The sequence below is a fragment of the Quercus robur genome, chromosome 6 (assembly GCF_932294415.1).
Source record: "Quercus robur chromosome 6, dhQueRobu3.1, whole genome shotgun sequence".
NCBI lineage: Eukaryota > Viridiplantae > Streptophyta > Magnoliopsida > Fagales > Fagaceae > Quercus > Quercus robur.
The window spans coordinates 40,290-96,907 of record NC_065539.1 but is presented as its reverse complement, the minus strand read 5'-3'; the positions used below and the strand labels follow the sequence as shown (position 1 = coordinate 96,907).

Genomic DNA, 56,618 nt, shown 5'->3' with positions numbered 1-56,618 from the left:
ATCTAACTCAGGAGTTCGATACAGTGGAGTTCATGTAGATCCCAAGGAGTCAGAATATGGGGGCTGACGAAGTCTTGAAGCTAGCGTCATCAGAAGAAGGGGAGATTAGCACAGATCTGGCGATGGAGGTCTAGAAACACCCCAGTATTGAAGAAATTGCAACATTCACCATCTAGAGCACAGACAGCTGGATGACACCCATAATATCCTACCTCCAGGACGGGCACCTCCCTCAGAATACGGAGGAAGCAAAGAAGATCAAGAAGAGGGCGGCCAGGTTCACGATCCTTAATGATGCCTTATACAAGAGAGGCTTCTCTATGCCTTACTTGAAGTGTGTCAACGCAGAAGAAGCTAGATACATCCTGGAAGAAATCCACGGAGGGATTTGCGGCGACCACGCTGGCCCCAGATCCTTGGTGAACAAGGTAGTAAGAACAGGATATTTTTGGCCAACCATGCAGATAGACGCTACTGAGATCGTCAAGAGGTGCGACAAGTGCTAGCGATACGGGAATGTGCAACGGCTTCCAGCAGAGAGACTGACGACTATAGCTTCCCCATGGCCATTTGCACAATGGGGAATTGACATCTTCGGCCCACTACCCCAAGGTAAAGGTCAGATAAAGTTCCTGCTTGTTGCTATTGATTATTTTACAAAGTGGGTTGAAGCAGAGGCTCTAGCAACGATCATTGAGGCTCGAATTCGGAGCTTTGTGTGGAAGAATATAATCTGCAGGTTCGGGATTCCCTTGACGATCATATCAGATAATGGGAGGTAATTCGACAGCCAAGGCTTCAAAGAATTCTGTTCAAACCTTGGAATCAAGAATCAGTTCTCATCCCCGGGGCATCCTCAGGCAAACGGGCAGACGGAAGTGACGAACCGGACGCTGCTCAAGATTATCAAAACCAGGTTGGACAATGCGAAGGGTGCTTGGCCAGAAGAATTACCTAATGTCCTATGGGCTTATAGAACCACAGCCAGAACCCCGACAGGAAAGACCCCCTTCAGACTTACCTATGGCACAGAAGTAGTAATTCCAGTCAAAGTGGGGGTAACAAGCATCAGACGAGGAACGTTTAACGAAGGGCTCAATGATGATGAACTGCGACTCAACCTGGATGGTCTAGATGAAGTAAGAGATAACGCATCTAGCAAGATGATAAAGTATCAGAAAAAGATGGCCAAGTATTACAATAAAAGGGTTAAACTCAGGCGACTGGACATAGGAGACCTCGTCCTGCGCAAGACCACCCCAGCAACTAAAGACCCTACCCAAGGAAAGCTGGGTCCTACATGAGAAGGACCCTACCGAGTCAGTCACTACTCAAGACAAGGAAGTTACCACCTGGAAACCATGGACGGATAAAGACTCCCACGACCATGGAACATTGAGCATTTAAAAAAGTACCACCAGTAGATGTAATAGACGAATACATTCATTCTTGAATTTAATAAAAGAATTATTCCTCTAATGTCTTTGTGCAAGCAGGTCTAGCCAATCATAAGGCATACAAAAACTAAGTAACAAGATTCCGCCTTGACGGATGTAAGTGACTGACGACAACCCCAACGGGTATAAGACACTAAAGTAACAAGATTCCGCCTTGACGGATGTAAGTTACTGACGACAACCCCAACGGGTATAAGATAAACTAAAGTAACAAGATTCCGTCTTGACGGATGTAAGTTACTGACGACCCTTCTAACGGGTGCAAGGTTGTAAAAGCTAAGTGATAAAATTCCGCTAAGATGGATGTAAATCACTGATGTAGCCTCAGTAACAAGATTCCTTAAATGGATGTAGGTCCCAAAAAATGGCTAAGTGATAAGATTCTGCTTTGACGGATGTAAGTCACCAACGAAGCCATAAACACAAAAAACGTCCCTTGAAGGAGTACATAAGTTAGATGAGAAGGCCCCACCTCTACGGGAACAAGCCCCTGCAAGCGCAATTCTCTAGCAGGTGCAAGTGACCAGATCTCACCTGACGGATTCAAGCTACTGACGAATCCACAAAAAAAAAAAAAAAAAAAAAAAAAGGAAAAGATAAAAAGAAGGTACAAGAACCTTGCAACAAATCAAAACAAAACTCAGGCTGTAACCAAGCCCTTCCAAAGGATCAAAGGTGGCAAGCAAATCATGGACGAACAAAGAAATCACAGCTAAGAAATCTATGCTAAGTACAAGGTATGGACGAACTTAAAACATCACATGCACGAGCATAATCATATAAATAGGTAAGAGCAAAATCATAGAGTCAATTAAGGCCCAAAAACAACTGGCAATTATCCTTGTTTTCTCTAATGACCCATAAACGTTGGGCCACAAGCATTGTTTTCAAAATAAGATAACAATTAATTGTTCCGAAATTAGATTTACACAAAAAAAAAGAGGTCCCAAAGCATGACAGGCATTCACCAAAAGCAAAAATTTCCTAAGTGATTAAATCAGGCATCAGGGGCGTCTTCACTGGCAGGGGCATCATTGGCAGTCCCAGGGGCGTCCGTGGCAGTCTCAGGGGCATCACCTTTAGGGGTGGAGGATTGAGTAGCTTCGTCCATTGCCATCTCCTTATCAACCTCTTCGAGATCTAAATTCTCCATGTCGACTCCAGAAGGATGCTTCACCAGATACCTCTTGAGAAGTTTGAAGCCTTTAAAATACCAACTAAAAAGTATTGTGTTGTACTCGTCAGTGGTTTGGAAGGCCTCAACCGACCTGGCAACGATGGTTTTAAGTTTCTCCTTTGCTGAAAGGAGCTGCTCATCCTTCTCCTGAGTTAATTTGCGCTCGACCCTGAGGTCGTCATCCAGTGTCTTCACCTTTTCCTTCAAAGAAGTTGTCTCATCCATGGAAGCGATCAAATTCTTCTTCAGGTCAGAATTCTCCTTCTCCAAAGCCTCCATCCGAGATGTTAAAGATGCCACCTTGGCTTCTTGAGTAAAGTATTCAGAGGTAATATGGAGGCTCTCTCCAAACACCTGGATAGAAATCATCAAGTCGTTAGTAAAAAAAAAAAAAAAAAAAAAAAGAAAGAAGGGAAAAGAAAACGCCATACCTAGACGAGCTTATGGATATGACGAGAGGCAACCTCATTCAGTGACATATCGGAGAGGGCCTTCAGATCTGCTGGAGTGACGACTTCGTGAGCCCTATCCACGGCCAGCCTTTCGTCATCCTAGATTGTGGACGATCGTGAACCAACCTTCTCCTTCTCCTTGTCAGCCACACGTGGCCTTTTGGAGCCAGGAGTAGGGATTTCCTCGATAGACGTGGTCGGAGAGGCCGTCCTTGTCATCTACGTAGAAGAAACTATGGGAATCACGAAGTCGAGGGGATTGACAGACGGGTCAGGACCGAGGTTGTAAAAGGCGAGGGTCTGGGGATCAACCAGGTCGTCCTAGTTCTCAATCATCTCAGCATACCCGATTGTGGTTTCAATGCGCTCCTTGTGCCTGCTCTTAAGCTTAGGTCGTCTCTTAACTATGCCAGATAAAAGAAAAAGGAGTTAGAAATACTAAAGCATCAAAAGTGGCCAAACTGAAACGACGGTGAGAAATATTGACGCACCTAAAGTCGAGGTTCCCCATCGACGAAGCAACCTTGGGATATCGCCCCAATCACTGCTGGATTGAGTCTCAAAATCATCCCCGGACACAAAGAAAAAGCGCGACTTCCAGTATCTGAAGGACGAAGGTAAACCCTTGACAATCCTCGTTCTCCTCTCCCAAGGGACTAACTCATAATACCCACACTCCTTTGACTCTTTCAAACGGTATAGATAGGTGAGTTCACCTACCCTGATCATATCTCCGTTAGAGGCCAACCATATTTGCATACAGTTGATCACGATCCTCCACGAGTTGGGCATGAGTTGCCCCGGAGCAATGCCAAAATGGGCCAAAAGTTCCATCAGGAACGGGTGGACGGGGAGCCTAAGCCCACAAGAGAAGGTCGACTCATAAAAACATACTTCACCTGCAAAAAAGTGACAGGCCCTATCCTCGTCCTTGGGTAGACGAACACGAACTCGCGTCGGAAACTGGAACCTATCCTTGAATCTATCCACAGTTTCGGCATCCAAACCACACACCTCCCTGAGGGCATAAAAAGCCCTAACCTCCCGAGGAGCAGAGACGACTGTGTCCCTTTCCATAGGGTCGCCATTAGACGACAACCCAGTCTCGAGGTCGTTGGACCTAACCTTAGACATCGCTTCTCTCCTTACTAAACCCTCGAACCAATTAAGCGATTGACGAAGCAAAGGCAACAAGTCGCCCAAAACAACACTCAGACAATTGCCCTCAAACACAAAATTTTCCAAATACGGAAAAACACCCAAAGAACCCCCTAGGCGCGCAAAAAGAAAGGAGATCGATGGGCAAGCTATCCTAACCTCCAAACTATCAACCATGGAAATATAGAACACAGAGGACAAAGAAAGACAACACAAGCTAAATCCCCACGAAAATCAAAAGACTGACAAAAGCAAAGGAAGAAAAGAAAAAGAGAATCAGAAACTACACTACAGCAAGATAAAAGGAAAAGATAAGGAAAAGACCGGTAAGGAAAAACATACCTCCAATGGCGAAACACCAAGGCGCAGCACAACGGTTCAGAGAAGAAGGAAGTCTCGAGAAAAACGGTTGGAGTATTGTTTGGGTGTTTTTGTTTTGCTTTCTGAAAAGTAAAAGAAACTAGGAGAGGAGCAGTTTTGAATTAAGGCTAAAAAACGATTGAAAAACCAGTGAGAAACCCAAGAGTCATACCCTTAACTCCACGGATCAGCACGCGCCATGTGGCCACGTTGCGTGTAGCGCTCCCACTAAGCATTAAATTCGGAATGGAACCCCAAGAGTCACAGACAGCTCAAGAAAACTTTTCATCTTCTGTGATCGTCATGACACATCATAGACGACCACAGAACCTGGGGGGCAACTGATGGGAATGACGAGATTACATCCCACAGACGAAGCCAACACTAATGACGAAGAACGCACCCATGACAAATTCGTCTTGAAAACGAAGAAGCCAGTCACCACTGACGAAGGCATGAGAGTCATTCATTGCAGCCAATCAATGACCTGGGCAGTTACCAAATCAACCAGGCAGATCGTTGGGAGCCTCTTAAAAGCCCCATTATTGAACCAGAGGCGTTACCAAGGAAAGCATTAACAACCACAACGGCTAGCCCCTAAAGCCACATGTATAAAATCCTCACATAGTCAACAGAAGGTACAAAGACACATTCACACTTTGAGAGAGCACTTTGGTCTTTTATCTTGTTTATCATTTCATAAGGTGCTTTCATTATTCTAACTTTGGCATCGGAGGCGTTGTGGCAGGCACCACACCGGTGACCCTTATAGAAGATACATCCGCATCAACAAGGAGTTCCATTTGCCCACTTTGACTGACGAGCTCGCGCTTCATCATATATTAATATTAAGAGATGCAAACTAATTAAGTTAAAATATTCTTTTTTAAGTTATAAGAATTTGTATAACTCCACAAATAAATTATTTGTTAAAGAAAATTTTACAACTCCACAAATCTTGCATATATAATATTTTTATGAAAGTTATATAATAAATTTTTATATTTCCACAAATCCCACATTGAAGCCCAATGCCACTATAAAAAAGAAAAGAAAGGGGTATTGAGTTTCGGAAAGTGTTATACTAACAAATTTTTGGTCAATAAATTTTTTTTACAAGTTTGACAAAAATTTTATAATGAAACAACTACTTTTTTTTTTTTTTTTTTTTTTTTGAGAAGGAATAACTTGGATTTTCATTAAAAAAGTTAGCCAAAATAAGCTGTAAGTACAAGTAAGAGGTGTGGAGGAACATCCTCCATCCACACTAAAAAACCTTGAACATGTCTAACATGTTTTGCTAGGTTGTGAGCAATAGAATTACTAAGCCTACGAATGTAAGAGAAGGAAATACAACAGCTGGTTTCTGTTTTTTGTTTGGCCGAGTCTAGAATGTGGCCAAAGGGGGAGAGTGTCGCTTCGTCGCTCTCGAGGCTCTTTATTACTACCTCTGAGTCTCCTTCAAGAATAAAGGATGAGAAGCCAAGTTCAAGTGCAAAGGAAATGGCTTGTGCCGTTGCCAAGGCTTCGACGATATCCGATGTGTGTGGGAGAGGAACCTACTTAGATATGGATGCTAGAACCTATCCAAATGAGTTTCGAATCACAGCACCTAGACCTGCCTTCCTGATATCCTTGAAAGTTGCACTGTCGAAATTAACTTTTAGAGAAGCATTAGGTGGGGGCTTCCATCTAACCCGAGGACGAGCACTAAAAGTTACCTGAGCTGATTGTACCATGTTAGCGTTGTGGAAGTCCTGAAGGGCTTGCTTGGCGTTTTGGACCACTTGGGTGATAGGATAGTCCTTGTTTGAAGTTCTGATCTGATTCCGTCTATGCCACACTGTCCATAGGATGGTTGCCATCAAGTTCAAGTTATTTTTCTTTTCATGTGCATGGATGATGAGGTTTGTAATTGATGAAAACCGCAGGTTCTGATGAGACTTCAACTCCGAAAATGAATCCCAAACCACTGAGATCTCTGAGCATTCCTGAAGAGCATGCAATGTACTCTCGGTTTGCTGCTTGCAGTGGTCACAATTGTCATCTTGAATGATTTTTCGTCTCTTCAAATTTTCCTTGACAGGGAGTGCTTCTTTACAAGACCACAATAGGAAGTTCTTCATTTTGTTTTGAGCATTTAATCCCCATATAAGTTTCCAAACTCCTCCACCATGGTTCTGATTTATAGTAGTTGGTTGAACAAAATTTTCTTTGGTGAGAAAACGATATCCAGACTTTACTGTGTACATACCTGAAAGTGTAAATGGCCAAACAAGCTTGTCCTCCACGTGGTTGCTGCGTAAGGGGATACTTGATATTATTTCTACCTCTTGGCTGTTGAACAGACCTTGTAACAAAGCCAAATCCCATTGCTTTGAAGCTGGATCAATGAGGTCGCACACATGAATATCTTCAAAGCCAGCAATAGGAGAGGATAATACCCATGGCTATTCTAGGGATGGTAGCAATGCATCATTCCAAACTCCAATTGATTCTCCGCACCCCACTCTCCACCTTACTCCTCTCATGAGTATATCACGACCCCTTAAGATGCTATGCCAAGCATAGGAGCCTGAATTTGAGTCCGAAGCCTCCATAATGGAACAATGTGGAAAAAACTTTGATTTGAAAACTCGATAAAATAGAGAGTTTTTGTTATGCAATAACCTCCATGCTTGTTTTGCTAATAATGCGTCATTGAAAAGGGCTAGGTCTTTAAATCCCATACCCCCATTAGATTTTGGTTGACAAAGAGTTTCCCATTTCACCCAATGTATTTTCCTTTGCTCCCCTTTTTGTCTCCACCAAAACTTTCTAATGAGACTTTCAATTTCTGTGCATAACCCCGTCGGAAGTTTGAAGCAGCTCATAGTATATGTAGGAATAGCTTGGACTATGGCTTTGATCAAAACCTCTCTCCCGGCTTGAGATAGAAGCTTTTCTTTCCACCCTTGAATTTTCTTCCACACCCTCTCCTTCATGTAGTTGAAGCTTGATTTCTAACGAAACAACTACTTAAAAAATGTTTTTAACATATTTTTTTAATATATATTTTACAATGAAACAAATAGAACCAAAATGTTTTTTTACCACAATTGTTCGCATTTTTATAGATTAGATGCACACCTAAAGTAAAATAATATATATATATATATATATATATATATGTATGTAATTGTTTGAAATAAAAATAATGGGTATATCTTAGCATAAATTTTATCATAAATGTTGGGTACTATAAGTTTTTTTTTTTGGTAAAATGGATATTCATTAAACTAAAGAACAGAATGAGGTACAGGGCACCTCCTGTTAGAGTACAAAACACACTTATCAGCCTCAATAAGATGAACCAAGTCCACAGGCGGACTGTGGTGCAGCACAAAATCTAAAGCCTGCACTAATCCTAATTTAGATAGCTTATCAGTGCACATATTAGCCTCACGATAAATGTGTCTGATGCAACATCGAGAAAACCGGCCAACTAATTGCCTACAATCATCAAACAAAGGAGAAACCACAACATTTGCATACGTAGGGCTATTAAGTGCATCAACTAAAGCACTAGCATCCAGCTCTATAACAATATTCTGCAGATTCAGTTAAAGGCACAGCGACAGACCATCTCGTAGCGCCCAGCACTCAGCCATGAAGCTATTGGCTTGCCCAATGTTCCTAGAAAACCCCATCAGCCAGTTACCTTGGTCGTTTCTGATCAAACCTCCACAACCTGCCTTGTTCGTTGGTCCTGAAGCTGCCCTGTCTGTATTAAGCTTAACCCAACCTCTGTCTGGCCTCTCCCAATTGATCTGCTTACTCACCCATAGCTGGTTGCAAATAGGCCGGTTGATACATAAGGTGTATTCCATGGCTTGCGCAAAAATAGCTTTAACCAGTTGGGGGTTTGCTTTTTTACCCTTAAAAACCACATGATTGCGCTGTTGCCAGATTAGCCAGATCGCAAAGAGAAATGTGGTACTCCAGGGGGGGATGATTAGAAGGAGTCCTCTTGGATTTGGCATTGGAGGTCAGCCATTCATTGATGTTAAGAGAGAAAAATGTGCGGTTGTTATTGTCTATACCCAGTTGATACCAGATTGGTTTCACCTCACTACAATCACAAATCGCGTGGGAGATAGTCTCAGTAGCCGAATGACACAATGGGTAGGTGTCATCTAAATGCATACCCCTGGCAGCTAACCGCTCTTTCACACCTATGGCTTTGTGAAGACATTTCCAGATAAACATTTGGATTTTTGGGAGAGTACAAAGTTTCCAAATCCGAGTCCCATCGAAGGAAAGGAGCTCCTGCTGGTCCGAAGCTAAGAGATAGGCACTCCTAGCGTTGAACACACCTTTAGGAGACATTTTCCAAGCAAGTTTATCACCATTCCTTGCGAAGATGGGGATAGGAACAGCCTGAATGGCAGTCTTAATCTCTGAAGGAAACTCAAAAGGAATTAAGGGCCAATTCTAGCCACTGACAAAGCATAAATCCCTGATCTTAAGCTCATTTGCTTCACGAGGGAGAGGCCCTTGGATGATATTTCTAATTGGGCCAAGATCCGACCAATAGTCATGCCAAAAATTCAGATTGCTATTATGACCAGGAACCCACTTAACCCCTTTTTTGAAGACTTCCTCCCCTTTCCTCATCCCTTTCCAAGTGGGAGAGCAAGGAAGTCTAGCTGGATGTTTGGAATTAATTCTCTGCCTAGTACCATACTTCAACTTTAGCACCCTAGACCAAGGGGCATTATCTTCCAAGTGCAATCTCCAGTTAAGCTTGGCTAGGAGAGTAGTGTTTCTTCCTTTGGCTGTTTGCAACCCCAAACCCCCCAGATTTTTAGGCTTGGTAACATTATCCCACTTAACCCAGTGCATTTTCCTAGCTTGATCCGTAGACCCCCAAAGGAAGTTCCTGTTGACTCGGTCAATCCCATCCAGAATCTTACAAGGGAGTAAATTACTTTGCATAACATAGTCAGGGATGGTAGCGGAGGAGGATTGAATGAGGACCACCCTACCAGCCATGGACAAGAGATTCGCTTTCCAGCTCACTAGTTTTTTCTTAACTCTATCCAACACAAAAGAGAAGTCTTGCCTTCGGTTACCTGGATGCTTTAAGGGGAAGCCTAAATACTTACCCAAGTTGGAAGTTTGGGTAAACCCGAGAATGTCCGAGAAGACCTCTCTTTGATCTGGGTCCACATTTGGGGAGAAATAAACCCGGGACTTGGCTGTGCTCATGGTTTGACCAGATCTAGTGCAAAACTCAGAAAGCACATCCTTTATGGCTAGACAGTTTTCCAGATTAGCACGGGCAAAGAGAACTAAGTCATCAGCGAAGAAAAGATGGGAGAAAGGCAGCCCGTTCCTGGAGGTTTTAACAGGGGTCCAGCTTTTGTTCTCACACTTCCTTTCAATCAAATGGCTCAAGAACTCCATGCACATAATGAATAGGTAGGGGGAGAGAGGATCCCCTTGCCTAATACCCCTTGATGGCCGGAATGACTCAAGGCAGCCCCCATTGAAAAGGAGAGTAGAAGAGACCGAGGAAATGCAACTCATGATGAGATCAATTAGCTTGCTTGGGAATTTGAACCTAAGGAGCATTTCACGGCTCCACTCAATCTTGTCGTAGGCTTTTTCAAGGTCAATCTTGATTGCCATAAGCCCATTTTTCCCTTTAGTTCTGCTAATAGAATGAACCAATTCTTGAACAATAATGAAATTATCCACCCCCTTCCTACCCGGAACAAAAGCCGCTTGATAGGGAGAAATTAACCTATCCAAATGGGGTCTGATGCGAGCGACAATAACTTTGGAAATGATCTTATAAACCGAATTACAAAAACTGATGGGTCTGTAGTTAGCAATGGTTTCAGGCCCTTGAATCTTGGGAATGAGGACAATGCGGGTTTCATTCAGGTAATCGAGAACGCACTTGCCAGCAAAAGCTTTCAACACTTCCCCTGTGACTGAAGCACCTACAGTTAGCCAAAAATGCTGAAAAAAGCCTGCATGCAGCCTATCAGGGCCTGGGGCTTTATGGGGGCTTCATTGACCAAAGAGCACACTTGATCTCCTCCGGACTGACCAACTCTTCAAGGCCCCTTATATCTTCCTCATTGAGTTAAGCGCGCCATTGATCACTAATACTAGCAACCCGAGGGGCACTTAAATGGGAAGTGGTATACAGCTCCACAAATCCCCTTCTGAAAAAATCCATGACCTGCCTATCCTCTGTAAGCCAATTACCCACATCATCCTTCACTGCAGCAATGTGATTCCTATTCCTTCTTGCAAGAGTAGAGACATGGTAGAAGGAAGTGTTGCGATCTCCCTGAATCATCCAATTGATTCTAGATTTTAGTGCCCATAGATCACATTCCTGGTCAAGGAGAAGCTCAAGATCTTGGTGCAGAACTTTTTCTAAATTAATAAGGTCGGCACTAGGGCGGGAGGCCAAAGCTTTCTACACTCCATAGATTCTGGCCACGACTCTTCTTTTCTTAAGATGGATATTGCCGAAATGGTTTTTATTCCAAATCAAGGCATCCTCGGAAAAGTTGTCAATACGCTCTGCTAGCCCTACACCTCTGCTCCAGGCTCGAGCCACCACACCTGGGAAAGAAGAGTCCGACAGCCAAAACTCTTGGAATTTGAAGGGCCTGGTGAGACTAGTGAATCTACCGGGGTTGGCTTCCATGAGCACCGGGCAATGATTCGAATGGCATCTAGGCAAATGCTTAACCTTAGCATCTGGATAGAGAAGACACCAATCCATATTCATGAAAAACCTATCAATTCTCTCCAAAATCAGGTTGTTAATATCTCTATTATTTGTCCACGTATATCTTGGACCAAAAAACCCCATGTCAACCATGTTGCAGGAGTCAAGACACTCCTTAAAAAGCAAAGAACGATTAACATTAACACCTTTGCCCCCAAATTTATCCTCATCAGTCAATGGCTCGCTGAAATCACCAGCAATAATCCAAGGTTTATTGTGAAGGTCAGCCACGTTAATTAGATTATCCCAAAGCATGCATCTTTCCTCACTCCTAGGACTAGCATATGTTAGGTTCTAAAGTGTAGGACTTTATGTATTTAGAATTCTAATTTGTATTGTTGGCAAACTATGATCAAAACAATGTGTTTAGAAGTGTTTAAAGCTAGCTCAAAGTTGTATGTCAATGTAAAGTTGGAATCGAGTGTAAAGTAGAAAGCACTATGGCTTTCGGCCTGGCTTGATCGATCGCAGCTTAGGCTCGACCGATCGAACGTCGGGTAGATTGCTTTTCTGTAGAATTTTCCAACTCAGTCCTAGTTGTTTTAAAACGTTTTTAGGGTTTCTTATTTGTCCTAAGTATAAAAGGCAAACCCTAGCCACGTTTTAGTGTTGCTCATATTGCGGTTTGTGTAAATCTCTTGTGAGATCTAGAGGAGCTTTCCTTTACACAAACTTAGGGTTTTCAAGGAGGAGATATTCTCTACACCTTGATGATCAAAACAGTTGCTGCCATTAAAGCTTAAAAAATACGCAAGCGGGGGTGCTTGTAGCTGGTGGGAATCCAAGAAAGAAGGAGTCCGTGGATTCGGAGCTTGCACGTGGTCATGTCAGTAAGTTCTACTGGTTGGTAGCATTAGGAAGTTGAGCGGGGGTGCTTGTAAGTCCTTTTGTATGAACTTCGATTCTTTCTGATAGTGGATTCAAGTTTACCTTGAGGATAGCTAGGTTAAATCCTCCCCAGGTTTTTACCGGTTTGGTTTCCTGGGTGATCATATCATTATCTTATTTATTTTCCACTGCTATGCATGATATGATTGTTTGATTGTGATAACCTAGACTTGTAATTGGACTAAGTAACAACTTGGCTAATTAACTAGGTTTAATCAATTGTTTAAGGGGTCTAAAAACTGACAGTATATATTGCAGAAAAAATCCAACTAAGGTTAGAGGAACGTACCTTAACTTCGATATGAATCTCCTGCTCTGTGTTGGCTAATTCAGTTATATCCACCTTATTTGAGTTCCACAGCAGCCAGAGCCCCCTTGCGTACCCAATGGTATTCGTATGAATGGTTCCATCAAATGGAAGCCTATCAGTAATCTCTTTTGCTCTAGCACCACCAATTTTTGTCTCTATAACAACCATGATTGCAGGATTATGGTCATGAACTAGATCACCGACGTAGCTTTGAAAATTGGGCTTCAGAGCGCCTCTACTATTCCATATTATGATATCCATTAAACGGGGGTGGGAAGAAACTGGGCACTCAATACAGGGGGTTAGCAACACCGCCACCTTCTTCCGACTCCATCCTATCTTCATTGTCACCTCCTTCGCTTGACCCCTTCCAGGTACCAACATTCCCAACCTCAGATTCCGGACGATTGAGAGTAGCTCGAGTAGCGGGGTTGGCTTCAAGACTTGAGCCACCCTGATGAAGAACTGAGACCCCATGAGATTCGGGACAAGCATCCAACGTTCTGTCAAGACCCACCATTGGACCGGTAAGGCAAGCCTCCACGCGGCCTTTAGCTTCTGGCCGAGTGTCAACCTCTTCAATGCACTAATCAACACAGCCTCCCACACTACCAGATGAAGCCATGAATTTGAAAGGTGAGTCAGAGACAAGCTCGGATCCATGTTCAGTGCTAGGATTGGTCAAAGTGATAAGGGATGAGAGTTTCTGAGCAAAAGCTTTAGTGTGGATAGAGATGGCGCTGCTAGGAAACAGACAAGAAGAAGTATTCCTAGCAATAACCTTCATGCCTCAAATTGAAGTAGCGCATTTCTTCTGGGCCTAAACCAGATTCGGCGCTGGGGCAGACCCACCAGGGACGTTGGAGCCAAATTGGTCTTTAGGCAACGAAAAATGTTCTGGACTGGGCCTAAAGGACTGCGCACCATGGGCCCTCTTACCCATGTTATTTGATGCGCTAAAACGGGCTTGAAAATCAACATCACGCTGGGATAGGGAAGACCCACCTCTAGTTGCTTCAGTTCGTGTGTCCTTGTGTTGCCATACCGGTTTGGTGGTCCCTTTCGTGGTAGTGGGAGTGTGCTTTGTCCCCTTGTGACCATTCCTTCTCTTGGTCATTACCATCCAAGGCCCGTACATGTCTGAGTCCTCCTCCACTCCGCTTGTACCCGACGTGGCAATACCAGCCACCTTGTTGCATGGATTAGTACGGCTAGCCTCATGCCCATTGCATGACCCATCTTCCCTTACCGTACTGGTCTCCACTGAGTCCACCGCGTTTGCCGAGCCCATGCCTTTGTGAATGGTGTATGGACACACCTCTTTCAGGTGACCCACCCGTCCACAAGAAAAACACAGCCTTTGAATACCTTCGTAATGAACTGATTGCTCGAACCGGCCAATGAGGATAGTATTAATCAATGGCTTATTGATGTCTATTTGAATGCAAAGTCTCGCATATTTACCCCTGGCTTCCAAAGCGGTATGAGTATCAACTCTAAGGACCTTGCCAATGGATTCTCCAATCTCTCTCAAGACTTCTGCCTCATAAAGTTCAATAGGAAGTTGGTAAAGCCAAATCCACATAGCCACCAAAGACACCGCTGCTGAATCCGGTTTGAAGAACGGCTCCCATGGCCGCAAGGATAGAAAGTGGTCGCCCACGAACCAAGGTCCTCGCTTTAACACATCGCTTAAATCTTCTTTAGAGTAGATCCGGATTAAAAAGAACCCGTAGCTGAGATCAACACAGTCCATCTTCCCCTCTGGTTTCCAAAGTTGGTTGAGTTTGTTCTGCATATAGGAGAAGCTCATTGACCGGTCTACTAACTTCACGATGATAGCCTTAGACCAGGGCTTTCTTATGTGCCTCTTTGTGTCCTTGGAGAGATTGATAGCCACCATACCCTGTCGGAGTTCCTTGGTAGTTTCCTCCTTATCAATATTCGAATCGCTCTCTGTGTCCATTTGGTCGGTGAAGTCGAAAGCTTGAGCAAAAGCCCCAGGAATTTCACCGATAAGCTTGTCCCTAAAAGATACACCGTATTGGTTCCCCTGATTGTAGCTACTTCGTGAAGGAGAGCCATCATTAGTTTCTACATTAAACTCAGCATGGTTGATATCCTTCACTTTTTTGTTGCTCCTAGCTAGCTTCGCTTCTTCTTCCCTTGAGAGCGTCCGTGTAGTCATGTTCTTACAAGCTACCACCATCGAAAGTTTTAATAGGGGTACTATAAGTTTTGACTTAAACAAGTAGCTTTTATCAGTATCCGTATCAGTATCCTTTATTGTAGAGTCTAATTTGACTAAATATAGCCAAAAATGAGAAGTAAAATGATTAATATGGATCATAGAAGTTGTAGTTAGGTCAAGTACTTATTATATCTTTGCAACAAGTTTCAAAAATTTAAATTGTTGCTCTAATTAAAACTTAATTACCAAAAGTATTAAAAAAAATTAAAGGGGTCTATTATTCCAATTAAAACTCAAATACCAAAAATATAAAGAAATTAAAAAAAATTATTATTCATTTCAAATTATTTTAATCATATACCTTAATTTGTTTATTTCAATAAATTTTTTATAAGTAATAATTAAGGTTGATCCTTACATATTGTATGTGCGGTGTGTGATTTAATGTAAATGTTATACATTATAATTATATATTGTGTTTTTAGTTTTTACAATGTGACGTATAATATATATATTTTTTGAAATTGATCCTGTAGGGGTAAAATTCCCAAAGTCAACAATGGGCCTTGAGCCCCGCACGGAGCCCAACCATGACCAAAAGTGGAAAGGGGGACCAAAAGACTTCTAACCCAATCCTGTTGAGCCCAGTTTATTTTAAAAGACGTTCGAGGAGGAATGTCTCCTTGGACACACAAATAGGGGCCCAATGTGCGCCCCTTCCACAGTGAAGAGCCATCCCAGACAAACATGGGTAGTAGGATGAGCCTCACACAGCGGGAAAGAGGAAAATGTAAGACATCTAGGGAGAAGCCACAACTGCCGCATTAAATGTAAGGAAACTACTTTTTCAGCTGCATTAATGTGGAGAGGACAAGCGAACAGTGTTACCTTGGCCAGTGTAACTCACAGAAAGATAAGGTGGATGTCCGATGGGACTGGCACCCAGGTGAAAGTCTAGATGGTTAACAAGTGTAAGGCTCTTATCAATTTAAGGAGGCTATATAAGAGAAGGAAATCCCCATGAAGAAGGGACGGGAAAATTTACAGAAAAAGAGAGAGAGAGAGAGATAAAAGAATTCTGTAATCAGAGCAAGAGATGCACTCACACGTCTCCTCGGACCAGTATCCTGTGAACATAAATGAAACATTCTCACTTTCAGATTGTTGCATGGCATACAACTAATTAATGTTCACTTTGTCCAGCCCTAGTTCTGTAACCTACTCTCTAAAAATTCATTGTCTAGGGTCTTTTGGGCCAGAATCACTTACTTACTGGGCTTGGGCCCCAAAGTCTGCCCTTACAATTGGCGCCGTCTGTGGGAAGAACTTGTGTCTCGACAAGTGAAACTGTGAGAAATGGAAGGATCAGGTCCGCGCCAAACCGGACATGCAGATTCCCAACGGCAGGACAATTTTTTCAACCTCGAACGAGAGAAAGACCAAGACAGGCAACGAGAGGGCAGTGTGAACACCTCTCACACGAGTAGAAGCCGCTCGAAAGAGAAAGGTCATGCATCTCATAAGCAAAACGATCGAAAGGCTCTACAGCAAGAGATTGATGATTTGAAGAAGAAGCTGCGCCAAGTGCAGCGAAAATGTCCTTCACCCGGCTCGGACACTAGCAGTGATGAGAATAACGAATACAGGCGAAGATCAAGAACCCCTCCGAGCGAGACCTTTTCTTACGAGGAAGAACAGCCTCACAAACGTGGCCACAGAAGCCCATCTTACTAAGGCCTGGCCAACGATGCCATGGACAAGGCCCTGGATCGCATCTCCCAGTTGCCTTTCACGCATAGAATAGAGAGGGCAGTGCTTCCTTGGTGGTTCCATCAACCAACGTTTGCCATATACAATGGTCGGACTGACCCAGTAGAGCATGTAAGCCAATTTAATCAGAGGATGGTCTTCCATTCTAGGGATGAGGCGTTAATGTGTAAGGTGTTTTCGTCCAGCTTGGGACCTATGGCGATGAGATGGTTTGATGCCGTCCAGCCGAATTCCATAGATTCCTTTAAACAGTTGACACAGGCTTTTGGTTCCCGCTTCATTACCAGTAGTAGAGTCCCTCGGCCCCTAGATTCCCTCCTATCCTTGTCCATGCGGGAAGGAGAGACGCTGAAGGCCTACTCAGACAGGTACTGGGAAATGTATAATGAGATAGAAGGAAATTACGATGACGTCGCCATTAGTACGTTTAAAAGGGGCCTGCCGACAGAGCATGGCTTAAGAAAGTCCCTCACTGGGAAGCCAGTCACCAGCGTACGCCAACTCATGAACAGAATTGACAAGTACAAAAGGGTCGAGGAGGACCAGCAGATGGGGAAGGGTAAAGCGAAGGTTGTCTCTCAGGAGAGGAGGGACTTCAGGTCTGACCGCTTTAACGGCAGTAACAGGCCGAGAAGAGACTACGCGGAACAGTCTGGATCCACTGGGGCTCAGGCAGTCCACGCTGTGTTTCGAGAACCATTACACAAGATCTTAGAGAAGGTGAAGTGCGAACCTTTCTTTCAATGGCCGAACAGGATGGCAGGTGACCCCTCGAAACGTAATCAAAATATGTATTGCGCGTACCACCAAGAGCCAGGTCACACCACCGATGATTGCAGGAATCTCAAAAACCACTTGGACCGGCTTGTCCGAGAAGGGAAGTTGAGGCATCTGTTGCATCGCCCTGAAGGATGGCAGGAACAGTCGAATATCGAAACCAGACAAAGTACATTGAGGCCACCCATTGGCACAATAAATGTCATTCTTGCCGCACCTGGAAGGACCGGTTCCAGCCCTTTTAGAGTAATGTCAGTGGGCAGGTTCCCGACTGAGCCGGACAACAGGGAATCCAAGAGAGCCAAAGTGATTGCCACACCCTTAATCGGGTTCTCAGAGGAGGACAAACAAGGAACCCTTCAACCCCATGATGATGCCCTAGTCGTCACGCTCAGAATTGGAGGTTATGACGTGAAAATGGTGTTAGTTGATCAAGGCAGCGCCGTGGAAGTAATGTACCCTGACTTGTATATGGGGTTGAACTTGAAGCCAGAAGACCTGTCGCCATACGATTCCCCTCTGGTCAGCTTTGAAGGAAAAAACATCACACCGAAAGGCATGATTAGGCTGCCTGTGCAAACAGACTCAGACGTAGTGGAGGTGAACTTCATTGTGGTAGACGCGTACTCCTACTACACAGCTATTGTGGCCCGACCGTGGCTTCATGCACTAGGGGCTGTGCCATCAACCTTGCACCAAAAAGTGAAGTATCCGTCAGGAGGTTAAGTCAAAGAAATAATAGGGAACCAAGGAATGGCTAGGCAATGCATGGTGTCGGCAATCTTACGACGACCAAATAGTGAACCTTCCACTTCAGCCGAAAACGACTTATAGCAATTAATGACCCTAGTTCCAACTGTGGGTGGTGGAGGACCAGCCACAGAGGTGAGCTGTGAGGATCTGGAGAAAGTACTCGTCGGATCAGACCTTGAGAGGTTTTTTCAGATCAGCTCAGAATTACCACCCCAGGAGAAGTCAACACTAATTGATTTTCTCCGACGGAATGTAGACGTATTCGCCTGGGATCCTTATGAGGCCCTCGGGGTTGACTCAGATCTCATCTGCCATCACCTTAATGTGAACCCGGCTATAACACCTAAGAAGCAACCTCCTCGGCGACTGTCAAAAGAACATGCAGACGCTGTGAGAGAAGAGGTTGCAAAATTGAAGAAAGCCTGGGCTATCAAAGAAGTATTCTACCCCGAATGGTTAGCCAACACAGTCGTGGTAAAAAAGAAGAGCGGGAAATGGCGGGTCTGCGTAGACTTCACGGACCTAAACAAGGCCTGCCCAAAGGATCCTTTCCCCATACCACGGATAGACCGATTGGTAGATTCGACTGTCGGACACCCCCGAATGAGTTTTTTGAACGCCTTCCAGGGCTACCATCAGATATCCCTAGCTGCCGAAAACCAAGAAAAAACTGCTTTTGTCACCCCAGTCGGAAATTATCACTATAAGGTGATGCCTTTCGGTTTGAAGAATGTCGGGTTGGCCTATCAAAGGATGATGACTAGGATGTTTGAACAACAGATGGGTAAGAGCGTTGAAGTGTATATAGATGACATGGTGGTAAAAAGCAAATTGGTGGCCGACCACATCAGAGACCTCGACGATGTTTTTCAAATTCTGACAAAGTACAAGCTGCGACTGAACGCTTCCAAATGTTCATTTGGGGTGGGATCAGGAAAATTATTAGGCTATATGGTGACCCACAGAGGTATAGAAGTTAACCCTGACCAAATAAGAGCCATTCATAGCCTGCAACCTCCTCGAAATCCCAAAGAGGTCCAGAAGCTCACCGGCATGATAGCTGCTTTAAACCGTTTCATCTCCCGCTCCGCGGACAGATGCAGGCCTTTCTTCCTCCTATTGCACAAGTGGAAGGGCTTCGAGTGGACTGAGGAGTGTGCTTTAGCATTCCAACAGCTCAAGGAATACCTCGCCCGACCGCCGATTATGTCCAGTCCCGATGCCGACGAGGTGTTGTTCGCCTACATCGCAGTAGCCTCTCATGCGGTGAGTTTAGTGCTAATCCGAGAAAACAACGACACGCAGCGACCCGTCTATTACGTGAGCAAATAATTGCAAGAGGTAGAGACCTGGTATCTCCCCCTCGAAAAAGCTATCTTGGGCGTCGTACAAGCCACGCGGAAGCTCCCCCCACTATTTTCAAGCACACATTGTAGTTGTGCTAACTCAACTTCCATTGAAATCCGTCCTCCGCAGCGTTGACTACACAGGCAGAATTGCAAAATGGGGAACGATTCTGGGCGCCTTCGACATCAGATACATGCCTCACACCACAGTAAAAGGCTAGGTCCTCGCCGATCTAGTAGCTGAATTTGCGGAGCCCACACTAGAAGGAAGGGAAGTGTCGGGATCGCTAAGTGCTGATGGGAAACTAATCAGCACAGTCTCTCAACATGAACACAATTGGTGGAAAGCACACATCGACGGTGCAGCGAACCAAAGGGGCTCAAGGGTGGGGCTCATTTTGATCTCTCCCGAAGGGATAACCATAGAAAATTCATTGAGGCTTGGATTCTCAGCCATGAATAACGAAGCCGAGTATGAGGCGCTATTGGAGGGAATGTCGATGATCCGGAAATTGGGTGGAAAATTCGTAAACATGTTCTTGGATTCGAGACTCATCGTGGGACAAGTAAACGGGGAGTTGGAGGCAAAGGATGAAAGAATGCAAGAGTACCTGGCCCAGGCTAAGCACCTGCAGATCCATTTCTATCACTTCCGTTTAACGCATGTACCCAGGAGCGAGAACACCCATGCTGATTCTCTCGCAACGCTGGCCACCTCCTCGGCTCAGCCACTTCCTTAGGTTATTTTAGTAGAAGATCTCTACCCCTAACAACAGAGAAGGCCAACGGAATTCGGGTACACAACGTCAGGGCAGGACCTAGCTGGATGGATCCTCTGGTACAGTTCCTAAAGCATGACACCTTGCCAGACGATAAGGTTGAGGCCGACAAAATCAGGAGGAAAGCTTCTCGATTCTGGTTGTTCGAGGACACCAAACTTTACAGATGCTCATTCTCAGGGCCATATCTGCTATGTGTGCACCCAGAGGATACTGAACTCATCCTGGAGGAGTTACATGAAGGAATTTGCGGAAGTCATACGGGGGGTAGGTCCCTGTCCCATAGGGTCATAACGCTGGGTTACTGGTGGCCGAGCATGCATAAGGAGGCTCTGGAATATGTGAAGAAGTGCGACCAGTGCCAAAAGGTTCGCCTTGAACATACACCAGCCAGGCGGAGAACTTAACCCGCTGTCCAGCCCTTGGCCATTCACACAATGGGGCCTAGACATACTAGGACCAGTCCCCAAAGCGGCAGGTAACAAGAAATTTCTTCTTGTCGGCACTGATTACTTCACAAAGTGGGTCGAAGTTGAGGCACTGGCAAACATTAGGGACGTCGATATCAAGAAGTTTGTTTGGAAAAATATTATCACTAAGTTCGGGACCCCGCACACCCTGATCTCAGACAACGGCCTCCAATTTGACAGCAAAGCCTTCAGAAGATACTGTAATGAGTTGGGAATTATCAACCGATACTCCATGCTGGCTTACCCACAGGGTAATGGACAGGCGGAAGCCATCAATAAAACCATAGTGAATGGGCTGAAAAAGAGGTTAGACGACGCGAAAGGGAGGTGGGTTGAAGAGTTAGCCCATGTCTTGTGGACATACCGCACCACACCTCGCAGGTCCACGGGAGAAACCCCCTTTTCAATGACTTACGGAGCCGAGGCTGTTATCCCACTGGAGATAAATTTCCCAACATAGAGGACTACCGCCTTCAGCCCCATTGCTAATAACAAACTTTTGGAAAAAAGCTTGGACCTCATCGAGGAAAGAAGGGAAAGTGCAATGGTCCACCTAGCATACTATCAGCAAAAGCTCTAACAGGATTACGACGCCAAGGTGAAGTCAAGACCATTGGCGCTAGGGGATCTAGTACTGAGAAAGGTCCTGGGCACCGCGAGGAACCCTGCATGGGGAAAACTTGAACCAAACTAGGAAGGCCCATACCGTATCACTTCCGTAGCCGGCATAGGAGCCTACTTTTTGGAAGATTTGGATGAACATGTAGTACCACGCCCTTGGAATGTAAATAATCTGAAAATGTACTGTTATTAATGAAAGACATAATTCTTGACGCCGTATTACTGTACAGCTACTTGGGCTAAGTGTTAAACATAACCCAAGTCCTGCCTGGCTCCTCGAACCACAGACTTGGAGGAAATTAACCTCGCAGCTATTTTCACTACGTGTTAAACAGAACCCAAGTCCTGGCTGGCTCCTCGGACCACAAACTTGGGGGAAATTAACCTCGTAGCTATTTTCACTACGTGTTAAATAGAACCCAAGTCCTGCCTGGCTCCTCGGACCACAAACTTGGGGGAAATTAACCTTGCAGCTATATTCACTACGTTTTAAATAGAACCCAAGTCTTGCCTGGCTCCTCGGACCACAGACTTGGGGGAAATTAACCTTGCAACTATATTTACTACGTGTTAAACAGAACCCAAGTTCTGTCTGGCTCCTCGGACCACAGACTTGGGGGAAATTAACCTGGCAGCTATTTTCACTAAGTGTTAAAGAGAACCTAAGTCCTACCTGGCTCCTTGGACCACAGACTTGAGGGAAATTAACCTTGCAGCTATATTCATTACGTGTTAAACAGAACCCAAGTCCTGCCTGGCTCCTCGGACCACAGACTTGGGGGAAATTAACCTGGCAGCTATTTTCACTACGTGTTAAACAGAACCCAAGTCCTGCCTGGCTCCTCAGATCACAGACTTGGGGGAAATTAACCTGGCAGCTATTTTCACTAAGTGTTAAACAGAACCCAAGTCCTGCCTGGCTCTTCGGACCATAGACTTGGGGGAAATCAACCTTGCAGCTATTTTCAATAAGTGTTAAACAGAACCCAAGTCCTGCCTGGTTCCTCGGACCACAGACTTGGGGGAAATTAACCTCGAAGTCATTTTCAGTAAGTGTTAAACAAATCCCAAGCCCTGCCTGGCTCTTCGGACCACAGACTTGGGGGAAATTAACCTCGCTGCCATTTTGTCTAATTATCGACTATCATTTTTTACATATTCATTCACTCATGCTTGGTTTTCAACAGTTAATGGCAGAATAGACATCCATTCATGATGAAAACAGAAGAGAAAGTAAAACGACAAGATTTAAAGGAAAACGACACCTTTCATTAAAATCCAAAAGCGATCCTTTTACAAACATTAACAGAAAAAAATATAAAGGGTAAAACAAATAAAATCCTACACTACTTTCTTAAATCTGAACCCTGAGTAGGCCCGGGTTGATCGTCTGCTGCCTGGGGTCCCGGAACAATCTCCTTAGCCTGTGTAACAACCTCCCTGATTGAAAGACTGTCCTCGGGCAACTTGTCCTTCACGGCCGGGTGCGCATCCTCAACTTCAGGCATAAAGGAGTCCGAGGCTAAGGCCTTCGATGGGAGAGGCTCTTCAGGGGCGACCACGTCGGGGATCTCACGAATATCCTTTGGAAAAAAGATATTCTTAGCTTTTCGGAGATCGGAGTCTGCTGGGACTGCTGCCCGATCCAAGGCTACACCTTAAGACATGGTGATGTAATCCCTGCATACAGCGGCCACCTCCTCGGTCAGCCTGATCTCAGTGTCCCTGACTCCGCGATCACAACAGGTTGCCATTACTTTCTCGGCCGCCTCCCTGGCTAGGCGGGCCTCCCCCTTGACCTTCGCCAGCTCGGTCTTGAGATCTGAAACCGCCTGCTTCTCTATCACGAGTTTTTCCTCGGACTGGCGGAGCTATATGCGCAGATCATTAGCCTGCTTAGTGGCGTTTTTAAGGCCGGCCTCCGCGCTCGCACGACCCTTTTTTGCCTCTTTTACTTCAGTGCTCAGGCGATCATTTTCCTGCCTGAGGTCGCCAGCAGTCTTCTCGGCAGCACAGCGAGACTGAGCCTCACTGTGTAGGTCCTTACGAGCCTTCTTGGCCCATTCCTCAGCAACATAGATTTGTTGAGTGACCTGCACCAGAAAAGTAAAGGCCTAATTAAAAGAGAATGATGAATAAATAGATACGTAACAAGAGAACGACATAGGAGAAGTTTTCACTTACCATAGCCATGTCCCTCTTCAGCGACATGAAGGGGTCTGGTTGCCGAGTATCCCAGAGGCCCTTCATATCACGAGGCAGAAGAAGAGGCTGTTGCAGGGCCTCAGCCAAGAATGACACCTGCCCTCGTTGGGATTCCCACAGGGTCGCATCCCAGGAAATTGGGGCGCCGTCCAATTCGAGCCGTGGCGACCATATTCGCTGTTCCCTTCGAATAGCCGCCTCGTCTCGGCTATCAACGGACCTAGTCCTCTTCTCCTTAGGCTCTTTGGTCTCTTTGCCTTTCTTCTGAGGCTTGGCTTTTTCGTGGCCAACCTCGCCCTCCTCCAATTCTTCCACAGGCCTTTTTCGTCTCGAATTGGGCATAGGTTGCAGTGTCACATCCGATGTGGGAGGAAGAGGAGGAGGAGCTTTGGAGGTAGGCTGCTCCTTCGGGAAATCCTTAGAGGACTGCCCCTTGTTCCTGTTGGAAAGGAGGCCCCTGAGACCAGACCTTGGCTTCAGATCCATTCCTTCTTCCTTGATCTCTTGGCTGGTATCAACTTATGCAATTACTAAACCAAGATCAGGGGCTGCCGAGGCGCGGTCTAAATCTGAATCAGAATCCGAGAGCTCTACTGGCCTAGCCGACACCTCTCCCTCCTCGTCGAAATGGAATTAGTCTATTTGATCTTCCAAGGACGAGTGCAAGGAACCGGCTTCTTCCTCTGGGACAACTGCTGCGGGAAGAGCACGCTGGGCAAGCAGCTAGACGGGAGGTAAATCGCTCGAAGCGAGAAATCCTGGTACGGAGACGTCGATTCGTGCTAATCGCAGACTGCCAGCCTTGATTGCTTGACCGGCGTCCACTAGGGCACGTGTAAGGGGCTCGTAATCCAAAATCAGAGGTGCAGCCCGCAATTGCCCGTCTGCACTCACGTAAATTTCCGACCTTAGAAGGAAATTAAGTGCTGGGACGTTGACCAAACTTAGCCGAGGAGTCGTATGCGCCTTGTCTGCAAAGCCCAAAGAAAGGATTACGTTAGTCCGAGGAGACAAACAAGCGAAATCAAAATTGAAACGAGGAAAAAGAAAGATCAAAACTAAGATCCCTTCCAAGGGATCTAACTCTATGGTGCCCCAACTGGTTTTCCTGCCCTGACCGGGTAATGAATACCGTCGTGCCATGGTCCGGAGATGATCAAAAGGTCGTCCTTCAAGCCTTTGTTGGACTTGGGAAGGCAGGAAATCAACCTCACCTCATCGGACCTGGACTTCAAGTAATATGAGTCGCCGAGGCTATGCAATTCATATAGATGAACCACGTCATGCCATGAAAGGCCGAGGTTCATCTGATCGTTCAAGACGTCTACGCACCCCAGAATCTGGAACATATTCGCAACGCATTGGTGAGGGGCCAACCTATGACCACGCAAATAATCCCTAGTTATCCTCCCCATAGGGATAGTCATTCCTCCTTCCACAAAGGCTATCACTGGAATGGCAACCTACCCCATCCTTCTCTTGATTAAGACTTCCTCCAAAGAACAATACTCTAGACCTACTTCCGGCGGGATACGGTACTTAGCCCTGAAGCCTTCCATACCGGCCGGGGAATCTACCATTTTCTCAAGTTTACCCATCCCCCTAATCCTAGGTGACGCGAAGACGATTTACTTAAGGAATAATGCCGGAAAAAGCAACGGAAAAGAAATGTGCACTTACGGGTGAGGAACTTGCAGGAAATCTTCAAGGGGACGACTGCGAAGGCTTGAACACTTTGAAAGGGAAAGTACTGGAGTGCTCTGAGTACTTGAGTGCTTGTTCGAAAAATGGGAAGGAAGTGTCTTTGAAAAATCTTATATATCCGGGAGAAGCTGGACAGACATACTCCCGCCTAGAGAAATGTTAATGATACCAACCGTTGATCTAGCATCCAACCGTCGGATTGAAAAGATATAAAACCGCTAAAAGCAATAATTAGCGCCTCATGAGTCATTAAACGCCTCCATCATTAATGAGGCACGTGAGAAGCATATCTTCGCACGGGTGAAGCAAGAATCCACAGTAAATGATCCTATGAATGTCAAAATTCCGCCTCTCCTCCTCGGACAAGAAAGAAAGAGCCGGAATTTTGAGGGGCTATTGTAGGGGTAAAATTCCCAAAGTCAACAATGGGCATTGAGCCCCGCACGGAGCCCAACCATGACCAAAAAGGGAAAGGGGGACCAAAAGACTTCTAACCCAATCCTGTTGAGCCTAGTTTATTTTAAAAGACGTCCGAGGAGGAATGTCTCATCGGACACACAAATATGGGCCCAATGTGCGCCCCTTCCACAGTGAAGAGTCATCCCAGACAAACGTGGGTAGTAGGATGAGCCTCACACAGCGGGAAAGAGGAAAATGTAAGACGTCTAGGGAGAAGCCATAACTGCCGCTTTAAATGCAAAGAAGCTATTTTTTCAGCCGCATTAATGCGTAGAGGACAGGCGAACAGTGTTACCTTGGCCAGTGTAACTCACAGAAAGATAAGGTGGATGTCCGATGGGACAGGCACCCAGGTGAAGGTCCAGATGGTTAACAAGTGTAAGGCTCTTATCAATTTAAGGAGGCTATATAAGAGAAGGAAATCCCCATGAAGAAGGGACGGGAAAATTTACAGAAAGAGAGAGAGAGAGAGAGAGAGAGAGAGAGAGATAAAAGAATTCTGTAATTAGAGCAAGAGATGCACTCACACGTCTCCTCGGACCAGTATCCTGTGACCATAAATGAAACATTCTCACGTTCAGATTGTTGCATGGCATACAACTAATTAACGTTCACTTCGTCCAGCCCTAGTTCTGTAACCCACTCTCTAAAAATTCATTGTCTAGGGTCTTTTGGGCCAGAACCACTTACTTGCTGGGCCTGGGCCCCAAAGTCTGCCCTTACAGATCCATAATAAATATATTGAAATAAATAAAATATTCTGTTAAAAAAAATTGCCTACCTAAATTTTAAGAAATTTTAAATACTACCCTGTTAGAGTTTAATGAGAAGAATATATTTGAAGAAATTAAAATATGCAATAGCCGGCAATGCCGGCCACTCTGGCCTTAAGAAAAGTTCTACGGACAGGAATAGCTAAGGAGGAACGGGTATAATTAATGTTTCGATACAACTCACGAGAACTGCAATAGTGCCATACTTGACTGACTACTAAATTATCCATTAGAAAATCACATAAAAACCCCCCTCTTTATCTCTGTTATTTCTTTTGAAATTGTAAAGACCAACCTTAAAACCAGGAACTATAACTAATTAATAATAAAGTACCTGTATTTAAGTCGAGCATGAGAAAGTTGAGGAGCACTTACAAGTGGATACATTAAGAATTTCATCAAAAAAGAGAGAATCGTGTAAAAACATCCAACCATATTTATTATCTTAGTCAGTAGGCAAAAAAAAGCCCTTCTCTACAGTACCCATACAAAAAAAAAATCATTAAATAAATAAATATATTTCAATTGTGAATTTATCAAAATTCACATCCAATAAAAGATATTGAGTAGAGTTATAACCATTGGCTACAACTAAGTATGTAGTCAAACTTTGTCTTAAATAAGTAAAATTCAAACATAATATAATGTGCTTGTATACGATTTCTTAACGATGAAACTCTATATAAGTATATTTAATATTAAATGTTCATACGTATAAAATATATATATATATATATATATATATATATATACTTAAAAATGGACTATTTAAGTTTGTAAATAAACTCGTAAGATATAAAATTATTAGATGTTATTTATTGATAAGATGAATAGAGGATTTTGTAGTATAAATTTAGTTATCTTAATTAATAACATAGATTTGTGAAGATGCAAAAGATTTCAATGGTAGTGCTTACTATGTCGTGGAAAAGAATAAGCCAATCAATGAGTGGGTGAATAAACTTGAGTTTGTTCGGCAATAAAATGAAATAACTTGAATAAATAATTTAGATTGGTATTGAGCTCAAGCTTGACTTGTATTTGAAATAAAACTAAATAAATAATCATGAAGTTTTACTCACCTTGTGTTGGCTTGTTTATTAACTCTAAATAACATAAATGGATGCATGAGATTGACAATCACAATAAATAAAATTACAAAATGGTTCTTGTGGTTGAGCTCAAATGATGGTTCTTAAATTTCTCTCTCTCACACAAAGAAAATGACATACATAAAGTTTGATTACGATTTTCAAATGCTACATGGTTCATTTTCGCAAGGGGTTAGATGGATTAGTCACGGAGATAAGGAGGGAAAAGATTTTGTAGTCACTAAAGTGAAGCTCTTATTAAAAGGTAGTATTTGTAAGTGGGCTTAGAATATGGGCTTTGTTTAAGTTTCCAAAATGAGAAAAGAGAGCCAAGAACGATGGGGAAAATATTTGAGTGAGAAGTGGACATGCATATAATCAGGCCCGCGAAGAGCAGGGAAGTCTTCTAGGCTGAAGTGTCAATGGAGTCTCATCAGTCTTGGTATGGTATCTTCTTGTTTCTCAGTTCGAGTTTGTTACTCGTGGGACCGGTTACCCCACGTTGAGTGGCAGTAGCAGAAGAGCATCTAGCTTGTTTGTTGATTTGTGTAGAAGTGGGACCCAATATATATTAATTATATATATCACCCGACGGGGTCCAACCTTCAGATATTAGCTGCTAAAAAGCTTTAACTAAAGTAGTACGTAAAAATGATGACGATGTTGGTCATCGTGGTTGCGGGCTGGGAGCAAGCGTAATTAATTAGCTTACTATAAGTTAGTAGTATTCATTATAAATTATAATGAGAGAGAAGTAGTATGATGGCATTGGTGATGAGTGGTGGAGTAGTGGTAGTGGAGGTAGTAGGATGGCTAGATTGGCTTCAAAGACAAGCAAAAATCAAATCAAAGCGGAAAAAGGTCCTTTTCTCCTTTCTGATCCGAGATCCCACTACTATTTTTCTTATTATAGCCTGGAGCTTGGAGCTGCTACCATTATCCTCCTAAGCCTCGGCCTCAGCCTCAACCAAGCACATGCCATGCCATGCCATGCATTGCTTAATTTGCTACGGCCCTTCTCCAACAACAATTGCCTACACTACTACTGACTGTTACCTTCTTGATAATTAATCTTCACACACATACAGAGAGACTGAGAGGGAGACAATTAATTTAATATTATTGTAGCCATGACAGTCATCCGGTTGCTTCTCTTTCTAGCTTTCTTCTCTGCAGGAGGAATTCACCTCATCTCCTCAGTTACAGATCCTCACGATGGTAAATTTACCTGTGCTCCGTGCATATTTATATTTGATGCTTGCTATTGCTATATTTGGTAATATGAGCAGGCTATATATTATATAATTAATTACGCTAGCTATCAATTTTATTGGTGCGGTACGTGCAGCCGCTGCTCTCCAATCTCTAAAGGACTCATGGCAAAATACACCACCGACTTGGGAAGAATCAGATGATCCTTGTGGAGCATCCTGGGAAGGAGTCACCTGCAACAATTCAAGGGTCATTGCATTGTAATTATTCTTCTGTTACTTTTCCTTTTCCTTTTTTCAAGTTCCATTTCCTATTTTTTGTTCACTGTGTGTTGTTTTCCATTTTTTTTCTTAGGGGATTATCAACCATGGGATTGAAAGGGAAACTCAGTGGTGACATTGGGGGACTCACTGAATTAAGATCCTTGTGAGTATTATTGATCGATCTTTCTCTTTTTCTTTAATATAGTAAGTTGTACTAATTAATAATATATAGGTCCAGTAGTCTGTTCATTGAAGTTGAAATAGTTGTGATATTAATATTATCCAAATTCCAGGGACTTGTCCTTCAACAGAGGACTCACAGGTTCCCTCTCTCCACGGTTGGGAGATTTGCAAAAGCTAAATATCTTGTAAGATCCAATAAACAAACAAAGTTATCAATTTTCCTATATATTTCTTATCCATGATCCAACTCTCTTACGTTTTATTTTCTATATAACTGAAGCTTTTTTCCATCTTTCAGAATTCTAGCTGGCTGCAGCTTCAGTGGTGATATTCCAGATGAGTTGGGCAATCTTGCAGAGCTGTCCTTCCTGTAAGATCTACCAAAATTATGCATGAATCAATTAATATGTCTGCAATTTATTCAACACTAACTAATCTCCCTCTCTCCCTCTCAGGGCTCTCAACTCGAACAACTTCACTGGTAAGATACCTCCATCATTGGGTAAACTCTCCAAACTCTACTGGCTGGATCTGGCAGATAATCAGTTGACAGGACACCTCCCAATATCAACCTCCACTACCCCAGGCTTGGATCTCCTTCTCAAGGCTAAACACTTGTAAGTATTTCTTTTTTCCACCCCAAACCCCAAATAATTCACTCTGGTACGTGCAAAAATATTATTGAGGATGAATGTACCTGCATCTTTTACTATTTTTGATTGAGTCTTTGCACAAAACAATATTTTTGGGATAAATAACAATATATAGTTTGATTCTACGATCTTGCAGCCATTTCAACAAGAACCAGCTTTCAGGTATCATTCCAGCCAAACTTTTCAGCTCTGAGATGGTATTGATACACATGTAAGTTGATACCCCATGCATCGGTTTGGTTTCAATATTTCTCTTGCTCCTTCTAAATGCGCATGGTTCTTTAATTACAGTTTGTTTGATGGAAATCAATTTTCTGGAAGTATCCCATCAACATTAGCACTTGTGCAGACTCTTGAGGTTCTGTGAGTAAAAACCACCTTAATTTAATCTTCTTCTTCCGTTTTTCCTTAATGCACCTTTTTTTCTTCATTAAACATCCTCTCTTTGACATTTCATTGGAGTTAAAACTGTTCTTATTTGCAACAGTCGGCTTGATAGAAATGCTCTGACAGGAAATGTCCCATCAAATCTCAACAACCTTACAAACATCAATGAATTGTGGGTATTTAGTTCTTAACACTATGCACTGGTGTTGCTTTTAATATAATCTAATTGGTGGTTACTCTTACGTTTCTTCTTCATAATATATATATACACATTTTTTTGTGCTTAGGAATTTAGCCCACAATAATCTGACAGGCCCTTTACCAAACTTATCTCAAATGAACTCCCTCAATTATGTGTAAGTGAATGGCATGGAGTTGCATTTCCAATTTTATTTTCCTATGGCCTTTTCTCTTGTACTGATGAATCCTCTCGGTGGCTTATTTTTAACAGGGACCTTAGTAACAACTTGTTTGACTCATCAGAAGCTCCCATTTGGTTCTCAACCTTACAATCTCTCACCACTCTGTAAGTCGTTAGTAGGTTACAGATGGAAATACTCCCTGCATTTCTCCAAAAAAAAAAAAAATGTAAATGAGAGATCTGATAAATTTTGTTGAATTATAGTCATAACCTTATGTGATTGGTGCCCAGAGTTATGGAATATGGATCACTTCAAGGGCCTGTTCCACAAAAACTCTTTAGCTTTCCACAGATACAGCAAGTGTATGTTCTGATTTGACTTGGAGCATTAGAATTTGATAAAAAAAATTTTGCGAAAGAGAAACTGTACGCTTGACAACTCTGTTCTTTCAAATTCTCAGGAAATTGAGGAGCAATGCATTTAATGACACATTGAACATAGGTGAAAACATTAGCCCACAATTGCAGCTTGTTGATTTGCAAAACAACCAGATTTCCTCAGTAACATTGAGTTCAAGTTACACAAATACATTAATGTGAGAGAGCTCATCGCCCCTTACTCTTTTGAATGATATTTTGTATTTTCCAAATCATCAATCTTGTGTGTCAATTTTTTGCACTTCAGACTAATAGGAAACCCAGTGTGTACCACTGCTCTCTCCAATACTAACTACTGCCAGCTTCAGCAACAAACTACAAAGCCTTATTCTACCAGCCTGGCTAATTGTGGAAGTAAATTATGTCCCCTTGATCAGAAGCTTAGTCCTCAGAGTTGTGAATGTGACTATCCATATGAAGGGACATTATACTTCAGAGGACCTTTTTTCAGGGAACTGTCCAATGTGAATATGTTTCATTCACTGGAAATGAGCCTGTGGGTGAAACTGGGCCTCACTCCCGGTTCAGTTTCTCTTCAAAATCCCTTCTTCAATAATGACGACTATCTTCAAGTACAACTGGCGCTCTTTCCACCAACAGGAAAATATTTTAATAGGTCAGAGATACAGAGAATTGGGTTTGAATTGAGTAATCAAACTTATAAGCCACCTCCAGAGTTTGGACCCTATTATTTTATTGCATCTCCATATGCTTTCCCAGGTAGTTCAAATCACATCCGTACTCTCTCTCTCTCAGCTGAGAAAATTATATCTTTACCCTTGAATGCAATTTTAGTACTAAGAGCATGGAACTGACAACATAAATTTTCTGCAGCCACACATGGAGGAACTTCTGTTAGCACTGGTGTAATAGCTGGGATAGCAATTGGCTGTGCCATTTTGGTTCTGGGGCTCATGGGAGTAGGCACATATGCTATTCAACAAAAGAAACGTGCAGAAAAAGCCATTGGATTAAGTAAACCATTTGGTAATTAATACATAAATCACTACTCTTGGATTGATTGGGTTGTTCAAAAATCAGGCATCTGTATGTTGGAGGATGAAACACCAGACATTTGTTGGCTTATATCATTAATCTTCTCTCTCTTCCAGCTTCCTGGGCACCAAGTGGCAAAGATAGTGGGGGTGCACCACAATTAAAGGGAGCAAGATGGTTCTCTTATGATGAACTCAAAAAGTGCACCAATAATTTCTCTGAAAGTAATGAGATAGGATCCGGAGGCTATGGCAAGGTAAATGTCCCACTATCTAGTTGAGATTTGTGAAAATTTTAGCTTCTAGTCATTGGTTTCTGTTGTTCTAATTTTCTCTTTAGGTTTATAGAGGGATGCTCTCTGATGGACAAGTTGTGGCAATCAAAAGAGCTCAGCACGGATCAATGCAGGGTGGACTTGAGTTCAAGAATGAAATTGAGATGCTTTCTCGAGTTCATCACAAGAATCTCGTTGGACTTGTGGGTTTTTGTTTTGAACAAGGAGAGCAGATGCTGGTCTACGAATTTATGCCAAATGGAGCTCTTAGGGAGAGCTTGTCAGGTACATTCACCTTAGTTAAGTTAATCAAAACGGCAGTTACACGAAAGAAGTGAAACAAAAACAATGCTGGTTCAGACAAGATAATATGTTCTAATAGTTAAAGTAGGCTATTGTTGCACATTAGGTTGTAGAACTTTTTTTTTGCAGCATGCATGAATTACTCCTTAGGGGTGGATCCAAAGGTGGCCTTGGTGAGGTTCCAAGTCATCGAAGAAAAAAAAAATCCCTTTTTTTTTGTGTGAATATGTCCACAATGAGAGTTCCCTTTGGTAAATTATAAAATACTTGATACCCACCACTTTTAAATGTCTAATAGGACTGTTTGCATAAATACGCGTTGTAGGGAGATCTGGCATTCATCTTGATTGGAAGAGAAGACTCCGCATTGCTCTTGGCTCAGCTAGAGGACTAGCTTACCTGCATGAGCTTGCTAATCCTCCTATAATCCACAGAGATGTTAAGTCCACCAATATTCTGTTGGATGAAAACTTAACAGCAAAGGTTGCAGATTTTGGCTTGTCTAAGCTGGTATCAGACAGTTCAAAAGGGCATGTTTCAACTCAAGTTAAAGGCACGCTGGTAATTATTACCCCTGTGTCTGTTATTCTACAGATTTCTTCATTCTGATATGTTCAATGAGCAGTTACCTTTTCTCCCTGCATTTGCATGCAAAGGAGTCAAATGAAATTAAATCTATTCAAGCAAATCTTTGTTTGAGTGATACTATTGAGTCCATGCTAGTTGCTTAACCAGGTGATGATCCTCAACTCAACCTCCTTAATAAAGCATCCTAGTAAAATAATGTGCATTAATAGATGCATACCTTCATCATAATTACAAGGAATGAGGCCAACATATTTTTAAATTTGAAAGTGAAATAAATACATGCAGGCATATAGATGGGCACACACATGCTTGTATAAACATGCTGACAGACGTGGGTTCTAGTTAACTTAATTGGTAAAGTCTCTTGTTGTTGAATAAAAAATTTGGGGTTCGATTCTCGCCTACACCAAAAAACTAACTAGTATCTTGATCTGATGATAAAGACTAATCATTTGGAGTGAATGCCAAAAGGTTTAAACTATTTCTATATTATAAAAAAATAAAATAATATAAAATAAAAAAACTCATGAACTACCTAATTCTGTATCTCTTGGTATTTTCCAATTTCTCATACCTCATGAAGTATGAAAACCAAACAGGCTCAAAACTCATGAGATTTATTTGTGTCTGCACACCACTTTTCTATGTATTTATTTATATATGTGCACTATTTCTGTTGGAGATAATGAACTAGATGAAATGTCTTATGCAAGTTGTAAACACTCCTAGAGGCTTTAATCAAAATTTTGCTACTTTAATGCTTTTCCTTTTAAATTTCTCAAAACAAGCTCTTCCAGTGTAAACATATCATTTGATGACTTTCCCTCCTAACTGAAAAATGTACAGTCATGACTTTCCTTCCTAACATAACAAGAGGCTTTAATAAAAAAAAATTTGCTACTTTAACTATAGCTGATTACTATGCTAAATTGATCATTTGAACCATTAAGATGTTGGGAATATCACCAAGCATTGGAACCTCTTGTTGGCATTTTCTCAGGTTTGATATTATGAGGTTTTTCTTTGGGAATTGAATAAATCTCAAATTTTTATACTTAAGAGTTCAATGAAACATACCGAGTTCCTCTTTACTTTTTCCTCCCTAAATTTGTTGGTATTAAAATCCTTACAAATTTTTCTTATAAAATTGTGTTTGAGTTCTTCTGCTCTATTTAACTTACTGGCAGTAGAGTTGGTTATTGCCTATGGAAGTGAGCAGTTTTAAGATTTTCAGTGATTGATTTAGCTTCTGCATAATGTTTGTGGTAGATTGGTTAAAGATAATGGATGATGGGTAGACTAATAAGTAATTAGGATGATGAAAGGTCATGATATCAGAGAGAGAGAGAGAGAGAGAGAGAGAGAGAGATACCGGTAGTTATTGAAGGCAGATGCTGGAAGAAGTGGAACTCACTGCAAGTAATAGAAAGTTGTGGCCAACAAATTGGTAGATTAGATGTCTCATCTCATGTCTATATGTAATGAATGCAGATTCTCCATTCACAAGAAATTCTGTTGAATTTTTGTTCACAAAATGGCTTCTTCTTGCAGGGCTATTTGGATCCTGAATACTACATGACGCAACAGTTAACTGAGAAGAGTGACGTGTACAGTTTTGGAGTGGTTATGCTTGAACTGGTAACAGCCAAGCAACCGATTGAGAAAGGAAAGTACATTGTCCGTGAGGTGCGAATGGTGATGGATAAGTATGATGAAGAGCACTATGGCTTGAGGGACATGATTGATTCATCCATTATAAACACGGCTAGTCTTTTAGGGTTTGGGAGGTTCTTGGAGTTGGCCATGCAATGCGTTGAAGATTCAGCTGCAGACCGTCCTACAATGAGTGAAGTGGTAAAGACACTTGAGACTATTTTACATAACGATGGGATGACTACAAACTCAACGTCCGCATCCTCATCCGCCACTGACTTTGGAGCTTCAAATGGCGCCTGTAAGCATCCTTACAATGATACTTTACCAAAAAAGAATATTATTAGTGACAGCAATGCCAATGCCTTTGATTACAGTGGTGGATACACACTTTCAGCGAAAGTCGAACCCAAGTAGCACATACGGTTTCTGTTCTACGTTTTTCTCTTCATTTTGCTTTTCACAGATTGAAGCGTCATATGTTCACAAATATTTGTTTGCATATTGATATGGGAAAAATTTAGAAGACTTGAACGTTGGCTTTGTTACTACTCGACCAACCTTCTAAATTGTTGATTATGTAGATGTAGTTATAGAGTTTAGTATTTTATTCTTATTTTTATATAGACTAGTATTATTCTAGACGCACCAATTAATATGAAAATGTTTTCAAATATTGTTCATTTAAAAATTACAAAAATTAAAAGGTGGCTTGGGTGGCACCGACCTAAATACTCTAATCTTAAGTTGATGATGATAAGTTAATGATGACCTCACAAAAAGACTCTTTATGGAGATGGGCAGTGTTTATTTCACACCAATTATGTGTCACAACCATGCACACTTTTTTTTTTTTTTTTTTTTTTGGCACTAAAATTCTAAGTCACGATTTTAGTTCCAAACTTTTTTGGGGAGAGTAATAGAGTTCAATTGAGTTTTGTGTTTGGAGTTTATCTCTCCTAATCAAGTTGCTCCAGGATAATTTTGTTCTTCGGCTTTGTATTATAGTGTTTTACCTTATTGTAATATGTAAGATAATTACAAATTTTATGGGAGTCCACTAGTACTAAAGACTTAGAGTAATAGGTTTAATGTTTTTGCGTTTTACCTTATTTTTGTATGTGTGAGCTCCGGTTAACGCAACTGGTAAAATATATGATAGTTGAATAAGAGATCTGGAATTCAATCTCCGCTTACACCAAAAACCGATTGGTGTCTTGGTTTGTAAATAAAGACCTATCATTAAGAGTTGACGTCATAAGTTGAAACACTCAAAAAAAAAAAAAAAAAAACCTATTTGTAATTTGTATGATAATTACATATTTTATGGAAGTCCACTAGTTAAAGTAATCTATATATATATATATATATATATATATATATATATATTAATAGGTAAATCTGAGAGAATATCCAATTAAATTTCAAATTAGAATTCAATTAGAGTCTAATTTTGCACCACGTATCCCATCTAATCTAAGTTTTTAAATTTTTGTGTTAAGTGGGTTAACTTAGTGTAAAAATTTGATTTTATTAAAGTTTAATTTTGCATCACGTGTCTCATTTAATCTAAGTTTTTAAATTTTTATGCCAATTGAGTTAATTTAGTGTAAAAAACGAAGAGTTCAACATAAATAAACCATTAAAAAAAAAAACACATAATTTTTTAATTATTTTATATTTTCGAGCCTTTTTTTGTATGATTAAAAATAATTCAAGTTTATAAGTCATTTATTTAATATACCATAACTATGTATGGTTCATTACTAACTAGTTAATATATATATATATATATATATATATATATATATATATATATATATTTATTGCTTTTTTAAACCAAAGTTTAGATAAAATTCAATTAGAATCAAAATTAGATTTTACTTTTGTTAGCTTTTTATACAAATAAAATTGTTTATATTTTTGCTGTAATTTTTTCTCTAAATTAATGAACATATTTTTTATATTGTTTCTATTAAAATATTTTATATGTGAAAATATTGCACGTAACAAACTGTAATTGAGTTAAACAATCCCATGCACCTATTCCTATTTAATTTAGGAGATACTATTTGAGTGATTTATTATTTTATTTTGTGTTATATTTAGTAGAATTGCACTGACAATAACTGTGAATTGATATTGTATATGTAATATCCAATAGTGATTTTCAAAATTATATACGTAATAACAATGTAATGAAAAATTTGGCGTAAATGAAAATTGCAAAGAGAAATTATTTTAGTACTTCCAAATGTTCTAACTATGTCTTGTATGTTTAATAGACCAAACTAATATCAATAACACCACTACAATTCATCATTCACGTGCTTAATGTTAGAGGTATTTTTGGTAGTATTTTAGACATTTCACGGTTGAATATTTTTGGAATTAAAAGATTCCATCAGATTTAACTAAGAAAGTAATGTAATGGGGGTATTTAGTTAGTTTAAAAAATAAAGGAAAGAATTATGAATTATATTTCCACTCCTGTGATTGATAGATTGCTTGCCAATCTGAAAAGGTAGAAAGTAGTTTTAGTGACCATCCTTCAAAGTTGAACACAGCTGACTCGAAATCCACAAAAGTCTTAGAAATTGTTTGCCTGACATCCAACTTCAAACTACCAAATTAACAAGAAAATTGTTGCCACTACCAAGAGCATTTTAGTCTTAAAAAAATACCACTGATCTTATACATGTAATTTATGTTAACACAGTAACACACATCTCCTAGCCCCACTAGAACTGTGAAAGTATATTACAAATCTATATATAATTTTATCTGGTGCAAAATCTACCTGGAGGATCAACAGACCTCATCACGAACCAAATCAGCATAATATAGTGGAAACAAAAGAAAAGGATGATAAGAAATTTGCATCTTAATTAATTTTAATCTTCGGTTCAAAGGTTAACTAGACTTCAAATTAAGCAGATGCTCATCAAACTCCAGAATCCAACTACTAGCACATTATTGTCAGCATCTACTAAGGTCACTACTATCCCACTAAAGAGACATTGATCCCTCAACAGATTCAAAGCTTTGCAACCAATTAGTTTATATGATTTTCAGAAAAATTAGGAAGCTGCTGGGTGCACTCTAGACAAAGACTTTACTTCACTGGTTCTCAATGATGCAGTTGAACTAGGAAGCTGTTGTTGGAAGGTAGATGACGCAGCTCCTTTCAGTTTATCATTTGTTGAAGCTGATGGTTCTGATAGGGTAGAGATGGACACTCTTCGCCATTGTAGAGGAGAGCTTGAACAATATAGTTTGTTGGGGATAAAATTTCTGTTGATGTGAGTTAAAGGTGTTTGGCACTGCCTCCCAGCAAGCAGGGCTGGTCCAGAAGTTGAAGCAGCTGTTTCTACCTTCCTCAGCACCTACACAGGGATTTCAAGGGTAATTGAAAAAAAATTCATTATCAACTATCTTAATCTCTAGCATAACTATTTAGATCATTTTGAGTCTAAGAAATTTATACCAACCTGTGGTGTTTCCCTATATTTGAAAATTTTAGCAGAAAAATAGTGGGAAAAGAAGGGTTGCCACCCAGATCAGGGGAGGGGGACAATGAGGTAGAAAACAGCACATGTCAGGATTTCATCATTTAATTCAATTCCGTCCTCACAAGTTTTCAGTAAAACACAACTATCAGGTTTTCAAAATATCAACCTCGATCAAGTCATTTGACAAAATAGAGTCAATCTACATAAATTTGTACCAGTTCAATCTTTTCTAACTGCTTAATCATCAAATAGCCATATTGCAGCCAAGAATGATCGAATAGATTATGTGATACATCAGGAAGTGTTTACCTTTATAGTCCTTGACAAAAATGTAGTACCACTCAATTCTAATGCTTTGTCAACAGACTCCTTGCTGGAAAAAGTAATATAAGCAGACCTAAAAGAGAAGTAATTTCAGTAACCTGTCCCAGACAAAGTTATCGACATAGTCAGCAGCCATAACAGAATAAATGATGAAAAATGTTATTTACCCTTTTGGCTGTGCAGTTGCTTCATCAATCAAAATCACCAAGTTGGCAATCTCCCCGCATTTGGCAAAGTACAATGACAACCCTTCTTTAGTTGCTGCAAAATGTACCTGATATTTCCAGACCAAACTATGTTAAAACAATCCACTTGTTATTATCAATGGGAGAAACTTGTCCAAACATAATGACATTGAAATTGTAAAGTGCCCTACTGCTTTTTTCTTTTCTTTTTTGTAACAGTTTGATTAAATTTTAAGGAAATAATTCCTTGTCATTAATTCCTTGCCACTTAATTTGAAATACACTAAACAAATAGAACTTCAAAAGTTGACACAATCACCTCAAAGGAAAGGCAGATCAAATGCATGCCAATAACTCCTAAAATCTGGTTTAGCTTCAACATGAGGTCCAATTGGGATCCTCCATAGGTCACTCTTCTATATGAAAGTTGCTTCTATTAGAAATTAGTTTTATTTATATTTTCTTGAGTTTTAGCGTGAGATATGTGTTTGAAATTTCAAGATTTTTCAGACTCAGGATGTACTTGTGTTCATTTTAGGTAATGGTATTTGGTCCTTAGTGACGTAGGAAAAATTGGAAAATTTGTCTACGCATGGTTGTGGTGGGTAAAGGATTAGGAGGATTTGTATAAATAGGATTTAGAGTTGTTGGGTATGGGTTGTATAAGGAATTAAAAGGTGGTTTAATGAGTTATTTGGTAGAAGTATGTGGCAATTTAGGAATTTAACAGGTAAAAGATAAGGCTTGATTTGGGGTTGTAAGGAAGAAGGAAAAGAGAAGAGAGAGAAGAGAAAGAATACATCAGCCAACATGCCTCAATACTCAAAAAAGAATACATCAGCCAACATGCCTCAATACTCAAAACATTCCATAATTTTATTAATCAGCTCCAGTCTCCTTTGAATGCAAGGAGCAGTGGAACACAAATATATATAGTGTTAGGACTTCTACTATTAAGAGGACTACTAGCTTAACTAGTAAACTAAAACTTAATAAAAGACTAACTTGGACTCAAAGAAACTAAAACCTAAGATACTCCGGATCTCTTAGAAAATTCTAGACTCAATTAAAACACCAAAATACCCATAATTTGCAGGATTTGTGGAAATTACAGATTTGCCCCTAAATATAAAATTGACCATAACTACTAAATAGAAACCCAATTCATACTTAGACCCTTTAAAATCACATGACTTTTACTTCAATTGGACTTCACACGTGTACCCAATAAAATAAATATTAAATAGGCGAATTTGCAAAGTAATGGCAAATCAATCTTCCATGGCTGCATCACTTATTATTGTAGTCTTTAGTAGTAAAAACATAGTGTTAGTAGTTTTCAAAATTTGGATTATGTCCTAAAATTGGCATTACTAGAATTCTGACTATATTGATGTAAGGCTTTCACTCCTATAACAAGGTGTGGTACACAGGAAACCTAGGTGTGATGATGCTTAGGATATTCCGGGGGTGATGTCCAGAAATTATTTTCTTTTTCTTTATGTTCCATTGGTCACAACCAGCAGCAAATGTCTAGATTTTCATGACAAAACCGTTTTTCCACAACCCAAATCAATTCCCTACCACTATTTTAAGATCCTAGCTACACTAAAATCCCTTAAACACTTCATGAAAACCCAGCAACCATCATTCTTGCTTCCAGAAACTTAAAAACCATCAACATTCAGTAATTTCCAGCTCAATTTGAACCAATAACCCCCTATTCCACTTTCCAAAACTTCAGAAAATTAAAACCTCAATCTTTTCCTATACTTTGGCACCATTTAATCAAGAAACCACATTTTCCTCCGATGCCGAGTCTTTGCTCCAACATAACCTTGGCATCATCTCCAAGAGATGAGCATTCATCCAAGGCCAATTTGGAATTGGAGCCAAAGAATAACATTACTAATAAATTATGAAGTGCCAAGCTGGCTATATTGTAGCATTGAATATCAGCGATTCAGCATACTTGACAAGCATATAGTCTTGGCCTTTTGATTAAATTTTATTCAAAACCTTAAAAATTGAATCACCTCTACATCATGGATTCAAAATCCACTGCGTGTGTGTAACTAACCATCCTCAAGAAAATAGTAGTTTGAAATTCTAAAGCAAACAGGAGTTTTTTGAAATCAATATTTCACATTTTAGGATTTGCCTTCCCTGCAAATTCAATCTAAATCTGTCTCACAAACTGATATCAGTAATTTTGTTGACATTCATATAACACTGTTAATCAGGTTTTTCAATAGTTACAATGGGAGAGGGGATTATAATCTTGAATGTCTCTGTTGGAAACACCAAGAGATACCAGTTGATTTACAAGACTTTTAGCACAACACAGTTAATCAGATTGACACAAAAACTCATAGCTGGGGCCATATCTTCTCTTACTCCATGACCATTAGCACCAAATCTAATATGTTGTCATCTAAGGAAGGGGGGCAAAAAGTAAAAAAATCTAATTATGTTGAACTATAATCAGGATGATCTTTCTCTCAATAGTAAAGGCTAAGATATCTATTTTGAATCAATTTCTGGTAGCCACTTAACTAAAATTGTTAGGAGATGTATCCTAAAAAACATTTAGGTCATTCTATTTGAGGAATAGTCTGATGATTTATGTTCAAGATTATAACTAGAAACAAAAGACATGAGATATAGGCCTTAGTAACTGTCACCAAAGAACATGCATCGATTAGCTTGGCTAACATGGACAGCAGACTAAACAGAAATAGTATAAACAACTAAGAAACAATTATGAGGATTAAAATTATTTAATAGTGATTAAGGGAACTAGAAATTTTTCTTTGGTTTCTCCAAAAAAAAAAAAAAGAAAGTTTTTTGAGTTTACATTTGTCACAAGCACAGTTCTTTCACTGTCTTCTTCTGGAAGTCTCGATGAACCTGCAAACAAACAAGTCAATAAAAATCCTGCATGAAGTTTAGCATTTAGTACCATACTAGACACTTAATGATCTTCACTGTCAACTGATTAAGCTTACTACATATCAGAACTTTGTAAAAAAAGTAAGAGAAGAAGAAGAAAGAAAGAAAAAGGAAAGGTTCAAAAAGTGAGTATCAATTAAAGAGAAGAATCTGTAAATTCAACAGGGGAGAACAGCAGTGCCCGTGAAGACCTAACTAGAAGATGATTGATCATTTGAACTGTAAGAAAAATTCAAATGTGCCTCCACAAAAATAAAAGTTTTAAGAAAGTGAAAATTTTGAAACTAGGATTTACTTTCTTCATTATAATATTCAGAAGATAAAAAAGAAGAAGACTGATCCTCTGCTGATAGTGTAGTAATTAAAAGTGTCAAATCCAAATTGAAGAGGTAAAGGGCCAAAAATGGAGCAACCTTTGTAAATGCCTTTTCCAGTATTTGAAACATATTTCTGTATTGCTATTCTGAATATCGCCTACAAGTAGTTTCTACTAGGAATCTGGGGGCATAACTAACCGCGTTTCAATACTATTCTCAACATTTAGTTCCATTCTACTAAAAGAGGATCAACATTTGATTTGAACACACTATCAATTTGTAGAAATACTTATTTGTCAGCATAGAATTTACACAAATAAAAGAAAGTATCATGTCCTGTCTGAGAAGTAACAGGACAAAGAAATTAAAAAAAAAAAAAAAAAAACCTAAGGAACCCCAACCCCCCCTCCCCCCTACTGTAACTTCATTCTCCACCAACCCCCACCCCTTTTTCCTACAATAACAATGGCAAATCAGCTCAAATTCTAAAGAAAGCTGAAAAACATTTAAAACCTTAAACAAATCCAATGCTTTAGAAATTTTATGGAATGGCCTTACGAGAATTCAACAACAAATTGGGCTTTCCATCTTTTTCCATTGCCAGACGCCTTGATCGTAGCTTGGACATTTCAATCTCGATCTGATGCAATCGTTGCTTCACATCTAAAACTTCCTGCATACATAAGGACATTGAACAAAGTAAAACCCTCTCTCCATATCATTCTGATTTCTGTGATGTTCCCAAAGGGCCACAAAGTAAAACCTCTCAAATTTGTGGACTGCGATTAGCAACCATGTTTCTATTCATTATTCAATGACATTGGTTTAGCAGGAAGAGAACATACTGAAGCCATGTTTGGAGTTGTGGTTTTGGAATCCTTGGTCAAGTTTGAATTCTTGAAATCCTGTGTATTTTCTTTGCATTGAAGATCCAAATTCCTTTCATCCACCACAGGAACGGAATCAGCACCAAGGCCAGTACTAATTTCACCAAAGTGTCTCTTTCGCTTGATGTTACTCACAGAATGAGGATCACACTTTGTACCCACAACATCTGGCAACTTTCTAGTCTCAGAAAGGTTGTTACCTAGCCGAGTAACTTCCCCTGTGATAGTTCTGCTTTGTTCACCATTTGGAACAGGAACTACTGATAGTTTTGCATTAAGTATTTGCTCCTGTTGCTTCACAAAAACAACACCACTAACATCAACAGTCCTGCTTCCTTGAGATATGTCGTCACATGGCTTGCCTAGTCTATCCCAAACGCTACCCCGTGGCCTATCAATGCGGTGGGATACCACAGCTGCGGGTTGTGCAGAAAGGTTTGTTCCAGTGACATTAGGGGCAGAAATATGTCTGGGATGAGGATTTTCTGCAAGGGAAAAAATTGTTCAATGTGATTGGCATATGAGCAACCACAATTAAACCAGTATTCAATTACATTCCCTAGCATATTCTACATTGTTACAAATGTAGGATGAATGAGATAATATTGAAAGTAGAAGGAGTTACACATGATATGCAAAGCTTGGTAAGCTAAGAAATAGAAACCTCACCAGATAGCCATGGGATTGGGGAAGAGGACTTTAAATGGGTAGAGGTAGAGGGTGTTTTTATTCCTCTTTTTGGTTGTAAAAGCTGCCTGTTAGGTAATGGTAATGGATTGGACTCGCAATTAACAATCTGCTCTACAAATGAAATATGCAAGCAGATATGTACACATAAGTTAGACAAATAAATTTATTTAAAAAAAAAAAAATCCAATGTACTAATAATAATTTTAATTATAGTTCTTGGCTTGCCAACCTTGGAATTAGATTTATTGATAGAGTGAATGCAGGTTTCCTTTTTGGTCTGCACATTAAAAAATATGTATATATAATTTTTGGTAGTGTGATGCAAAATGCAAAATGCAAAATGCAAATGAATGCATATACCAATGAGAAGGAGGAGGGAAATGCATGGGGATCTTTGGCAGTGACAGATGCAACATGTATCGGATCTGATAAAGCAGTAATAGTAATCTGTGAATCAGATTGACGAGCACGATTGAAGAGAAGACCCCATAACCTACACACAAAAAAGAAAGACAGATTGATTGATTGAAGAAGAAGAAGAAGAAGAAGGAGGCCTGGGCGAGGGAAGGAGACATACATACCAAGAAACGAAATCGGCACTTTTCTTGCCAAGAAATGCCTCCAAATCATCCCTTGCCTGATATTGATGCTTTCCGTTGCAAACAAGCACCGTTATATATTCCTGTTGTTTGTTTGTTTGTTTTTTTTATACACAGAAAAGAAGAGAATCAAATAAAAACAAACATCGGAAATGGATTTGATTTGATTGAAGAAATTTCAGACTTGACTTACAGCGAGAACTTCGTCGGAGTAATCAGAGAGGAAGTCAGGGAGCTTTGAGGCAATTAAAGATTTGAGAACGGAAGCGGCTTCCGATTTCCTGTTTATCTTGAATGATACAACAGGACCCTGACCCTGACTACTACTACTACCACTATCACCCTCACCCATCGCTAATCTCCAATTTACTACTACAACTCAACCACCACTGCTACTTTTCTCATTTAATTCTCAATCCTCTCCCCTCTTAATATAACAAAAGCACCCGACTCCTTTCTTTTCTAATTTCCATACGCCATTCCTCTTTCGCCTCCTCCACCTGGTAGTGGTAGTACTATATCCCCCCGCTTGTTTATTTTGTTTTCATTTGTTTTTGTTTTTCATTTTTTAGTATGGTAATAATAAAATTATGGCAAAAATACAAAACCGCCTCCTTAACTTTCACATTTTTTTTTATTTTAATCTTTTAACTTTCAATTTTTGTCGATCCAATGCTCCATTAGTGCTTCTGTTACTGTTGCCGTTAAACCCACTAAACGACGCCCTTTTACATGTTTTTTTTTTTTTAATTCAGAATTAAAAGAAAAATCTGAAAAAAAAGAAGAAGAAAGTTCACCAGTTCATGGCCATCGTCTAGAAGCTCGTGGAGTAGCTCGAATGCCGTCAACAGATACCTCTCCTCCAACAGAAAGTTCACCACGCAATTGCACAGCGAAGACCTCTCCACGTCCATCTCTCTCTCACTCTCAGTCCGGAGTGATAGATCCAAAACCCTAATATTATCTATCTATCTCTCTCTATCGCCATTGAAGAAGGAAGAAGAAGCTTGTGTGCTAGTGCTAGTGCTAGATGAGATCTTCGTGGGCTTTGTAGTTTGTGCGTGAACGTGAACGAAAGCTCAGGTCGTTGGAAAAGAGAAGGTAGAGAAGAAAACCCTTAATGTTTTTTTTTTTCTTTTTTCTTTTTTTTCAGATTTTTCTTTTAATTCCGAATTTAAAAAAAAAAAAAACACATGCAAAACGGCGTCGTTTAATGGGTTTAACGGCAACAGTAACAAAAGTACTAACGGAGTCTTGAATTAATAAAAATTGAAAGTTAGAGGACTGAATTGACAAAACTAAAAGTTAGAGGACTGAAATGAAAAATTGTGAAAGTTAGAGGGTCAGTTTTGCATTTTTGCCTAAAATTATTATAGACACTACCACTTTTTTATTTTTTGGGTAATGGTTAATTTAAAGCATTTATTAAAATTTGGAATAATTACATTTTTCAATCATAAAAAAACCTAGGGGTGTGATGAAAAAGTATTTCACCTATAAACACATGATACTCATCACACTCCTAAGTATTTTTGTGAGTGAAAAATATAATAATTCTAAATTATAATTGATGCAAATTATTAACTTTCAAGTTTTTAAACGTGTGTATAAACGTGTAGATGTAAGGAATTGTTTTTTTTTTTTTTGGAGGGAGGGAATACCAGTAGTTGTGTTTGTGAACAGTTAAGTCTTTAAGTTTTATAAAGTTAATAAATGCCTATAAAACCAAAGTAATGGTAAGTATTCATTGTAAACCAAAATAATAGTAATAAGATTTTGTTGTCTAAAAACTGAAGGTTGTACACAGAATAATCACCAAACTTTTCAATCTCAAACAAATTCATTTTCTCTGGAACATGAAATTTTCGATTTTGGAATATGTAATACATGACACACATAACAAAAAACAAAATGTATATACTTGAAATCAAAGCTAGCAACAAAATGAAAGTTCAAACCATTGTTATTAAATCCGTTCCGTTCTGGCCGGAATTTCTCGTATCGTGATGCAATCCAGAACAGTAATACCACTCATTCCACCTCAGGTCCAATTTCGGCCAGTTTCGGATCATTCCGGCCATCCCGGGAAATTTTGGTCAATTTCGGCCGGTACCATTTTTTAGAAGAAAAAGCAGGAAAAAAGAAAAAAGAAAAATCCCTAAACTGACAAACTCGTTACTTAGCACAGCAATTCATTACCTAGCGTCGATCGCCTAAAAAAAAAACCCAACCATCCCAAAGGTCACCCTTTCTTCTTCTTCTTTGCTCCGTCTCAGACTCTGCCAGTCTGCTCTTCTTTCATTTTTTACTTTAGTTTTTGCTTTGTCAAGTTTTTGCTTTGTTTCATATTTGTGTATGCCTGGTAGACTTTTAGTTTGCTGACCCCACCCATGTGACAAAGTTTTGGAAATGACAAAACTCAAAAAGGCTGACAAAAGAGTTTGATTTCAAACATATATTTATTAAAACCCATACCTCCAAACACTCAACTCACCAATAAACCCTCTCGGCTGGTGATGATGTTAGGATCGTCAGTAAAGAGATTCGTCCAGACGGGGATCGTCCATGAGTTAACCTGATCCAGAGACAAGTTAAAAAGGAAATAAGGACACCGGTGTGGTGCCTACCATAGAGCCTCCGATGCCAAAGTTAGAATAGCTAGCACTTGGGATGAGAGTAATATGAGTGTTTTTGAAGATTCTTTTTTGTGTACCTTTTTTGCGGGCTTTATCAATGGGCAAATATAGGATCTCTCTTCCTAGCTGTTGGCCTTGCTTTGATAGTCGAATCATTGCAGGATTCGTAACGCCTACGCGAGGTATTAAATGGACAGAATGATCTTCCAACGATGCTGAAGACCGTTATTTGTTTATGTAACACTTCGCCATAATTGAGGGACGATGGTTGAGTCTTTGTCAGGCAGTTCTTCCCTAGCTTGGCTGATTTCAGTATCGTCCTTCTATGGTGGACGAATATATTTTTAGGACCATCAGCTGCCCCCCTATTCCGTGATTGTTCTCAATTCGGATGGTCCAAGGAATACGAGAGGTCCTTTTTTTTTTTTGAAAAGTTTTCAGACGCTTGGGATTATGTTCTTCGCATTTATGGTCTTATGGCGGCATGGCATGCATTGTGGCCATGTGTCCTTTTCTGATCAGTGAGCAGTTCTTGTTTCCAGTGATTGCCTTTTTAGTTTCCCGCATTTTTCAAGGCAAACCTTTTAACCCTTTTATTTTTTCATCTTTTCACTTTCCTATTGCATTTGACATCTCTGACTTCCATCCTTTCTCTCCACTTTCTCTGTGTCTGATTTCTCTAAGTTTACTGTTGCTGCTGCACATTTCGCTCCACCCTATTTGGTTTTCCTCCTTATTTTCAGGTATGTTTGCCTATTTCTACGCTTTTTCTCTTTTTGGCTGTATTATGTTCTTCTCTTTCGCATTCTTATTTTCCTTTTTAGGATTGCGTAACTTTCCTAAATGGTGGATAATACCAAATTTAGGAATATCTCTCCCTCCATCGCCTTTCTTTTCACTTGCTTGGGGGGGGCTGTTAGATTCTTTTGAAGATCGATACCCACAAATTAGGGGTTTTAGGGGATAGTGGCCTTGATTTAGCCTTAGGTGATTTGTACCCTTTGTTGCATCAGTCTTTGTCTTGGTTTAAATCAATCCGTGGGGTTCTTAGGTGGGAAGATATGGGGTCAGAGTTGGGATCAAGTGGTCAAGAGAGGGATTCATCTTCTGGTGTGGTCGCGGATGGGGCTGTTAGGGACACAGCCACCTCCGTTCCTCCGTCTTTGTCCATTCTTCCTTCTACCTCTACAACATCCTGTCCCTTTCACGCCCTCAAAGAAAAGTGTACCTTGAAGCTGGATGTCTTTAATAAGTTTAGAGATAGATTCCAATTTCCTGATGAAACTAGAGCTCGTCTACCTAAGAAGGGCGAGAAGGCTTATGCCTTTGCCCATAGTGAAGTTTGCTTTTATAAAGCTGCTTTTTCATGTGGCCTGAGGTTTCCCGTTCACCCATTCATTATGGAACTCTTAGATCACCTACACATTGCCCCTAGGTAGCTTATACCGAACTTCTGGAGGATCGTCATAAGTTGTATGGTGATCTGGACGACCATAGCAGATAGAGACATGATCACTCTCAACGAGTTCACCTACCTCTACCGCCTAAAAGAGTCCAAGGAGTTTGGATATTATGAGTTTGTTCCTTGGGACAAGAGATCCCGTTTTGTAGTTTATCTTTCCTCGTCCTTCTGTTATTGGAAGTCCATATATTTCTTTGTTTCGGGTGATGGTTGGGAGACTTTGTCCAACGACTTTTAGGGGAATGTCCCTAGGTTGCTGCGCTGGTGGAAGACCCCTCATATTGGTGCGTTTGCCTTTTAAGCCTCTTTTCTTGGTACTTTGGCTGATTTTGATCGTCCTTCTTACAATTTTTTTTTTTTTTTTTTTTTTAGTGAAGGAGTGCCTTGATCTTGAGAGCTAGTTTGAAGAAAGAGTTTAGGAGGCCATTAAGTACGCGAGGACGATTGACGATTGACGATTTCGACGAGCTGGTTGATTCGCGCACATTGTCCCGTCATTGTCTAGGTCTTGAGCCTTCACTCTATGTCCTTCAAGCAATCGACCGAGAGCAGAGGAAACGTGAGTCGTCTTGACGCGCGCGATCATCCATTTTTCTTTCTTCCTTATCTGAATTCTTAGATTTTTTCTTCCTTTTTGGTGCAGAAATGATGAGCAAATTTAACAAGGATATGTACGCCAAAATTAAGGTGAAGAAGAATGAACCTCTTTCAAGTATTGACCAGAAAACATTAAGGATAATTGACAAGGAAAAAGAAAGAGAGAAAGAGGTGGCTGAAAGGGGTTCGTCCACCCCCACTTTGGACGAGGGACGGACAGCTTCTCCTGCCATTTCCATTGAGGAGGTCCCTGCCTCGAAGAAGCGCAAGACAGGGTACAAGGGCAAGGAGAAAGTAGGCTCCACCATTTGGGCTGATGCTGAGGCAGCCATGACTCGAGCAAATGAGCTATTAACTCCTGAAGAAATGAAGGAGATTTCCCTTGTGCCTTCCCACGAGATGGTGAGCCAGCATGTTCACAAGCTCGTCCAGGTAATTTTCCCCTTACTTTACTGTTTCTTTCTTTGTTGATTCAAGTTTTGACGATATTCTTTACTGTTAGGCCTTGTGCCTTCCCACGAGATGGTGAGCCAACATGTTCACAAGCTCGTCCAGGTAATTTTACCCTTACTCTACTATTTCTTTCTTTGTTGATTCAAGTTTTGACGATATTCTTTACTGTTAGGTGTTGGGAGAGATGATGCACCTTACTACACAATTTTTGGTGAATGAGGAGAAGGCAGTCATGGCTACTTCGAAAGTTGAGGCTTTGGAGGTTGAAGCTTCGGGGTTGCGGAGGGATTTGATTGCTGTTATGGACATTCATAATACCTCCAAGGAGCAAGTTAAAGTCCTGACCGAGCAAATTGGAGCTGAGAAACTGTCAACGAAGCAAAAAGATGAACTTCTCGCGTCGGCCAACCAGAGGATGAAAGCTGCAGTTACTAAGGCCATCCTTGCTTTCCAGATGACAGAGGAATATAATACTATTTTGTTCCAGTGGTACTTTAAGGGTTTTGAACTACTAAGGAGGTATTTAATGAAGCACGGACCTGGAACCGATTTGGAAAACTTGGATTTTGAAGCCGTTGATAAGGAAATTGAGGCGGACGAGGCGGCCCAAGCTGTTTAAGCTTCTGGTGAGGATCCTTCTGAGGCTGACAAGGGTGGTGACAACGCACCTTTGGCTTAACTAGGCGGACTTTTTTTTTTTTTTTTTGTGCCCTATATGTTTTTGTTTTAGGACGAAAGAATTGAAAATTTGTGTTCCAATTAAAGCCCATAATGTCTACTTTCTACAACATTCAGCCTGTGTCTTAAAATTCCTTACGGTTCCATGGCTATTGTCTAAACTATGACGAAAGGTCACTTTTAGGAACATTTTCAAGGCGATAAAGTGTCATGAATTACTGGCCACCAAAGTTTTTTTTTTTTTTTTTTTTTTTTTTTTTTTTTTTTTTTTTTTTTTCTTTCGCAAAACTTGATTTTGTGTGGATAGTTCTCAAGCTATTTGTCTAATATTTTAAGATTATTGATCTCACGATATAGGAAAAATATTTCCAAGCCAAATTCATGAGTGAATCGTTGAACTTCTATTTTTACGCCCCTCCATCGGCAGATAATTGGAATCCGTATTTTGGGTAACTCTGTGGGACTGATTCAAATGACAATAACTCTCTCAATTTCCATCAAAAATAGAAAAAAATTGTGTTCCCGAATGTGTACTTTCTAAAACATTCAGGCCACGTCTAAAAATTCCTTACAATTCAAAAGTTATTGTCGAAACAGTGACCAAAGGTCTCTTTTCAACACATTTTCTAAGCGATTACGGCTCGTGAATAACTAGCCACTAACATTTTTTGTACCCAAAATTTGATTTCAAGATTATTTAACTCGCGATATCGGAAAAATATTTCCAAGCCAAATTCGTGTGCGAATCGTTAAACTTCCATTTTTACTCACCTCCATCGGCACATAATAGGAATCTGTATTTCGGGTAACTTGGTGGGACTAATTCAAATGACAATAACTCTCTTGATTTCGACCAAAAAAATACAAAATTTGTGTTCAAATTAAAGCTTAGAATGTGTTCCTTCGAAAACATCCAGGCTGCATCTAAAAATTCCTTACCATTCCAAAGTTATTGTCGAAATGGTGACCAAAGGTCACTTTTCAACACATTTTGTAAGCGATTACGTCTCATGAATAACTAGCCACAAACATTTTTATTACCCAAAATTTGATTTCAAGATTATTGATCTCGCGATATAGGGAAAATATTTCCAATCCAAATTCAGGAGTGAATCGTTGAATTTCCATTTTTACGCCCTTTCATCGATAGCTAATTGGAATCCGTATTTCGGGTAACTTGGTGGGACTGATTCAAACGAGAATAACTCTCTCGATTTCCTTTGAAAACATAAAATTTTATTTGTTGAAATTGAAGCTCCGAATGTGTACTTTCTAAAACATTCAGGCCACGTCTAAAAATTTGTTAGGTTCTAAAGACTTAGGATTTTATGTATTTAGAACTCTAATGTGTATTGTTGGCAAACCATGATCAAAACAATATGTTTAGTCATGTTTAGACTTGCTCAAAATTGACTCATTTATGTAAAATTGGAATAAGCTGTTGCAGGATTAATTTAAACTTCTCGGCCTAGTTTGATCAATTGAAACTTAGGCTCGATCAATCGAAAATCAGGTCAAAGGTGTTTTTCTGCAGAATTCCAACTCAGCCCTAGTTTATTTAAAACATTTAGGGTTTTCTAATTTGCCCTAAGTATAAAAGGCAAACCCTAGCCACGTTTTATTGTTGCTTATATTGCTGTTTGTGTAAATCTCTTGTGAGATTTGTGAGGAGCTTTCCTTTACACAAGCTTAGGATTATCAAGAAGGAGATTTCTTCAAGAGCTTGATGATCATTCAGTTGTTGCACTAAAGAGCTTAAAGAAACACAAGTGGGTGTGCTTGTACTTGCTGGAGAATCCAAGAAAGAAGGAGTCTGTGGATTCGGAGCTTGCACGTGGTTGTGTAAGTTCTACTAGTGGGTAGCAATAAGAAGTCAAGCGTGGGGGCTTGTAAGTTTTATTGTATGAACTTCGATTCTTTCAAGATAGTGGATTCAGGTTTACCTTAAGGATAGTTAGGTTAAATCCTCCCCAAGTTTCTACCAGTTTAGTTTCCTGGGTGATCATATCTTTGTGTTATTTATCTTTCCGCTGCTATGCATGATATGATTGTTTGATTGTGATAACCTAGATTTGGAATTTGGACTAAATAACAACTTGGCTAATTACCTAGGTTAATCCAATTGTGTTTTTAAAGGGTCTAAAAACCATCAAAATACCTTACCGTTCAAAAGTTATTGTCGAAACGGTGAATATAGGTCACATTTCAACACATTTTCTAAGCTATTACGGCTTGTGAATAAATTGCCACTAACATTTTTTCAACCCAAAATTTGATTTCAAGATTATTGATCACGCGATATAGGAAAAATATTTCCAAGCCAAATTCGTGTGCGAATCGTTAAACTTCCATTTTTACACCCCTCCATTGACACATAATTGGAATCCGTATTTCGTGTAATATGGTGGAACTAATTCAAATGATAATAAATCTCTTGATTTCCATAAAAAAAATACGAAATTTGTGTCGAAATTCAAGCTCTAAATGTGTTCTTTCATAAACATACAGGCAGCTTCTAAAAATTCCTTACCGTTCAAAAGTTATTTTTCGAAACGGCGACTGCAAGTCACTTTTGAATACATTTTCTAAGTGATTACGGCTCGTGAATAACTTGCCACCAATGTTTTTTTTTTTTTACCCAAAATTTGATTTCAAGATTATTGATCTCGCGATATAGGAAAAATATTTCCAAGCCAAATTTGTGTGCGAATCGTTAGACTTCCATTTTTATGCCCCACCATCGGCACATAATTAGAGTACGTATTTCAGATAACTCGTTGGGATATATTCAAATTACAATAACTGTCTCGATTTCTGTTGAAAAAATAAAAAATTTCTGTCCAAATAAAGCTCTGAATGTGTACTTTCTAAAACATTCAGGCCGTGTCTAAAAATTCTTTACCATTCAAAAGTTATTGTTGAAATGGTGGCCGAAGGTCACTTTTCAACACATTTTCTAAGCGATTACATCTCGTGAATAACTAGTCACAAATGTTTTTTTTACCCAAAATTTGATTTCAAGATTAGTGATCTCGCGATATAGGAAAAATATTTCCAAGCCAAATTCGTGTGCGAATCGTTAAACTTCCATTTTTACGCCCCTTCATCGGCACATAATTGGAATTCGTATTTCATGTAACTTGGTGGAACTAAGTCAAATGATAATAAATCTCTTGATTTCCATAAAAAAAAATTATGAAATTTGTGTTCAAATTCAAGATCTAAATGTGTTCTTTCGTAAACATACAGGCGGCGTCTAAAAATTCCTTATCGTTCAAAAGTAATTTTCGAAACAGTGACCGCAGGTCAGTTTTCAACACATTTTCTAAGCGATTACGACTCATGAATAACTTGCTACTAACGTTTTTTTTACCCAAAATTTGATTTCAAGATTAATGATGTCGTGATATAGGAAAAATATTTCCTTGCCAAATTTGTGCGCAAATTGTTAGACTACCATTTTTACGCCCCTCCATCGGCACATAATTAGAATCTGTATTTCAGATAACTCGTTGGGACATATTCAAATGACAATAACTCTCTTGATTTCCATTGAAAAAATAAAAAATTTGTGTTCAAATTGAAGCTCTGAATAAGTACTTTCTAAAACATTCGGGCAGTGTCCAAAAATTACTTACCGTTCAAAAATTATTGTCAAAACGGTGACGAAAGGTCACTTTTCAACACATTTTCTAAGCAATTACGGCTCGTGAATAACTAGCCACTAACGTTTTCTTTACCCCAAATTTGATTTCAAGAATATTGATCTCACAATATAGGAAATATATTTCCAAGCCAAATTCGTGAGCGAATCGTTAAACTTCGTTTTTTACGCCCCCTCCATTGACACATAATTGGAATCCGTATTTCGGGTAACTTGGAGGGACATATTCAAACGACAATAACTCTCTCAATTTCCAATGAAAAAATGTAAAATTTGTGTTGACATTCAAGCTCCAAATGTGTAGTTTTGAAAACATTCAGGACACGTCAAATAATTCCTTACCGTTCAAAAGTTATTCTCGAAACGGTGAATGAAGGTCACATTTCAACACATTTTCTTAGCGATTACGGCTCGTGAATAAATTGCCACTAACGTATTTTTTACCCAAAATTTGATTTTAAGATTATTGACCTCACGATATAGGAACAATATTTCCAAGCGAAATTCTTGACCAATTCGTTAAACTTCCATATTTACGCCACTCCATCAACAGATAATTGGAATCTGTATTTCGGGTAACTCGTTGGGACTGATTCAAATGACAATAACTGTCTCGATTTCCATCGAAAATATACAAAATTTGGGTTAAAATTGAAGCTCCAAATGAGTACTTTATAAAACATTTAGCCCGCGTCTAAAAATTCCTTACTATTCAAAGTTATTGTCGAAACGGTGACCAAGGTCACTTTTCAACACATTTTCAAAGTGTTTACAAATTGTGAATAACTAGCCACTAACGTTTTTTTTTTACACAAAATTTGATTTCAAGATTATTGATCTCACGATATAGGAAAAATATTTCCAAGCCAAATTCGTGTGCGAATTGTTAAACTTCAATTTTTACGCCCCTCCATCGGCACATAATTGGATTCGTATTTCGGGTAAATCGGTGGGACTGATTCAAATGACAACAACTCTCTCGATTTCCATCGAAAATATACAAATTTTTTGTTCAAATTGAAGCTCTGAATGATTAATTTCTAAAACATTTAGGCCGTGTCTAAAAAATCCATACCGTTCAAAAGTTATTGTCGAAACAGTGAACGAAGGTAACTTTTCAACACATTTTCTACGCATTTACGACTTGTGAATAACAAGCCGCTAATGCTTTCTTTACCAAAAATTTGATTTCAAGATTATTGATGTCACGGTAAAGGAAAAATATTTCCAAACCAAATTCGTGAGCGAATCGTTAAACTTCCATTTTTACGCCCCTCAATCGGCACATTATTGGAATCTGTATTACGGGTAACTCGGATGGACATATTCAAACGACAATAACTCTCCCGATTTCCATCGAAAAAATGCAAATTTCATGTTCAAATTCAAGCTCCAAATGTGTACTTTCGAAAACATTCAAGCCACGTCTAAAAATTCCTTATTGTTCAAAAGTTATTGTCAAAACGGTGAATGAAGGTCACATTTCAACACATTTTCTAAGCGATTACAGCTCATGAATAAATTGCCACTGACGTATTTTTTACCCAAAATTTGATTTTAAGATTATTGATCTCGCGAAATAGGAAAAATATTTCCAAGCCAAATTCCTGAGCGAATCGTTAAACTTCCATACTTACGCCCCTCCATTAGTAGATAATTGGAATCCTTATTTCGGGTAACTCGTTGGAACTGATTCAAATGACAATAACTCTCTTGATTTCCATAAAAAATTTACAAAATTTGTGTTCAAATTGAAACTCCGAATGAGTACGTTATAAAACATTTAGGCCACATCGAAAAATTCCTTACCGTTCAAAAGTTATTGTCGAAACGGTGACCAAGGTCACTTTTCAACACATTTTCTAAGCGTTTACAGATTGTGAATAACTAGCCACTAATGTTTTTTTTACTCAAAATTTGATTTCAAGATTATTGATCTCGCGATATAGGAAAAATATTTCCAAGCCAAATTCGTATGTGAATCGTTAAACTTCCATTTTTACGCCTCTCCATCGGTACATAATTGGATCCATATTTTGGGTAACTCGGTGGGACTGATTCAAATGACAATAACTCTCTCGATTTCCATTGAAAATATACAAATTTTTTGTTCAAATTGAAGCTCTGAATGACTACTTTCTAAAACATTCAGGCCGCGTCTAAAAATTCCATACCGTTCAGAAGTCATTGTTGAAACAGTGACCGAAGGTCACTTTTCAACACATTTTCTACACGTTTACGGCTTGTGAATAACAAGCCACTAATGTTTTCTTTACCGAAAATTTGAGTTCAAGATTATTGATCTCACAAAAAAGGAAAAATATTTCCAAGCCAAATTCGTGAGCGAATCGTTAAACTTCCATTTTTACGCCGTTCCATTGGCACATAATTGGAATCCGTATTTCAAGTAACTCGGTGGGACTGATTCAAATGACAATAACTCTCTTGATTTCCCCAAAAAAAATACAAAATTTGTGTTCAAATTCTAGCTCCGATTGAGTACTTTCTAAAACATTCAGGTTGCATCTAAAAATTCCTTACCGTTCAAAATTTATTGTCGAAACGGTGACTGAAGGTCACTTTTGAACACAATTTCTACATGATTACATCTCGTGAATAACTGGCCACAATCGTTTATTTTACCCAAAATTTGATTTCAAGATTATTGATCTCGCGATATAGGAAAAATATTTCCAAGCCAAATTCGTGTGCAAATTGTTAAACTTCCATTTTTCCGCCCCTCCATCGGCACATAATTGGAATCCATATTTCGGATAACTCATTGAGACATATTCAAACGACAATAACTCTCTT

General features: G+C 40.0%; 3 protein-coding genes across 4 annotated transcripts; 1 reads left to right on the top strand and 2 right to left on the bottom strand.

The window, feature by feature from the left end:
• Positions 1–13,418: 13,418 nt before the first annotated feature.
• Positions 13,419–14,786, bottom strand: LOC126689559 (uncharacterized). The gene has a single exon (XM_050384799.1). The coding sequence runs from the start codon at positions 14,784–14,786 to the stop codon at positions 13,419–13,421; it is 1,368 nt and encodes a 455-aa protein (XP_050240756.1).
• A 13,557-nt stretch (positions 14,787–28,343) lies between these two features.
• On the top strand, positions 28,344–35,464 carry LOC126690385 (leucine-rich repeat receptor protein kinase HPCA1). The gene is made up of 19 exons (XM_050385488.1): positions 28,344–28,755; positions 28,886–29,009; positions 29,104–29,175; positions 29,306–29,380; positions 29,494–29,565; positions 29,651–29,812; positions 29,985–30,059; positions 30,140–30,211; positions 30,336–30,407; positions 30,523–30,591; positions 30,687–30,761; positions 30,888–30,959; positions 31,058–31,192; positions 31,282–31,754; positions 31,869–32,021; positions 32,147–32,286; positions 32,370–32,589; positions 32,933–33,168; positions 34,747–35,464. The coding sequence occupies exons 1-19, from the start codon at positions 28,668–28,670 to the stop codon at positions 35,263–35,265; spliced, it is 2,904 nt and encodes a 967-aa protein (XP_050241445.1). The 5' UTR covers positions 28,344–28,667; the 3' UTR covers positions 35,266–35,464.
• A 2,253-nt stretch (positions 35,465–37,717) lies between these two features.
• On the bottom strand, positions 37,718–44,867 carry LOC126690384 (uncharacterized). Of its 2 annotated transcripts, XM_050385486.1 has the most exons (11): positions 44,508–44,867; positions 44,297–44,397; positions 44,076–44,208; positions 43,945–43,992; positions 43,695–43,821; positions 42,984–43,510; positions 42,697–42,811; positions 41,727–41,779; positions 38,852–38,958; positions 38,670–38,757; positions 37,718–38,234 (listed from the first exon to the last, which is right to left on the bottom strand). In XM_050385486.1, the coding sequence occupies exons 1-11, from the start codon at positions 44,664–44,666 to the stop codon at positions 37,929–37,931; spliced, it is 1,764 nt and encodes a 587-aa protein (XP_050241443.1). In that variant the 5' UTR covers positions 44,667–44,867; the 3' UTR covers positions 37,718–37,928. The 2 variants fall into 2 exon arrangements, with proteins under 2 accessions (XP_050241443.1, XP_050241444.1); XM_050385487.1 differs by lacking the exon at positions 43,945–43,992.
• Between the last annotated feature and the right edge of the window lie 11,751 nt (positions 44,868–56,618).

Coding starts and splice junctions, on each gene's coding strand:
- LOC126689559 (XM_050384799.1), bottom strand. CDS start 14,786: ATGACTACACGGACGCTCTCAAGGGAAGAAGAAGCGAAGCTAGCTAGG.
- LOC126690385 (XM_050385488.1), top strand. CDS start 28,668: ATGACAGTCATCCGGTTGCTTCTCTTTCTAGCTTTCTTCTCTGCAGGA. Junction 29,381..29,493: donor TTGCAAAAGCTAAATATCTT/GTAAGATCCAAT, acceptor TCCATCTTTCAG/AATTCTAGCTGGCTGCAGCT. Junction 30,960..31,057: donor TTTCCACAGATACAGCAAGT/GTATGTTCTGAT, acceptor TCAAATTCTCAG/GAAATTGAGGAGCAATGCAT.
- LOC126690384 (XM_050385486.1), bottom strand. CDS start 44,666: ATGGGTGAGGGTGATAGTGGTAGTAGTAGTAGTCAGGGTCAGGGTCCT. Junction 44,398..44,507: donor ACTCCGACGAAGTTCTCGCT/GTAAGTCAAGTC, acceptor AACAAACAACAG/GAATATATAACGGTGCTTGT. Junction 43,511..43,694: donor CCCAATCCCATGGCTATCTG/GTGAGGTTTCTA, acceptor TTTCCCTTGCAG/AAAATCCTCATCCCAGACAT.